We start from the raw sequence: 71,123 nt of genomic DNA on the forward strand, positions 1-71,123 counted from the left end.
CAAAGCCCAAGCCCCTCAACATCCCCACTCAATGGACATACCCTGGATAATAGTATTCCCTCTTCCCACACTCCCCCTCTCTTGGATAAACCCTCTTCCTAGTCTCAAACATCTACCCAGATCACATTTTACCCCCTTCTTCTAGTGTTTCCTTAGAACCATGTGCTCAAAGATGTATAAGCACCCTTGAAACCCTTCACCCTCCAAACCCAACATGATACACATTATGCTAGACATAGCCCCAAACCCCACCTAGATTATTACTTCCTGAAACACTTCATGAAACACCTGACTCCTCCTATCTTAGATCCTTAGATTACTTCTTCCTGAAACTCATAACTCCTCCTATCTTAGATCATAGAATATTCTACCCCTTTTATGTCTCACATATCCCCTCCTCCAACTAGGAAGATTGCACCATAGCCCCCAGAAGATGGCATCATCCCCACCCACTATTACACCATCATGTGACTCCTTGAACCACTACTCTGACCACATGGCTGTTTCATCCTATAGAAGTAGAATGTTCTATGCTTCCCTGCAGGTTATCCTTGTTTCCTCATGGCTCCTCTTTCTTGTGTATATAAACTGGGTTGTTTTCCTCTTCATTTATCCCCCATCAGATCCTGTCAAAGTAATTCAGATCACTGGTCACCATTCACTAGCCTAGCTTATGCCATTAAATCAGAGTGGACAAGCTTGATAAGTCTATGCCAAATATATCAGGTTGGACAGACTTTACATTACCTTTAACTTGCTATTAGATTAGTAGAAAGTAAACCCTTAGACAAACCTCAAGAATCCTCTATAGCCACACCTTTCCATAAGAGTCCACACTCTTGTATTCTTTTTCTTGTTCCCAGAGAGGCAGCCCATTAAAGCACCATTCCCTCTCCAGCTCTATTCATCCCAAGAGTAGTTCCACAGCGGAACCGTGGGGATTCAATAAGGATCCCCAATGCACCGCTTGAGTAAGCCCCAATCTTCCGGTCCGAATGACAACGCCTTCTCCCGCAACGTAATAGCTTCGGCCAATAAGTGAAACTCCTCCTCGTGGAGCCATTCCGGTGGCCCAAAGTTGAGACTGGCCATCCGTTCCGCCGTAATCCGCTTTGTCGGCTCAAACCTTGGCGGAACCCAATGCAAAGGAGTCTTGAACGGATCCCGGCTCCACTTGATCTCCCTCAATGGCGGGTTGAGCTCCTGCGGCATTGCTACGTTCCGCGGCCGCACCTTCCTTGCCACCGGTTTATACCTTCCACCGTTGACCCGGCCCATTCTTGCTTCACCGTTGTCGCCGATCGTCCTAGCCACAATCAAACCCCTGCGCGGACGTCTCATTTCGCTCACGACCGTGGCACAATGGTAGGGTTTTGTAGAAAGCCGACTCGGAAGTGCATACTTGGGAGGACTTACTTGTACACTACTCGCCTCCGCCGCGCAGTTCCCGGTTTCCATACCAATTTTTCCGCCCTTGTCCATTCCCGCTTTCCGCTTGTCACTCGTCCCTGTCGCAGAGTAACGGCTCACCACAGTGGCGCTGTGGTAGTGCTTTGATCCTTCCACACTCAGAGATGCACACGTTGGAAAGCTCACTTTGATATCACCATGAAAAAAAAAGTAGTCAGTTGATGACAACTGACATAACACAGCTCTGGTTTCAGCTCCAAAGCTACTCCATCTGCTAGTTCAGGGCTGGCTGGCACACAGCTCAGTGCCATTTTGGCACAGCTGAAGCCTCTAGCTTGCATTTTTCACAAGCTGATCCTCAGCTTTGTCCCAGGCACAGCTGCTGCTCCGCCTTGGCCCAGGCCCAGCTGCCCCTCAGTCTTGGCACAGGACAAGCCACTGCTCAGCTTTTGCCTGAGCAAGAACGGGTGTTGATAAACGCACACCCATCCCCCGGGGGCACGCCCTTGCCCACACCCTTTGAAAAGGGTGTGTGGCGCTGGTTGGGTGTAACACACCCTTGAAGGATGTCTCCCGCGCGCGCAGGAACAATCCTTCAAAGGGGGAATATGCGGACCGGTCAGGTGGACCGCACGCCCTTTATCAAGGGTGTGCGAGTCGAAGGGCATGAACGCCCCTGTATGGGCGTGCGAGGGCGTGCACGCCCCCACATGGGCGTTCACGGGCGTGCACCATGGCTCGTCGGGAGCCCCTCGGCGGGCAGGTGCAAGTATACCTGCTCGCCGAGAGCCCCTCGGCGGGTAGGTGCAAGTATACCTGCTCGCCGAGAGCCCCTCGGCGGGCAGGTACAGATCCCACCTCGCCGAGAGGCTCTCGGAGAGCAGGCATACATGCACCTGCTCGCCGAGAGCCTTGCCTGCTCGCCGAGAAGGCTAACTCTCGGCGAGCAGGTATACAGACACCTGCCCGCCGAGCCTGCTCACCGAGAGCCCCTCGGCGGGCACGTTCAAGTATACCTGCTCGCCCAGAGGCTCTTGGCGAGGTGGGATCTGTATGCCTGCTCGCCGAGGATTTCTCTCGGCGAGCAGGTATAAATGCACCTGCCTCCCGAGGGGCTCTCGGTGAACAGGCTTGGTGGGCAGGTTTATGTATACCTGCTCGCCGAGAGGCTCTCGGCGAGGTGGGATCTGTATGCCTGCTCGCCGAGGATTTCTCTCGGCGAGCAGGTATAGATGCACCTGCCCGCCGAGGGGCTCTCGGTGAGCAGGCTCGGCGGGCAAGTGTATGTATACCTGCTCACCGAGAGGCTCTTGGCGAGGTGGGATCTGTATGCCTGTATACATGCACTTGCCCGCCGAGGGGCTCTCGGTGAGCAGGCTCGGCGGGCAGGTGTTTGTATACCTGCTCGCCGAGAGTTATCCTTCTCGGCGAGCAGGGATCACCTGTGGCACTATAATTCTTCGGCTTTTAGCCGAAGAAAATGTGCATTTTTCTTCGGCTAAAAGCCGAAGGAGCGCTGGAGCTGGCCGGGCTGGCAGAGCTGAGTTCATACCAAGCTAGCCACAAAACCTGGGCAGCACAACCAATGGTTGTTAGCCTAGTGGTGTGCAGCGCAGCTGCAAATCTCCTTACAGCAAGGTTGCCGGTTCAATTCCCACTGCCCCAATGCCCCATTTGGGGGTTAGGGGGTGTGTTTTTGGGGGTCGGGTTTTAGGGGTTAGGGGTTAGGGGTTAGGGGTTAGTGCAGTTTTTTTTTAAAAAAAACGTGGCAAGGTGTATAGTACATTGTATCGGTATGTATTGGATATGTATCGGTATGTACCGGATACGTATCAGTATGTATCGGATATGTATTGATATGTATTTTTAGTACACTGTACAGGTATGTATTGGATATGTATCAGATACGTATCAGTATGTATCGGATACGTATCGCTATGTATTTGTATTGGATACAGTAATGTATCCAATACATACCAATACCAGCTCATCCAGCGCCAGCCAGCGCGCCAGCTCCAGTGGAGCTGGCCCGGCCAGCTCTGCTGTCCTTCGGCTTTTAGCCAAAGAAAAATGCATTATTTTCTTCGGCTAATAGCCAAAGAAAAAAAGGGACAAAACTCGCAGGGATACATACACCTACCCGCCGAGGGGCTCTCGGCGAGCAGGCACGGTGCACGCTTGTGCACGCCTATGTGGGGGCTTGCACGCCCTCGCACACCCTTGATAAAGGCCCAAAGGGCGTGCGGTCCCACACGCCCTTTTCGAAGGGTGTGGGCGGGGCGTGCCCCCGGGGGACGGGTGTGCATTTATCAATGCCCGTTCTTGCTCAGGTAAAGGCTGAGCAGCAGCTGGGCCTGGGCCAAGGCTGAGCAGCAGCTGGGCCTGGGCCAAGGCTGAGCAGCAGCTGGGCCTGGGCCAAGGCTGAGCAGCAGCTGGGCCTGGGCCAAGGCTGAGCAGCAGCTGGGCCTGGGCCAAGGCTGAGCAGCAGCTGGGCCTGGGACAAAGCTGAGGATCAGCTCGTGAAAATTGCACTAGAGGCTGGATAGCCAGCTGGAGCAGGTGTCATGTCAGTTGTCATCTAGTGACTACTGATTTTTCCTGGTGTATTGGACTGCCTCGCCGTACTTCTGCCAATACCATCCCGCTTCTTTAATGTCAACCATCCAGGCTGAGTCAAAGCTTCCTCCGCCCGGATAGCTTGGCCAACAACTAAAAATCCTCCGCGGGAGGCTCCGCACAGTGATGCGGTGCCCCTTCACCCACCTCCGTCACCCAATCTCCGCTTTGAGGCTGGCAGATGATCGTCTCGTACTGCTTCCCGTGAGTTCCTTCCACCCGCATCACTTCCTCTTGCCTTGCGGGACAGAAACGCAGTTGCGCTTGGAAAGCAAACAGTGCTGGTCGACCAAGGATGATCTTGTGAGACCTAGTTACCAAGAACAATAACTTCTTGACCACTTTTGCCACCTCCACGGTCTCCGCCTCCGCTATCCCGTCCACTTCACAAGTAAACCCGCCCATCGTGCGGATTTTTATGTGAGTCTTCCGCAACACCAAGTTAGCCTCCGACGCCAAATCCGCCGGGAGAATGTTGATCATGGACCCTGTTGTAAGGACTCTGAATAGGAGTACTTCACTGATCTAGGGGAGAGTGGCTCGAGGCAGCTCTAGTTCACGGGGCTGGTATTTCAAGTGAGAGGAAAGAACTAGCCGGGAGAGATGTGGGAGCAGGGATCTCTCAGTACATGATGGTTTTGAAGGAGGAATAGAGAGGGAAAAGGAAACAACGAGATAAAGAGGAATGTGCTTGCTTACTTAGCCGGGAGAGATGTGGGAGCAGGGATCTCTGCCGGCTAGGACGTGGAGGGAGGCACGGGTTGATGTAGCCTAGGTGCTGTGACATCTCCTTGTGAAACCCCGCAATGTGCGGGGGCTTCACACCTGTGTCGATCATAGCCCATTTTGTGACGTTTCCTACCCTCATACTCACGTATCCCAGTGGACAGGACACGGTCGTAGATGGTAGAACGGGGATTGAATCCAGCGAGTGTCCAAACTCCGCACACTTAACCTCCGCAGTTTCCGCGTTAGTGGTGACAGCCGTTGCCGCTGGCTTCCTTTTACCTGACGCCTCTTTCAACACGCTGATCATCTTGTCCGCCATCACCGGGGAAATTGCCGCCAGCTCCCTCAAGGTAAGGGCTACCGTGGTTTCTGCGCCCATTGCTCGCCGTGCAACTTCTGCCGCCTTTTTCTTATTGCCCCCCACCACCGGAGCTACCGGAAGCTGCTTGACCGGCTCCGGTCTGGCTCTAGGAGCGGGAACGGGATCCAAATCCATCTTCTCCAAACGCTCCCCTAAGAAGACTTCCCCCGTTTGCACGCACTTCACACTGCTGGCCACTGCCGGCGGCTTCCACACCATGCCCTTGACCATCCCAATATTCACTTTCCCTTCCACCTCTTTTCCCTTCGCCGAAGGTTGCCCGGCCCGCACCACGTCCCTCGGAACCGGTCCATCTACTGGCATACGATCCGGCCAAAGAAAAGCGCGCCCCCACGAGGAAACTTTTCCCGCAGCCCAATCCGTTTTGAAGTACTCGCACTGATTCCGCATATGGCCAGTTTCCTTGCAGTAGTCGCACACCAGAGGTCCTCGCCTCCACGGCGGCATCCCACCAGCCTGCGGAGCACCGTCCGTTTGAGGAGCCGCGGGAGCAGCTGCTGGTGGCACGACCGTCTGTTGTTCCTTTGGTTGCTTGTGCGCCGCTCTCTGCATAAACAGCTTCAATTCTTTCAGCGTATCCGCCAGGTCACTCACGTCCTTGACCGTAACCGGCACCTGCGGAGCCGGTTCCGCCCTCGCAACTGCATCTCCTTGGCTGTTGTTCATGAGTTTCAACACTTCGAGTTCCGCCTTGACAGCGGAGCGCAGCTCCTTCATTCTGGGCAGCAGTTTCGGCCCACCTAGTCGTGGTTTGACCATCAGTCCTTGCTTGTTAAGTCCCCAAAGCACCTTCTCAGTGAAAGTCCGGTCGAATCGCTTCAAGAAAATCCGCTTTGTTGTACCCATATCGGCCGTCACGATCTCATTCCGCTCCAGATACCACAGAACCTGGTCGAAACTGGTAATGTAGGACACATACTCCGCTCTCGTCCGCACACCGCCCTTTTCCGCACACTCCAAAGCCACTTTCTCCAAGTCACTCTCCCAATACCTGGGTCCGCGATCTTCCCACCTCTCAAGTATCTCCTCCTTGAGCTTGGTCCAATCCTTACTCTCAAACCCCTTCATGTTCTCCACTTCCCGCAAGTCCTCGCCTTCCGGAAAGAAGTTGACCACCTGGTACGCTTTATCCGCATCCGTCAGACCTTCTTGCAGAGCCGCTCTTTTGAACCGGTTGATAAAACGCTCCACCTCCGCCTCTGAAAACTTAAGGTGCGGATAATCCCTGGGCCGTATCTTTGCTCCGCTCGGCGCAGGAGCCGCAGGTCGTTGTCCACCTAGCACTTCTTCCATGGTCTTGTCTTCTATCTCTTCTGGTCGAACTCCGTAAGTTCCGCTCGTCGTTCCTCCCGCTAACACCGCTGGTCGATCGTTCAGGGTGCTCTGCTGATACAGCTGTCGCCTCCTCGCCGCGATTGACTGATTAGGTGGAAACTGGCTCCGCACCGACGAAAAGGATGTCTGTCCTAGTCTCGGTCCTCCCGCTAAGCCCAACCACGATTGTGTTTCGGCAGGTCTTGAAGAAGAGCCTTCTCTGTTTTCCGCAATTACTGTGTCTCCGCTGTCCGAGCCGCCTGATCCGATCTGAGCTTCTTCGTTGCCTGGAGTAAAGAATTTGCCTTCCGTAGGGTTCATTCAACGTTTCCGCGCAAGTCTAGTTCCCGAGTATCTGATAACGACACAAAGTTGGGTTCCCGGCCAGACCCCCACTTGTGAGAATGAAAGCTGGTTGGCTGGTGAAGAATGTCCGCTAACCGCCTCCTTCAAGAATATTGATGTCCGGGCTGTGTGATTGTTGGTAACTCGGCTCCGCACTGCTACTTTCCGCTAGCCTTCAGCGCTCCTCTACTGAGCCCAATCTATAGCGTAATAATCCACAAGTGAATAAAGCTCCGCACATCACAAGCACAATAATCCGCAGGTAACTCTTGAATAAGGATAAGAACACAGATATTCTCTCAATAACTCTTGTACGTCCGTAGTTGTAAGTACAATGATGATGAGTGTAATCCGTAATACAATAGGATAAAGAAATGATGATAATCCTCCTAAGATTCTGAAAAACAGAGCCAAAAAACCCTTTCCGTCCTCCCCTCTACACACATCGCCGTTCCCACCCAATCCCGCACGTCTGACACTTTCCCGCACTAGTCTGCCTACTCCGCCCGCTATCCCGCTCGTCACTTTCCCAGACTCCGCTCCTCTCCGACGCTTGCCCTCCCACCGTCCTCTGTCTAGCCCCCGTCAGTCGTTCTCTCGCCACCGCCTTCACCCCGGTTCCGCCCGCTGATGGAACCCGCTCGAGCTGTCATGGCTCACCCGCTGACGCGCCGCTGCTACCAGTCCACGTGTGTAGTCCCGCGGCAGTCCAGCCCTGTCTTTTTCCGCTCCAATCCGAATACCCAATCCAAAATCCGCAATCCGCAATCCGCAATCCGCAATCCGTGCATTCCAATCCGCGCGTGACTTTCCGTAAGCTTTCCTAGCGTGCTTTCCTGACCTCATCCTCAGTGCTTATGTCACCGGAATGCACCATGCCTGAGCGGCTTTGTGCATTCCCCGCCCGCGCTATCCCCACGTGGACATTCTACCGTGCTCGCCTATATAAATCACCACACCGGTCATCAAGAGATGTGACTCACCTCGATGACCGGTGATGACCGGTCATTGAGAGGTGTGAGTCCTCTCGCTGACTGGTCTGTACCGGTCACCGAGGGGAGTAGCACCTCCTCTCAATGAGGAGGTGTTATTCCCCTTGATGACTGGTCTGACTAAGGTTCTGATCCAGTTCCCCAAAGCCGGATATTGCCCATCCCGCACCCTGACCCTGGTCTTATCCGGAATCCGGCCAGATTTTCCCGGATCTGAAAGCAAGGGGCATTTCCCAAAAAAAGTGCCAATTTGATTGGGTATGCTGGGGATTCCCCAGTAGTGTTCCCAATTCATGCGGGTTTGAGGGGTATTCCCCGAGAAAAGACCCTATTTTTGGGTGTTTTCTGAGGTTTACCCGCATAAATCTCGCTGTTGGAGCGCTTTTCACTATTGAGCCGGATTCCGGATCTCTTGAGCTCAATCCCAAACCCTGATCCGGCCTGCGGGGTTTTGGGATTTCTACGGATCTGCGGGGTCCGGATTGGAACCTTAGGTCTGACTGGTCATCGAGAGATGTGACTCACCTCAATGACCGGTGATGACTGGTCATTGATGAGAGGAGGTGTTATTACCCTCAATGACCGGGGGGAGTCCCCTCAATGAGCGGTCTGTGCCGGTCATCGGGAGGTGTGACCGGTCCGCGCCCCTTGATGAGTGGTCTGTGCCAGTCATCAGGAGGTGTGACCGGTCCGCGCCGGTCATTGAGAGGTGCGAGTCCCCTTGGTGACTGGCACAAACCGGTCATCAAGAGGAGATGTTACTCCCCTCAATGACCGGCACAGACCAGTCATCAAGAGGTGTGATTACCCTCAATGACTGGCGGTCTGGAACAGACCGGTCATTGAGAGGAGATGTTAATCCGCTCAATGCCGGTCTGTACCAGTCATGGAGATCAGGAGGTGGCAGCTGGCATCAAGTGGGGTGTGTTTGTACATAGCCCGGTTGAAGTTGTAAGCACTCCAGCTTTGGATGGAGTGCACAGTACTGCACTCCACTTTTGAGGAGGAGAAATATCAGGAATGGAGTGCTGGGGGAATGCACTCCAATCTGATGGAGTGAGACTCATGGGCACTCATTACATTTCCTGGCCACTGGAGTTCTTTGTGGTGCACTCCAAAGAGTCTTGAGTCCCTGGTTCTGCACTCCAATTGACTTGAAGTAATCTAGTCTGTACTCCAACAATCATTGGAGTGCACACTCCATACACTCACTTTTGGAGTGCTTTTGGGATTTTTTGGAGTGCATTTAGGAAAAAAAATCCTCAACGAGCCAAAGTGGGGAATTACAAGTAAAACATGCTGGGGTTCACCCCTTACTTTAGTTTTAGTGATTGAAGTGAAATATCCAAGAAACTGAGTAAATGAAACATTAATGGTTTTTTGCTTTTCTTCCAGTCAAAATATTTTTGCATAACTTTTTCAGTATCCCAGCGAACTTTACTCAGGGGCCAGAAGTATTCATTTGATGGATTAGAGCTCTGTGCAAAACGTTTGAGCTCTTGCTTTTCTAGTTTTGAGAGTCCAGGAAAATTGTATTCAATAAGCTCATCCAATTTCCTGTGTTGGGTGGAGGAGACCATTCAGGGTTGGGTTGGTCAATTGATTGCCACATTTCCTTCCTCAACTGATTATAAAACAGAAATCAGAAACAGCTGCTTACATATATTCAAACTGTGGTAACCATTCTTTCAACAGAATTTCATAGTTGTTTTCTTGTAATTTGGGTATTTTGATGACCTTCTGGCCCCTTGATTGACCAGGACAGAAAAAAATGAGCAGATTTGCCCAAGAATTTCCCAAGGAAAGGAAAATGATAATAGAACCAAGGAAGATACTGACTGGCCAGGTGGAGGTAGTGCTTTTATCCAATCATGCACCATTTGAATGAACTTGGAGGGTTCAGAAAATTCCATATCACCGCTGGTGTGTGCTTTTCTAAGATAGAGTTTAAGTGATCAAAAAGAAGTGGGATTGCCTTTGTGTGTCAATGTCATTGAACCTGAACTAAACCATCATAGCTGGTTATGTTTTGTGAGGAGTTGGACCTGGCCCTTTTGGTGAGACAAAAAATTAACCCACCTGTATTGCGCAATAATTCTATCAATCTCATCAGGTCGTATACCCATCACCCGGGAACCAATAATCTGAAACTTCCTTGCTGTTCTATCAATAACGGTGTTTTTTCAGTTTACTTCACCTGCACTCAATGACACCAAAGAAGAATCTGCCTTCTTTAACTCACATCCTCTTCTCAAGATTGTTTTGGAGGCCACTTTGCTTCTCTAGACGATCAGATGTTTTGCTACATACATAGTTATTGGTTGGGTAGCATGTGGATAGCATTGGCAGGATAGAGTTAGCTGAATGCAATACAGGCTATTAGGTTGATTGCTGAATTGTTGAAGTTGAAAATATGCTCACATGATGGGACGCTTCTTTCAAGCGCGTCCGTTTGTACGTGATCCTCTGTTCCAATGATAATTACTGTCAATAAATGTACATTTTTTAATCATGAACCAGGCCACTCACATCATTTTACCCTTGAGTACTCTATTAAGGGGTTCGGGATTGTGTCCAATACCATATAGCGAATACGGTGTATCTCTGTGTCTCATGAGTACACCACGGCTGCAAGAAAAGTATCTTGCTACCGTTCCCAAACGTTTCAGGTTTTGAAACGGTCCCTGGGAACGTTTCCGGTTGTAAAGTGGTTCCCAGAAACGTTTCCAGTTGAAACATGGTCACTCATAACGTTTCTGGTTGCCCAATGGTTCCCAGAAACGTTTGAGGTTTTGAAACGGTTCAACAAAACGTTTCAGGCGTTTTCAACCACTCTGCAATGTTTCACACAACCAAACTGGTTGACATGAACGTTTGTGCATGCCTACTGATCACAAACGTTTGAAAATGGTTCGCCAGACCAATTCCGTTCGAGAAAACGTTTGCATGGCCCTCAGTTGGTTGGTGAAAACGTTTACCGCGCATACAACGTTTAATGTAACGTTTTTGAGCAATGTAAATGTTTACGGTCGAATTTAACGTTTCTTGAAACAATTTTGAGCTATGTAAACGTTTAGGACCGGTTTTGACAAAACAATAAGTTAATAAAACGTTTGCACAACCAAGTGCAAAGGTTTTTTCGGATATCAAGCTCTCAAGTCTCCTCCAACCATCGCATCCCCTTGTTCCCCATTCCGCCCATCGCGATGTCCTCCCCCGCCCCATCCCCTTCAGACTACGGAGTTTCCCAGGAACCGCGACAAGGCCCGATGCACCGCGACGATGAGGCGCCGTTTGGCGTGGCCACTGCTTGCAACCTCCGCGAACTTCATTACGTGGCTCCAACCACCACCTCCGGCATCACGTTATTCATCAACTACAAGCTCTTCGCCAAGGTCCGATACGATGATGAGGATCATCACTCCTACAGAAGCATCGAGACGGAGCGCCATCTCACCCCCGTCCACATAAGCGGCCAGGACATGCAGGCCATGGAATTCCCGGAGTTCAAGGCGCGCGTCATGAAAGCCATTCGCTGCCAGGCCACCAACAGATACTCGCTCGACATACTGGCGGTTTACGCCGATTTCAGGGGACTCCTCACTTGGAACTACGGGTTTACGCAAGGTCCGGTCCCTCAGCCTGTCAATATCGCGATGCAACCGATCTCGTGCTTTTCCGTCTTCAAGTACAAGTCCATGGACGTTTACGCAGGGCGTAGGACATACCTTTTGCTAGAGATGGACCCAGCGTCGATTACTCTCCAACCCAACGCAGTAATGTCCTTACTAGTAAGTCCCTCTCCTGATGCCTACCTTCATCCCTGCTGACAATATCCGCTATTCTTAGTGTCGCCACAGAATGGCCGGATTTATCTTAGAGGAGATCCCAGATGACGACCGACAACAGCTGTAGCGATTGCGCGGCGGCACCAAACAGGCCAAAGCTCCAAGTCCTTGCCTTGCGGGTCCAGTCCTCCTCCCCGATGCTATGCCAATTGACTCCCGATCTCGTGATATGTCTTGTCTTCAGTCTACTGTAATGTGATCAGTCTATTCCTATTTCTTGCTTGAATGCTGCTCTCTCTATCTCTCTCAAGTGAATGTGCTGCCCTTGTCTATCAGTCTATCAGTCTATCTGTCTCAATTCCTGCCATGCAAATACATGATACATATAACCAAAACTTCTCACAATGGGTCTGTTTTATAAGCTATAAGAAGCAATTTCACCCACAATTGGTCTGATTATAACTCTCCCAAAATATTTTCATCAGACAATATCAAACAAGTTTCTACTCAGATTTATGTTAAACACCTATACTATCTAAATGATTTGATGAATGAAAAAATGATTTGATGAATGAAAACTGATTGCATAGAATGCACAACAAGACACAGAATGCACAACAAGACACAAGTAAACAAACACCAATTAATAATATTGATAATCTGACTGGCATATAATGCTCATCAACTTATCACATAAGAGCCCAAATAGTAATGGTGGTTATGAATCTTCACTACACAATGAATGAAACATGTTATATGGGGAGGAAATACTTTCAGTTGCCCTCCCTTTGCCACATATGCAACCCTTCCTCCAGAGCTAATGTCATCACATCTTCAGGTATGGGACGAACAAACAGGTTTGAATGCAGACGGTGTAAATATGGTGCATGATGTGACACTGCATTGAGCAGGTAGCTGTTCATGGGATTGTGCTCTATATAGTTCACGTGGGTTCCTCCTTCTTGGTGTCCAGTTAGAGGCATGAATTTGGTCCTGACTGGGCAATCCGCTGCAAAGCAGTTATGCTGAACATTGATGGTGCATATGATGTGCTAGATTAAATAACATGGATTGAATCAGTCAATGAATAATATAATCAGAGTTCATGATTAATATGATTAGCATTTTCCAAGTCTTAATTCCCATTGATGGCTCACCTGTGCAGGCTCATAATAAAAACTTAACTCCTTGACCAGAATTGCCATCTGATTCTCTGGCTGAGTACCTGATTTGGTGCATCTCTGTATTTTTGCATAGAACTGATTATTTCCCACTTCCCATATGGAATCCACACATCCAATCATACCATTGGGAAACATACGGTCTTGGGTCTGTTATCTCCATCCACGAAATGTTTGGTTAGCACAAAAACTTGCAGAATTGAGACAAATGGGATTCACCAAGACAAAAGTACCATCGCGGATGACTTCCTTATCATCCAATTTGACAGCTTGAACCTTTGTGATGAGAAGTGTGGGGAAATTCCTCAACAGAGGCACTGGGACAAGTTCCCCTGCTTTGCGTGCCCCCCTGTGACCATGAATGGTTGGTTTGAGTTGGCCGGATCCAAACCAATTTGAATTGTATCCTATGGCTTTTTGGATAAACACATTATTATCAAAAAGTGCTTGTACTTCCCTGGATGCTTGAAAATATCTAAGGTGTTCATGATCATATAGTATGGCTCCTGATAACAACAACCTTATGATGTTGAAGTTGTTGAAGCAGGTGGCTATATCCCTGCTTGGGCTTTGGCGGTTGGAATGAATGGAGGCATTCCTTATCACCCCATTGAAACTCTCAAATTTTTCAGTAGCAAACAAGCTTGCTGGGCCATATCTGAGTATTGATTCGGGAAGATGCAAGATATGATGAAATTTTGGTTTGTTTGCCCACCTGCCATTCATGATACACACGTGATATAAGAATAGATGTATTCGATTTTCCATTTCCCAAATGAATTCGTCCATATCGTTTATGTGAGTCTGAAATGCCATACTTGCAATTTGGCACAGTGAAGTCCAGATTTCCTGCTGTTGCTCATTCATCATGGGGAATAACACAAATGGGGTGGCCTGAAGGATCAGTCTGAATTCTTTCCCTATGAGGCTTTTGTAATGCTGAATCATATATTGCGGCTGTATTGGAGGACCATTCATTCCTTCTGTATTGAATGCGCGCCAGCGTGCTTCCAGTTCTGGGTGATCAGATTCTTTCAGTTGACCCATGAAATCTTTCCAAAGGTATTTGACAACCCCAAGAAGTATAACATGTAGTATTTCTATTGGAGTATCCTTGCAACCATCAAATGCTATCAAATGAGCAAAGGGGTTAATCATCCTTTTGGGGGTATCTGCCTGCATTTTGACTATTCTCAACCTTTCTTCATAATCAGAGCGTTTCAGGTCAATTAATGCAAAATTGATGCGGTCCCTGATTCCATATGCTTGATGCTTTCTTTCAAATTCCTTTTGGGTGCCCGATTGGGAGGTTTCCCATAAGTCATATGTATTGTCTATTGTTTCATGCCATGTGCGTGGGGGTGGCATATGAGGGTGGCCAAAAAATTGTCTGAGGTATTCCATTGTGCATCTTTCCTCCCCTTGAGGGCATTGCAGTCCGCACATGCGACAGGGGTTGTTGGAGGTTCCTGGGTTTGGTGTATTGGTAACTTCAGCAGCCATGGGTGAATCTCCAACAAATGCAAGCATAACAGTCATGAACATGACTTCTTTCTTAACACTTGAATCATAAGCAATACTACCTGCTGTGGCCAATTCACTGCAATTTTATCTGGTCAATCATTACAGAATTTTGTCATAAAGGTGATAGGTTAACTTACTTCAACTCTTGAACTATGGGTTCAGCAAGCTCCAGAGGGCCTGCCCGATTAGATGTGCATATAAAATGGCAATTGTACTCCATGTTTGAGAGGCTTGGGGGCAGGCCACTGAGGGTAAAGCAAAATGAGTTGTGCTTATTCCATCGCTTGGACTTGTTACCTGACGTGTCATCTGCATACAAGGTGATAGGTACATGACGTATTATCTTCCCATTTGCTTCTTCCCGCCAAGGATTTGGAACTGGAATCTTCCTTGTGCCACCACCAGGAATACATTCTGAATGAATAGGTAGGAAAGTCAGTTTGAAATCACCATTATTTAGTGAGTGTGAATGAAAACTCCTTGCCATATATGCAGTGATTGCATTTTGCTATCAACAGTCCGCCTACAGATGTGAATATTTGATCATATTTCAGGCGGAAGTGTGATACTGGGATTTCGTCAAGAAGGTGGTGGGTATACGGCAGGTGCCCTGGAACCAAAATCTGTGTGACATTGATCCTTACATTGTTGTGGATTTCCACAACATTGAGATATTTAGGCCTGATGCATTTGGAGTATAGTATATCCTTGTATTTGTAAAAATATACTGGAATCATTATTATATCAGGTCCAAGTGATTGGGACACTGTGACTGGCTCATATATATAATAATGCTTGTCATGAACTTCAACCATTTGCACTCGGCACTCCCGGGGAAGCTCCTCTCTCCATTTGATACTTTGACACAGTGTGTAGATGTTTTTACCCTTTGGGTCATGGGGGTAAAACTCCATGTGTTTGGAAACAAGAGGATTGGCCAGTTCCTGGTGGATTAAACATATGGAATTAATCAGCTTCCTCATTAACATGTTACACCCCAAGTAAAATATCTGTATTACCCCTGCTATGAGATCTTTCAAGCTGATCATGTAAGTCTTGTTTTGGAATACAGAGATGTTTTGCTTGATTTCATATTTCAAGATGTTGTCACTTATGCGGGTCCGGGCCCTTCTGATGGTGTCCCAGTGGGGAAGGTCCATGTTGCACAATAATAATATGGACCGGATCTTATCATAGATCTGGCTGGACATTATTGTGTGCAAGTGTCCAAGCATCAGGGTTCCAACCAGGTACTGTGGTGAATTGTGATAAAATAAATTGTTGATCAGCAGATGAAGGCATCTTCAGCATGGAAAAGATAGAACATACCTCCTTGTTGGGGAATGGGTACCAGGGACAATTAATATCCACCTTGTAAGTATTGGGAGCAGAATATGTTGTTGGGGTCAGCCCCAAATTTTGTAAGTGGGATTGAATGATATCTTCCTGATCTTGAAAGAAATCATGAAGGTCCAGACTGTGTTCAGAGTCATCATTGGATGAAGAATCATCAGAGTCGTGACCAAATTCGTCAGGTCGCATATCATCAATGTTCATTGGGAGTGGCCTGGGTTCCTCCAAAGGTAATGGGCCAACGTAGGTGCCATCTTCCATGTCAACATCATCTCGTCCTTGAGGTTGAGGACCAGGCGCAGGTGGTGGCTGATTCAGTAGTGCTTGCATTTGTGCCAATTTGTTCACATGGGTCCTAGATTTTACGTGGGCAGCAATACTTTTGGGAAGACAAGGCCTAACCCCACATACAAGACACCTATATCTCACTTGTCCATTCCTTGGAGCCAGTTTTTCAAACCCTAAATGGCAGCATCCAAATCAGCATCAGCCAAATCCAAAGAGCAGATCACAGATCCTTACCAGGTATTTCTGCAGACATGGCCCCTAAAATTAACCCGGTTGAGGAAGAAAAAACTTTTTATGTGTTGTGTTGTGAGGGATGGTAATTTTTAGATGTGATTTTTTATAAGTATCCCTCTGGTTATTTCAAGATAATAAAGTGTAAGGATGATAAAAGAAAGAATAACAAAGTGGTGGGATATGTGTCTATTGGCACTCAAACACAGTCCTTAAATAAAGGGGGGAAAACTGCCCACACCGGAGTGGAGGGGAGCCTTAGCGCTGCGCATACCGCAGTATCCGAGTTCCCCCGACCGCATCGGAGATGTATCCCTCGCTCCTGATCCACCAAGTCCCCTCGACTCCCCCAGACACTCCCCTCCGTCGTGATCCATCCCCAGACCCCAGCCAATACCTGCACCTCCACCGCCGATACAAACTGGCTCGACCCCGCTAGAACCTCCTGCCACGTTGACCGTCCTGGTCGATAACGGTGTCTCCGAGTAAGTCCCCCAAGTTTCCTTCCCCCGACTGCATTGGAGATGTATACCTCGCCCCTGATCCTCGACTCCCCCAGACACTCCCCTCCGTCGTGATCCATCCCCAGACCCCAGCCGAGACCTATGGATCACCCGCAAGTAGACAATCCTCGGCCCGACGCTGCCGGTAACTATCCTTGCCCCGACGCTAATGCTCCCGGTAACTATCCTCGCCCCGACGCTAGCGGTAACTGGCCAATGCCAGGTGGAGATGGGTGGGACTTGTTACATGATGAACACCAAACGGCTCTCGCCGCTTGTGCACCGCTTCAGTCTAGCACACACCACGGGGCCCCAGGTGGATTGCCATTGCCTATGATGGCAAGCCAAGGGGGAATCCAAGGCCACCCAGCTAACAATCACACTACCGGTCAGACCGCAGGCCCCGGGGCGGCCTCAGGCGCATCATACCAACACTCCTTGGCGGCCGGGCCCCCAATGAATCCCACCAGTAAGCTACAGCTACATTTTCCTCTTTGCTCGGGGTATAACACTGAATGGTACTCCCCCAGCACCCACCCACTCATACCACGGCCGGCAAGGCGCGAGCGACCCCGGTGGACCTGGACTGATCTGGCATACCCCAACTAACCCAAGCCCAAGCCCGTACCGCTATAGCTGCCATGAGCCTCTGGCCCAACATGAGCGGCCCTCGGCGTCACCTGAACAAAGCCGCAGACCGACCCAGATGGCTTCCGGGCCCCTTCCACCGACTGGCGGTGCAGGCATGAGCAGCCCACCTGCATTGGAGCGGCCCCTTTCCGCCGCGACGAGCTGGAACTCAAGCCGCTCAGAAAACTCGTTGGCTTTGGTACGTCCCGATACTCTCACATTCATCAGAGACAACATCGGCACGCTTTGTGCCAACATTGCCAACACCGAGGAGTTTATCAGGGTTGCCGCGCCAGTATTTAACGTAAGTCAATAGACAGTCCACCCCCCCCTTACCATAATTCCTCCCCAGGTGACTGACCTGTCTCTCACCGCGGGACATTATGCCCCCCCCAATCACTAACTAAATAGATACCCGAGCACGAGAGATGGCCAGCAGCCATGGTCATGATTCTCGCGAAGCTTGAGGACATCCAATCTGGTATGGTCACAAAGCTGGTGAGCGAGTTGAAATCCTGCACCAAGGAAGCGAGTCAACCGGCAACCACAACCCTACTGGCTCCCAAATCAGAAGTGGTGGGCACCCTCAAGAACTTCGTGCACACCAATCTTCGTATTGTGTTACTTGATGGCTCTCTTGACGCTTATGGCCGCCTCCGTGGACGACGTATCAACGGAGCTGTCACACCTTTCACGGCCATGAAGGTGGGTCAATTGAATTTCTGCCCTTGTAAGCCTGGACCCGCAGCTGATCAAAAGTGTTTGCTTGCTTGCAATCAAGCAGGTCCTCATTGGCGAGCAGGACTCGGCATTCCTCTCCCAATTTCCCGCCAATTGGCAAGACAATGACGTGTGGAACTCGCAATTCGACACCCTTATCACGAATGACCTGAAGGCCGAGAAGCACAAACTGGTTGGTCTCATTTCATCCAACCTCCCAACCACGGGCAAACCACCACCTCCGGTCCCCGACCTATTTGACCTTGTTGAGAGTGTGTTCTCGGGAATGCTGCCGCGCTACAAGGATGCCTGCCCCAAGAAGATCAATGCGGAGGTGAAGGCGCCGGCCAAGGCTCGACTGGCCCACATGCAAATGGTTTTCAACCTCAACCGTATCGCACGTGACAAAGGCAGCAAGGTGACCTTCTGGCATCAACTGGACAACAACCTCTACACGCGGATCGGTAAGCCGCGCCTGTACCACTTTGCATTTGCTCGGCTGATCCTGAAGAAGGATCGAGCCCTGTGGAACAAAACCAGAACGGTTAACGATGTCGACCCCGCTGACTTTGCGTTGCCAACCGAGGAAGAAATTGAGGCTGAATGTGAGAATCAACGGGCTCGGCGCCAAGGTCAAGATCCAGCATTGCCTCCCCCTGAAGATACATTGGACCTTGAGGACATGTAGCCCAGCCCGGATTCCTCATACTTGCTCTCTCTTCTCTCTATCTCGTTGTCTATCCTATCCATTGTCTATCCTATCTACAACTTTGATTGCCTGTCACGTCGTCTATCTATCTTGTTGTCTATGCTATCTATCTCTTTGATCACCGTTTTAGGTCTGTCTATGTTGTCGTGTATATCGGCAATGGTTCTAGCTCCATCTCACATCTTGTCTATCTCAGTTTCTTATCGTTATATTACTACGACGGTGCAATACAACATATGATGAATGTCTATTCTACTCTACAACTGGTTGATCGGAGTAATACGGAATTGGCGGCCGGGAACGTCCGGCAAAACGTTTTGCAGGGTGAAGCCGAACAGTTTTGAGAGCACCCGGCAATTACAATAACGTTTTCCGTAACGTTCTCGGAAACTGCAACGGTTTTCCATAACGTTTGCCGTTTCCGAAAACGTTGTCAATTGAGTTGCGTGGTTATCCAAACGTTTCCCTCAACCTTCCTCGTTGGTGGAAACGTTGGAGGCGTTCACATAAACGTTTGAGCTAACTCATAAAGTTGGGGGAACCACATCCCAACTTTATTAGTTTCAATTCCGTTTGGGTGACAGTTCCTCAACTTTTGTTCAAATATCTCCCCAATCTTCTCAAAGTGGTTTCCGTGGGGGCTTCGCCCCGACGTATTGTACCAATTGTATTGCGAACGTTTTGGAAACCATACCACAACCACGTCAAAACGTTCGCTTGCAGCCGTGGTGTATTGGTAATCATTTAGAAAGTATGTATCACTGATTAGCAGGAGAGAGGAGTTGAACGTAACAAAGGCTATTAGGTTGATTGAAGAATCTATGAAAAAAGTGCCCACATGTTCTGATTGTTATGAACCTGCGGGCCATCGAATGTCCTTTCAAGATTTCCGCCCATATTGGCTGCTCTTTTTCAATCGAGTCACATCGAAGTATGGATCAAATTAGAAAAACTGAGATCTTGCTGAACGATTTTAGAGGTTTTAACTAAGGCTGGCTTACTCCTTCACTTCGATGGAATCGGGGTCGGAGATCCTGGAGGAGGAAGACGTGGACAGTTAGAATTGAGGGACTCGTCTTCACTGATCCAAGTTCATTTTGACACTCACAGAACCACCGCCGACTCCCTACTCGTGCGTTTCCACAGCCTTGCATGCAAACATCGTGCTTGTGAGCAGGAGGCTAGCACCAAAAACGTGAGCAGTGCACCGGGATGGAGGAACATTATACTTATTTTTTTTAGTTATTGGATGCCTTGGCACGAGGATAAAACGAGCTCAGAGAGCTCGCGTATCGGGGCCGTCCTCTTGTACATCAGTGAACTGAAAGGCTCTTGCACCCTAACCGGGATGTACATAAGTACAGGCTTCATCAGATTTTTTCAGCCGGAGAAGGCGAGGCCAATACCGAGCGACATGATATATGACAAGTATCAAGAACTGATGGATCGCGAGCTGTCGCGACGCATGGCAACAAAGGAGGAGGCAGCCCCGACAGAAAGGAGAAGGAATGTATCACTTCGGCGTTCGAGGCCACTCGCCATCATGAATCGGCCCGGGCCGTTTCAAGCATCGTGACAATGCTCTGGTGCGGGAGTCCCGGCGCAGGGTCTCTCGGAGGCTCATCGGAGGGCTCACGCTCCGCACGAGAGCGCCTGCCCGCAGATTGGAGAGACTCGTTAATTTGGTGCCGCCTCATCACCAAGTACGAAATCGTGGGGTTCTTGAGACCCTCTGAAGTTCAGACCCACACAAAACAGGACATAAAATACCGGCCCAGTCAAAAAAATATTCTCATTGCTTCCCATTTTGCAGCTCTCTACCATCGTTTTGGGATTCAGACCTTCTCTCCTCGCCTTTGGATTTTCCTTCGGGTTGTTCTTCGCCCTTTGCATTCACACTGCTTCTGTGTTCTTTTCACGCTTTCTTGCTCCCTTGTCATCATCATCATCACCTATTCCTTTTCATTGAGCTCTCCTACTCTCTTCTCATCCTCCTTGCTCTTAACCGTATTCACTGGTTTGAACCTTATTCTCAATTAATTTTGGCTTTCTTTCCTCTGTTTGTCCTCATGTATCTGTGGGAAGCCAATAACATTTCAGCTTTAATCTTTTGACGCTCTTGTTTGCTCGGTATTCTATGGGTCTTCCGGTCACGTTTTACTAGACCTTCATCTCCACTCCCCACATGCCCACATGCCCAGGTTTGTTCTCGACTACTTGCGCACAGAAGCTTCGGGTGATCTCTTTCGCCAGAGCTGCCACCATGTCCAGCCGACCAATGTGATCACGGCAAAGGCAGTGCGCTGAAGGTCTTCGTTTTGCCGAATGTGTTTCAGGAGATATCCGACCGGTACATCATATGTACCATACTTGCATATATCGCCATGACCCGTTCGGACTCATTCAGTAGCTTTCAGAGTCAGGTCATGGTGGAGGTGAGCATGGGCTCGGGCTCAGTCTGAGCGTGATTAATTCACCCCCACTCACACCGCCGCCCGGAACCTACCTGAACATCCACACGGCCAAAGAGACAGTGTGACACCATCGAATATTTTAAATCAGCCTCGACCACCCACCCACAGCAACTCCACATCTAAGTCCTTCCTCAACACTCTGCATCCTGCTTTTCTCATCTAAACCAAGCTCGATCAATCCTTGAAGAAAGACCAATCTACACGATCATGTCTCCTCCGAAATTCCAGTGAGTAACTGGATATGTCTGGCTTCCCTTGCGAGATGTTTTGCATTCGGCTAGACATGTTATCTTGTTTGCGCCCGCAGAGTCAAGGACATGAAGTTCAACCGACTCGGCCGCTCGGGTCTGCGTGTGCCTATCTTCTCTTGTAAGTCCAACTTTGATCGAGCAACCTACTCCGCGCGGATGGTGATTACCAGTTGGTCTCATGTGCTGTTTCTGGCGTCGGTTTGACCTTGATCGATACTAGATGGCGGGTGGTTAACCGTCGGCTCGGTGGCCACCGGCGCGGCCGTCAAAGAGCTCATGCAGATTGCTTGGGACCACGTGTGTTTCTGCTTTTTATGGCTGTTTATAGGCGCATAGGTCACAGAGAAAACTGAACAGTTATGATACCCCATCAAATAAATTTCCACTACAGGGTTGCAGTAAGTCTGACCGACTCATACATACATAACCATCTCAGACCGATGCTAATTATCCATGTTCTATGGGTCATGAAAACATGATTAAGATTACTTTGATAATGCAGAGATCTATTCGAATGGGAATTCCGAGCTCGAGATGGGCAAGGCTCTGAAGGAGCTGGGATGGGAGCGCAGCGAATACATGGTGGCCACCAAGGTATTCTTCGGCACCGGCAATTCGGAGGAGCCCAATGCGCGGGGTCTTTCGCGGAAGCACATCATCGAGGGCGTCAAGGCTTCATTAGCTCGGCTCCAACTCAGCTATGTCGACGTAGTCCATGCCCATCGACCCGACCCCACCGTCCCCATGCTCGAGACTGTCCGCGCTTTCGATTACCTTGTCAACAAGGGCTTCGCTTTCTACTGGGGTACCAGCGAATGGAGCGCCCAACAAATCCAAGAAGCTGTCACCGTTGCAGAGAAGTACAACTTGGTTGCTCCGGTGGTCGAGCAGCCTCAATACTCCTGTGCGTCTTTGGACTCTTTGTTTGACAGATATAATTGATCCTAATTGATTTTGTTCATTCGGTGAACCTCAAGTGCTTCACAGGGAACGCTTTGAGGTCGAATACGACCCAATTTTCAAGAATTTGGGATGTAAGTATACCGCTCGGACGGAACACGATGAAAATAAGAAGAGCTGATGCATTGGATTTCGTTGAACTGATCGGGCCACAAGATGGCTCAACTATCTGGTCTCCATTGAAGAGCGGAATCCTTACAGGTACGTCACTGATTGAACACCAGCAGCAGTCAGTTGAGTGATTGATGGATGGAGATGTGTTGGTGGCCGGTTCCAATAGGAAAATACAACGACGGAATCCCGGCTGGGTCGCGAATGGATGTCAACAAAGAGTTCTTCAAGGACTCGGTGGCTCGGATGCAGGCGGAAGAAGGCCGACAGGAGATTGAGAAGGTCAAAAAATTAACCCAGTTGGCTAAAGACAAGCTCGGCTGCTCTGTCGGCCAATTAGCCCTCGCTTGGGCTGCTAGTAACGGTCACGTCAGCACCGTCATCCTGGGCGCGACCAAACCTGAACAGTTGAAGGAAAACTTCGGGGCGTTAAAAGTCAGTCCATGGCTTCGTTTGTCTACCACCTGAATCCCCGACTCGCGTGTTTTTGACCGATCATTCAAACTGCTTCCTTATAGATCATCGACAAATTAACGCCGGAAATCAAGAAAGATATCGAGTCGATCATGTCCAACGCCCCCACCCATCCCTCCACTTGGGGAAGATAAAATCAGTGGCAAGCGATTCTAAAAAAACCAGCAACTCGACCACACTAGGGATTATTACCAATCAGCAGCTCAATGAAAGACGTTCCTCATTGCTCACATAAGTCAAGAAAACATTTGTAAATCCGTTGTAGTCACTCACCACTGTCATATCTCCATCATCGTATCTTCAGTCTTCGCAGGTGTACATCTTCACCATGTTCATCATTGCTCATCTACTGTAGATACATTACCCTTATCTGAATGCACAAAATCACACATGTTTGCCTCTTTTATTGCTCATGGAAACAAGCTGGCGCAAATGATTCTGTACACGCTAATTTCATCAATGATAAAAAATCATTCATGTGCGATTTCTTGATGTGTCGAAGAATACATCTGCAGTGGATGACCACCAATAACTATTTACTGCGTGAAATTGGGCAGCGTGACCACAACAATACAAATGCTTTCTAGATTCTCAAGACAGGAACAGGTACCACATTTGATTGAGTTGTCTGATGGCAATATCAAGAGTATACATATAAATATATTTCTTTCTCTCATGTTTTGGAATAGTTCACAGCTATATAGCTTGATTATCCGCGGAAGGATGGATGGGCGCATTATCCATGATTGATTCAATTTCTTGCATGATTTCCGGCGTTAATCTCTCGATGATCTAAGGAGAAGCAGGTGTTATGGTTGGCGGAAAAGAGCAGATCAGGAGCTGGACAAACCAAGACAAGCTGTGCTGTCAGTGTCAGAGAGGACTGACCTTCAACGCTCCAAAGTTCTCTTTCAGCTGTTCCGGTTTAGTCGCGCCAAGGATGACGGTGCTGACATGAGGGTTACTAGCAGCCCAGGCGAGGGCCAATTGGCCGACAGAGCAGTTGAGCTTATCTTTGGCTAGCTTAGTTAATTTCCTAACCTTCACGATGTCCTGTTGTCCTTGTGGTGACTGCAGTGCGGCCTTTTTTACCTTGACGTACTTGTGGTCTCTCTGGACGTCCATGCGCGACCCGTCCGGGATCCCGTCGTTGTATTTTCCTGTTTCCACATCCGTCAGTCAACCCCTTGGAACCACATAGGCTCAACTGATCACTGCGCCTAGGGCCTCCTAGGGCTCACTCAGTCACTTACCTGTCAGGATTCCATTATTCAATGGACCCCAAATCGTCGACCCATCTGGTCCCATGAAACAAAAGAAGTCATCAGCTTTTCCTTGATCTCCTTTTAGGCTTCGGCCATACCCAATAACCAAATGCTTATAATGGGAAAATTAAGCCAATAGTATGGCACATTACTCACATCCCAAGTCCTTGAAGATTGGGTCGTACTCGACTTCAAACCGTTCCCTGCGAAGCACTTGAGAATCACCGAAAAACCACCATCAGTTCGGCGGATTGATTGTATATCCTTGAAAAACATCTCTGAAACACACTAGAATATTCAGGTTGTTCAACGACCGGAGCGATCAATCTGCAATCCTTAGCCACGGCGACAGCTTCTTGAATTTGTTGGGCGCTCCATTCGCTGGTACCCCAGTAGTGAGCGTAGCCTTTATCGACAAGGTGATGGAACGCGCGGACAATCTCTTCCATGGGGACGTCGGGGTCGGGTCGATGGGCGTGGACAACGTCTACAAAGCTGAGCTGGAGTCGTTCCAACGAACCTTGCATGCCCTCGAGGATGTGCTTCCGCGAAAGGCCCTGCGCATTGGGCGCCTCCGAATCGCCGGTGCCGAAGAATATCTTGGTGGCCACCATGAACTCCCTCCGCTCCCATCCCAGCTCCTTTAGAGCCTTGCCGATCTCTCTCTCTGCGTTCCCGTTCGCATAGCCCTCCGCAGTGTCAAAGTAGTCTTATTTACGGTTTCCCGCACCGCGGACAATTGACCATTGCTAATCAGCATCGATCTTAGATGGCTATGTTTGTATCAGTCGGTGAGACTTACTGCAACCCTGAGGTCAGAATGTATTTGATGGGTCCATCAAGTAGGATGCCGTTCAGTTCGCCTGATGAAGAATGTGCTTTTAGACAGTACAACAATTACGACACTTACATGATCCCAGGCAGTCTGCATTAGCTCTTTAACGGCAGCACCGGTGTTCACAGTGCCCATATTCAACGCTCCGCCATCTACATAGCATCAAAGTGGGAGAATTTGCCGGAGCAAACCAGCATAACAGATCAAGCGGCAATCCCCATCTTGTCGGCGCAACTTTCCCAATGAACCCCGCACTTACAGGAGAAGATCGGCACTTTCAGACCGGCCCGACCAAGTCGCTTGACCTTCATATCCTTTATTCTATAACGGGTTTAAACAAAACAACATGCATCCGATCCTTGCCTAGCCGAGGGGGAGGAAATGGGACAGATGAAGCCAAAAGGATAACCCGGTCACTCACCGATATTTTGGAGTTGATTTGGTGTCGGCCCCATGATCTATTCCACTCCCAAGGCCTTCGACCCTGGCAGCTTCCGGGGCAGCAGCTACCTCGGTAACTATCTTGTTGGCTGGCATCATAGCGGCATTGGCTTGGCCAAGTATCATTAGAAATAATGGCAATCGCCACACGGTGACGCGATCATAGCTGAACATTGTTTCCCCCAATTCAGTGGAAGTGAAAAATTGGAATTCGAGGTCTAACGGTGATATTTAGAATGGGCAGTGGTGCACAGACTGACCCTCTGATTCATGCACTTCACTCCGGCCAATGAAGGTCATATCGCTCATCAACCCGAAACAATGGAGCATCAAAGTGCCGGACAGATTTTGAAACCTATCAGCATGTTGAGTTATTGTGCCGCAGGATTTGATACAAAGACGACTTTACGCAGGCAAGTGTGTCACAGGCAACAACAGATGTACAGTGGGTGAGCTGATATTTTCACCCTCAAGCTTTTCATCAGAACCTCAGGCAAGTGACCTGAAGTCATGGGGTTGGCTGCAGGGGTGGAGAATCTAACTTAAAAGTCCCTCTCTTTGTGGAGGGGGGACGCCGTCCCGCAGGGACCCTCCAAAGGAGGGACTTATACACTAAGTGGACCCTGCGGCCTGAGAGAATCAGGAACTTGGCCTTTTTCAATCCTGTGTAGCTTCATCACATCACATTGTGTGATTGAGTTGTAGGGGAACAAAAGATGCAGAACATCAAGGAGAATCTTTCCACCTATTGTCCTATTTTTAGGGATATGTAATGACATTCAAATGTCTTTTTTTGCAACTTCATCTAGTTGGCTATATCCCGTATCACACATGTTGCACTGTACAGAATCTGGAATTCATGATGTTACAACTCTGATTACAGCTCAACAAGAGGAGTTGAGGATGGGAAAAAATAGTAGAAAGATAGGGACAGCTTGGGCCATCCCCAAAATGTAAACAATTTCAAAAATGGTGCAGAGGCTCATGAGGGAGAGTGATTCTAAAAAAGTCCCCACCAAAAGTCATAATTCTCTCAGGCCGCGGGGTCCATATAGCGTGTAAGTCCCTCCTTTGGAGGTCGCTTTGCTCCCCCGAGGAGGGAATTAGCTAAGTTAGGTGGAGAATAAGTCACCAAGAATGATTATGAAAGAAAAAAAATGAAAAAATGAACAGTGTGAAAATTTAGCAATTTAATGCAAATTGCTCAGAATCTTTATTATTTTTCAAACCAAGAAGAGGAAATCAGAGAGCACAGTATGGCATGTGACAGGAATGATAAAAAATGAAAAAATGAAACCATTTTCAATGATTTTTATTGGGTCAAATATATTTGGTCAAGTTGGTGTTGATTTGGCCTACAGCTACCTGAATTCTACTTCAAATTGGTGGATAACCCATTCAACCAAACTATCATTGAAAATGGTTTCATTTTTTATCATTCCTGTCACATGGGCGGATACCCGCGCAGGTACCTGCAGATACCCACCAGGACCCTGGAAACCCCCAATGTAGGTGGGTAACCTAAATGTATGAATTTTTACATTTTTTTGCAAACTTTTAGGCACAAAATTGGTATGAATGGGGTTTGGAACCCAAAAGGGTACGCACCAAAGATGGCATTTATGTATGGATTTCTGCTGATACTCAGTTAAATCCCCTAAAACCCGCAGAACCCCGCTTACCTTTGGGGACTTTGGGCTCCCCGGGGTGATTTTGCCCCAGGCATAGGCACAAAAATGTATGAATCAGCCAAAAAAAGCCATTCCCCGGTGCCCCCCGATGTATGAATTTTGCCAAAATCTTGGATTTTTGGTTACCCACATCTATAGGGGGTTTCCAGGGTCCTTACCCACCCCTCAAAACGTGCTTACCGGTTGACTGCTGCATATGTCAGTCAACCCGGAGGCACTTCTCCTGGCAGACTGCTCTATATGGCTGTCAACTGGGAGGGAATCCTCCCGGTCAACTGCTGTATATTGCTGTCAACCGGGAGTGACTCCTCCCGGTTGACTGCTTGATATGGCTGTTGACCGGGAGGGACTTCTCCCGCTGCTTTATAATGCTGTTGTCCAGGAGGGACACATCCCAGTTGACTGCTGAATATGGCTGTCGTCCGGGAGGGATTCCTCCCGGTTGACTGGTATGTCTAGTTGTCAACCAGGAGGGATTCCTCCCGGTTGACTGGTGTGTATAGTCGTCAACCGGGAGGGATTCCTCTTGGTCAACTGGTATGTATAGTTGTCAAACGGGAGGGATTCCTCTTGGTCAACTGGTATGTATAGTTGTCAAAAGGGAGGGATTTCTCCCGGTCAACTTCTTGATATGATTGTTGACCAGGAAGGACTCATCCCGGTCAACTGTTGTATGTTGCTGTCAACCAGGAGGGACTCCCCCCAATCAACAGTAACATACATAGATGTTGAGGGACACCAGGGACTGAAACTGAGGGGCTACCAGTGCTCACGGGCAGGGGGCTTGACAGTGAAGATAAGGATTAGATTCAGTGAGTAAAAGAGCCAGATAGTGAGAGCCGGTAGACTGTAGTAATGGGCTGCTTGGTAGAAGCATATCTATGTACAAGCATACGACAACTACGTACGGGCTACACCATCTCAACAATAGAATGGCTTTATATGGCTGCTGACCGCCGTGGCTCCCATACCCTAGGGTTAGCGGATACCTGTCCAAATACACGGGTACCCGCTGGATTCTGCTGGAATATCAGAAATCTGCATCCGCTGGCGGGTACCCACCAGAGCGCACGGATACCCGCAGCAGGTTTGAAGTGACCATCTCTAATGTCTGTTGGAGGTCTTGTAGTCGTGAACCCTGACATTATTGGCTTATCAACTACCTGAGTTTGCCTTACCTTCTAGCTGTTGTTTATTCATTATGGCATGTTTTTGTTCATTATCATCTTTTATCTCAAATCACAAGTTGGTCCTTGTATGTAGTCTACATAAACATAGCCTACAACCTGAAATCAACCTCATTGGTTCTCATCCTTCATTTTTTGTGCCACATCCTGAGCCGCATCCAGTGAGCCTTGTCATCTTCACTGCCCCATTTATTGAGCCTCCACAGTCCTGTTCTCACTTTGTTGTCTCCACTCCAATTTTTAGTTTTAACAGAAATGGATTCAAAGGACTCCGGGATACCACTTTGGAGTCCCTTCAAAAAGCCAGTTTGACCCAACCACAGCGTCATCTCCTTGCAGGTGGGAAATTTGAATAATCTTTGGAGTCAATTTGGAGATCTTTGAATTTTTGCATCTGGGGTGTATTTTTGGCACCAACTGAGCTCCCAAGCAAGCCCCTGAGGCTCCTAACACCCCATATAGCAACCCGGGTGGCCCTTGAATTTGCTCCTGTGGGAGCTAAATGTCAGATAGCACCCGCAGTGGAGTTGCTATAAAGGCCTTAAATTTACCTCCAAAGTTTTACAAATTTCACCTGTGAACCCCCCTACCCCTAATAAGGGGGTTCACTGTTCAGCCAATCCAAAAAAGCTTGGCTTCTTTGGATGGAATCTCCAGTGGAAATTCCTTCTGGATTTACCAACCTGTGTTTATCCAATAACAAGGTTTGAAAGATGTATATTCATCCCTGTGAGAACAGTTGCTTACAGGATGCTGTTGGTGGTGCTGTTTGCAATGGTGAAACAATCCGATACAATCCAGGTATTGGCCAATAAGGCGTATCATATTGTTTTTTTGATACATAAAAATTTGATACCATGTATTGTATTGAAAAAGAGATGCAATAAACTGTATCATATTGAAAAAAAAAAAATACAGTGTAGATCCCCCAATACACAGAATATGGGACTGTATTGGCAACCCAATACAGATGTATCGGACCATATTGGATTGTATTGGCGACCTGATACACCGTATTGGATTGGATCAGCCAACCAATACAATACTGATACAATGTATTGGGACCAAAACCAATCCAATACAGATAAATACTGATACATGTACCAGATTGGTTGCAGCGTTGCTGTTTGGTAGCAAAAAAAATATGCTGGCCGCTGGGATCAGCATAATGCAACCGCGCAAATAGGAGTAGAATGGCATCTGGGGTAGAATCAGCCAAATCTCTCAATTCTGAACTCAGAATTAGGAAGTGTATGATTGAGGGTATCTGGCTGTTCTATATGCACCCTGCATATGAGAATGAGGTGGGCATGAATATACATACACCACGGGTTGTGCTGGATGTCCATGGGACATACTTTTGGACATTTCCCTGGACATCCAGCTCTTGCAGGGCAGGAAACATCCACAGGATATTACTCTTCATGATGGATACAGATGTCTCCCCTGGATGGTCTCCAAGCATCCGTTTGATGGTATGTAAGTTGTTGAGGGGAACTTAGGTGACACGTGACTAAGAGAGATTTGACAAGGTGTCAAGGACAAAGTCCAAGTACAGTGATTCAAAGGATAATCATCATTCAGTGAGGAAGGATAACAGTGAGGGGAACAACTAGGCTGTATACATGTATAGTATAGGCTAAGTTGTGGGTGTATAGATTAGAAGCATACTACATAGAGGGATGCTAGTACACTATTTCAACATAAGTGTCCATTGGACATCTCCAACCATGCTTGGATTGCCAAAATTTTAGCCCAGTTGGCCCAGCAGGGCCCTGGAGGTTGCAGGGTTCTGGCGGGCATGGGCTCTGTAGCGGTACAGGGGGAGCAGGGGGGAAGCAGGTGCACGGAGCTGTGGGGAGCAAGTTGTATTTGAGCAGCCTGGGAGTTGAACACATACCCACCAGGGTGCCCATTGGCTCAGGGGAAGGGGGTGCTTAGAGCATTTGCATTTGTTGGGTCAAGTTGACAATTTTGGGCAACTTAACCCAAGCAGCAATTGCATTGGTCCGGGCTAGCCCCGGGTCAACAAGCTCAGGTTTGATTTCAGGCTAAGGTTGGCTAAATTTAGCAAGCCTTAACCTGAAATATAGCTTCAGGATAGGGTGGTCTGTGACTCATTTCAGCTCACTTTAGCCTGAAACTGACCAAACAAATGTGTTTGCCCACTTGAAGGCAACCGCGTCAGCTAACCTGCCAACAAACCCAGGCTTATTTTGAGAGAATTCAGAGGACTAGGATTCATTTCTCTAATTAGACTCTGTAGCTAGTTGACAAGATTTTTCTAACTAATAATGAATCAAAAGAAATGTTTCCATTATTTACCTAGGAGCAAGCAAGTGTGCCGCTCTTGACTGTTTGAGAGATAAATGAAACAAGTATGAAAGCAGCGAGAGTTCCGCGTATATCGTCTTAGCGATCTGCGCGTCGTTAACCTTTGTTAGCTCAATCTTCATTTGGGAGTCTCAAGTCTCTTTGGGTCTTTTCTTACGCTCTTTGAGCCTGCGAGTATTAGGGTCCGTTTGGTTGGTTCTCAGCGAAACGGCGAAGGAATAGTGCAACGTTATCTAAGAACATTTATGCAGTCCTTTTAATGCTTTGTTTCTTTTGCTGAGTTGCAGAGACATTTACTCACCGACTTTTTCCTCTTCACTTTGTGTGGGATTGGTATGAGTAGTCTTTCTTTTTTTGACTTTGTCTAGAAGAGAGGATCGAGGTGTTAGCGCTTGACTCATTAGTTTTAAAGCTAAATCATCTTTTGCTCACCTTTGGTGGGCGATGTCATTCTTGCTTTAAGGGACTGTGACTCGGGATTTACCGCAAGCTTGATTTTGCTGTGCGCTGGAGCCGGACCTGCATGCATCAAATTTTGATGAGTCAGTTTTACGACCCCGCAGAGCTGGTTTTGGACTGCAGAATCTGGTTTGCTTTGCTTACCATTTTCCGCAGCTGATTGAGTTCCCGGCCGCTTGCTCAATTTATGAGTTTGCAGCCGTTCACCTAGGCGTGTAATCTCACATATTTAACCCAAAAACTTAGCAAACAAATGTGAATGCTCTTACACTGTGGGAATCTTGCTGTTGCTGCGGCCCGCAGCAACATCATGACTCTGCATATCAGAATATGCAGTGTCAGCTGCAGCAACATTTGGCCAGCTGATTTGCATTTGGACAGCCAGCCACCACAGTACATAACAACCTCTCAATGACCGGTCCTTGTGCCGGCCATTGAGAGGATTACACACTCCGCTCACTCCTCTCGGAGGAGTGTGGACTTCTCCTCCCAATGACCAGTTGTTATGCTGGTCATTGAGAGGAGCGGGCAACTCTCAATGGCCGGCACAAGGACTCCTCCTGATGGCCCATCCTTGGGCCAGCCATCAAGAGGAGTGTGTACTCCTCCTGGTGACCGGTTGTTGTGCCCGCCATTGAGAGGTGTGGTGTCTGTACATACCCCGGTGGCCGGCTGTCCATCAGCCGGCCAAGTGTTGCTGCAATACTTGTTGCGTGGGGTTCAAATCCCCACTGAATTGACAGATTTTGCTGCAGTCCGCAGCGACATTGAGATGCCTGCAGTGTTACCAGATATATTACCATGAAAACATCACTGAAGACCGCCACACAGTACACTAACCCACTAGACTTGGGTCCAAATATCCTTTGGACACTCTGGCTGGAGTATCCAATGGATGCTGCACTTTCAAGACTGTCAAGATGTCCATTGGACACTCTCAATTGGGAGTGCCCGCTGGATGGTGTTTTTTGATGTCCAGTTGACATTTTTGAGTGCTAAGTATCACTTGGACGCTTCCCCAACCCTCCAAGTGATGCTCAGCGCACCTAAATCTGCTGGATGTTCCCTGGGCATCCTCTGGATGCTTCTCAATCAGGAACATCTGCAGGATGTAGCGCCTTTCCAGAAAGGCACCCTGTGGTGTATGTCCAACCTTGCCAGTGATTATTGGCAAACCCAATACAAAGTTTAGGTGGAAATTCCTTCCAAGGAAGCCAAGCTTTTTTGGAATGGCTGCAAGATTTTACGCACCGCGCCCCCCGGCAGGCGAGGGAAATGTGCTAAGTTTGCTCCAAGAAAGCTTAACAAAGCCTCACTGTTAGAGCCCCAAAGGGGGAGCCCCGCAGGGACCTAGCTTAACAAAGCCTCTTGGGTGGAGGGTCCGGGGGACCCCGCCCAGAGGGCTCTCCGCAGGAGAGGCTTATGAGTTATGTCTTGATCTAAGCAGGAGCAGAAAGGATCTGCTACACTAAGAATCCCAACTAATATAAAAAGGGACTTGGAAAAACAACTCCTGTATTTTGGGAAAACAACTCCCATACGTCGGCGCGACCATCTTTTGACCAGCGCTTGAGTCTGACGGCAACCTAGACCCTTTTTTGGGATTTGTTGACCCAAAATAATTTTTCTTTGGGAGTTGTCGTGCTATTTTTTTGTAGGGGGTTGAGAAATTGACTCCCACAAATTAAAAAATCGACTCCCAAATGCAATTTACGTCGCGCGGACCGCCTTGGGACGTCTTTCCCAGGTCCTCGCGACCGCATTTTGACCCGGGGGCTTTTTGGGAGTTGGAATTTTAATTCCGCGATCCCAAACGGGAGTCGGGATTTTAATTTTACAAAAAATCCCAGAAAATAGAGGAATATTTATATCTCCTCACTGGAGCACCCAAAGGCTCCCAAAATTTTAAAGCAATCTAGATACACTGTCTAGAAAATATGTTGAAATTTACAGCAGTAGAAACCATCAGGAAGGCCTTGTGGAACAGGCGGGTTAATTTGGCGGATTTCCTACTAAGGCAAACCCCCGAAACCTTATCTATGGTGCTCCAAATGGTCCCAATTTTTTTCTGCCAGAAGGATACAATCTTTAAAAGATATTCTGAGCTTCACAGAATTAGCACACCTCAGGGAAACCTTGTGTAGCCGGGGGGTGATTTGGCGGATTTCCTACTGAGGCAAACCCCCAAAACCTTATCTATGGTGCTCCAAACGGCCCCAAACTTTTTCTGCCAGAAGAATACACTCTTTGAAACATATGTTAAGCTTCACAGCATTAGCATCCCTCAGGGAGAACCTGTGTAGCCGGGGGGCGGATTTGGCAGAGTTCCTACTAAGGCAAACCCCCAAAACCTTATCTACGGTGCTCCAAACCGCCCCAAATTTTTTCTACCATAAGAATACACTCTCCAGAAAATATTTCAAGCTCCAAGGAGGTATTACACATCAGCAACACCTTCTATTGACCGTGGTGTAGCGTAGTGCAGCGCAAATGCGCTATTTTTTAGTGTAGCGTTAGTGCAATTGCATGCATCTGCGCTAAAGGTACGCGCACAGGGTGAAAAGCCATTTCAGCTTTTGCTGGTGTGTCACATTTTTCATCACTGAGCCAAGTGATGCCAACCTGAGTGCTCATGCAGATCCAGGGGCTTAGGTGGACCCTTCAAAAATTGTTTATAACGTTCAGCCATATGTACACAAATGATTTTGGGAATATTTTCTGAAGTCATACACAACTCCTGATTAATATGATGTTTTTTCTGCTGGACTTTTCCCAGAACTTCAAATACTTTGTGAAAAAATTCAGCAACTAAAGAATGTGTCACACAAACTTACACGTGTATCTTTTTGTGTACCACTAACATATCTTGAGCTTTTTGGGATTTATGATAAACACATGATAGAATGAAATATATATAGCTGGCACTTAGCACCTGGGTACCCGCAGCGGGTGCAGGTACCTTCCTAAATTTTGAACCAGAATGGACACCCGCACCCGCCGGCTTTTACCTGTGTACTTCCACGGGTACCTGCCCACAGGTACCTAGTACCTGCCAATTGGCACTAGGGGCAAGCAGAGCTGTTCAGAATGGCAATTTGTGCACAGGTACCTGCCTGAATTTGGACCCAGACTGGACACCTGCACCCGCACCCGCTGGAGAATACCTGCGCACTGCCACAGGTACCCGCCCGTGGGTGCCAAGTACCCGCCAACGGATGATAGGGGCCAGCTCTAGAAATATATGATTTCCATGGTAAATACCTTGTTTTTGCCAAGTATTAGATATTGCTTTGCAAGGTTGTTGAAAATGTGTTCTAAAATAGTTCCAGTAATAACTAGATTCAAGTTGGAGCTGGTTTTCAATTGAATTCAACTCCTTTCAAAAGTGCATTCAGCTCAATTGAGCATAAGTTAAACATAAATTCATCATGAATTCAGCATACATTGAGGATCAAGATCCAGGATATATCTAACAGGTTTCTTACAATATTGTGCAATGGCAATTGCACACAAGTGCCACGCAAACTTCCATGGTGCCTAAACCTGAAATTTAACCTCACACTACGGCATTTCTCAAGTCAGCTAGCCAGCAGCTGACCCAACAAATGCGACTGCCCGCCTTGGTCAGCTAACCTGCCCACAAACCCGGGCTTACTTAACCCCAGAATTTAGCGAACAAATGCAAATGATTAAGTTCGCGCTCCAAGGCGTTCGCACCCGCGAGTACCGGGGGGACTTGTGTTAACGTCGATCCTCCCTGTGTTTGAATTCCTCAAACTCGCAAAACCAAAGTGTTGATTTGTGCTGGGTCGAATTTTCTGTGGGCCTTGCGCTGCGGGATAGATTAGGTGTCGGTCACCTTCGTCGCCTCGGATTAACCCAATTTCTGGTAGCCTTTTTCATGGAACATGTTTTGTCAATCTGTTTGTCGCATGATCATTGGTGCTACATTCGGACTTCATGGCATACCCTGACCCTATCTCCTGTAGGGAAGGATGCCAGTGCCCTCGCCCCTGTCGCATTGCGCCGACCGCGGGGAGACTCCCATGCAGAGAGACTCCCAGGCTCTCACACCAAGGATTGCTCTTCTTGCATCCGATCGGTCGAATTCCTTTGCATCTTTTGTAGATCTGACCTGTTCCAGTGTTACGTTGGATCATCGCGTGCTGGAACAAGAAAAATTAAAAATATGTATGGAAGTTGATTGGTTTCGAAATCCGTTGACTTCAATTCTCTCATGTTTTGGCTTCATTAGTGATAAAGGCTAAACAGGTCGGAGGTGCGAATATACAAAAGGGGAGGACTCGCCCTTCAATCTTAACATCACCTTTCAACTTGAAATACCATTTTTTAATTCAACCCACAATCATCACATTTGGGGCGAAAAATGTGCACCTATGATCACCAAACCGTTCGGCGATTTTCACTGCTTATAATGATACTCGGTAAAACTAGTGGTATCCTCGCAACCAGCAATCTAGTTACTGAGGCCTCCGCTACGTCGCAAGTTGTGGGGCAAGATATTTTGAATGGACTAAACCATGGCTTTAGCACAAGATACAGTGGCAGAGAACCAACGGAATATTTCGATCAAGGATCTTTCATGGTAGGAATGATAGAAGTGCCTCTCTATAGGCCAAGCTCGCGAAAGCATCCAGATAAAAATAAGGGGGAAGCAAAAGTAAGAGCAGCAAATCATGAAAGAACGGAGTAAGTGAGATGATAAGATTTTTTTGTCGTTTTGTTAAAGCTTTAGCAATGAACAATTCATTCCTTTCGCCTTGATAGAGCTACTTTGCACGAAATTACACAAGAAGAAGATGGACTGCCCGAATTAGATATTGCTGAAAGAGATGAAGCGAAAAATGAATTTAATAAGAATAAGAATAAGAATAAGGGGGAGATGGGAAAATCAAATGAAGAATTCACTAACAATTGGGAAGAAAAGACTCAGACTGGTGCAGAGAACAATCACGTAGATGACGTGACGGGAAATGGGTGGGTGGGATGGAACTTCATTTTCATTTTTTGATGATCCTGATAAAGCCAATTGCCCTTATTACAGTGTTGAGCGAAATCACAAAGTAGAAAGTCTTGAGCAAGATGCATCCCTCGACGTCAAAGATTTGAAAGTCAAGAAGAAGAAGAAAAAGAATCGGAGAGTAAGAAAGGCTGCCAAACTTTCTGATGATGTAGATGCAGAAGGAAAGGATGAATCGTAAGTGTTCAAAATACTGCTTAATTAATCCCCCTTTTTTTATGAGCCAAGAAGCGTATTCCTTCAGCATGGAATCTCTAGCAGGGAATAAGAATAAAATATTGAAACATCTGTTTGGGTTGACTAGTGATACGCTTGAATCAGGCCAGAATCAATCAGAACATGATTGGATGAAGGCAGCCTACATGCATAGAATATTCATTGCTTTTGAGCCTTTTGGAGGGAGGAAAAAAGATACCGACGAGAGCATATACTATGGTATCAACAAGCCAGGATGGAAATCGTTTACACCAGCGGAGATCAGCTTGTTGGGCAAACCATTTCAAGATTTCTTGATCAAAGTTCAAAAAGGTGATGACGTCAAGCCCTTTCAGCCGCAAACAATCTCACAAGCTGCGCGCAGAATCATACGACCCCATTTAAAAACTTCAGAACTTGGTAATCATCAACCCCTTAAGAAACTTGATAAAAAGACGTACAAAGCAATTCAGTTCCTCTGGAGCTTAGATCAAAATGCTATCCTTCAGCTCTACGAGTCGCTTTTCCCTCCCATGATGAACAAATACGAAGCTTACCGGAGAGTCATAACATTAGTCCAGCAAATTTCGCAAAAGACAACTGTTGAGAATTGGCTCGTCATTAAAAAAGAATTGGCTAATAAATCACAGATCCGATCACTCGGTTCTCAATTAAACAAGCTGGGTCATTTTTTCAGGTTGAATGAAGAATTTCCAGATGAAATCTGTCGCAATGATTTTGGTCTCCTTCAAAAATACATTTCCGATGGTCGGGATGCCTTCAAAGGCCTAGGCGCGAATAATTTTGAAGACGTAGTGCGTTTTGTTTTTGAATGGATGGGCGCCACGGAATCTAGAAGAAGGTTTGAGGTGGTTCACCCCCAAAAAGACAAGGAATCCTCGTTGATTGAAGCGGCAGTGGATGGTGATATCAAAAGCCTGCGAAAGGCAAAGGAATCTCATGGGATTGATTTCTGGGCCGTGATTCATGTGATACATGCTCTTGGTTTAGGAAAAGAGCCTGAGGAGACGATTGCGGAGTATGAGTTAGCTGGAGTTTATGAAAGGTTCATGCATTTGAGGGAGGCAATCATTCCGCCACTCGCCCAGGATCTTGCTCTGCCTTGGTCTGAATCGGCGGAGCGACATTGGCTGGTTGAAAAATACGGCAAAGAGTACCACAAAAGGTTCAAGGAGTTGTGCTTCCGAATGAGACGAGTTTTTCGGGGAATTGCTGAACCACGTCCTCTCCGCTCCGACGTACCCCTTGCTACGAGATATAGAAAATTAATTCTCGATGTTCGCGAAATCCCAGATGTGATGCTGTTTGAAGATCAAGGCCTCGATTTCAGCCTGATGCGTGAGATCCAATCCGAAATAGATTTGAAAACTATCAATGGCCACAAAGAATGGAAGGTTATTTTTGGCTGTTTTCCTTTGAAATTGACGGCTGAGCAACAGCAATTTTTGAAAGATTGGTCTAAAGAAACAAGTACCACGATATGACACCGATACTCACATGGTGTCAGCCAGAGTAGAGATCCAGGAAAGGCTATAGGAGCACATTTATTTTCATGTTGATATCTTTTTGGATTTTTTTGATCGTAGCTTATACTTGGCAGGATTTTCTTTTCTCCTTTCTAAATCTATGTGTGGCAGTTTTTTGTTTGTCAAGTTGAGGTGTTTGAAGAGTTTTTCCAACTATTATTCTGTCTGCAAAGATGATCCTTTTGACTGGTCAGGATATTATCTACCACATCTCCCAGAAACAATTCCAAAGATGCGCCCCAAACAGCTCGTCCTGGGTGGAAATGGGCTGGATTGACCTGGTTGGCGGTGCAGTCAGTACATGCCAACTAAAGGAAAACCTTCCAGAACTAACAAACAGATCAAGGGCGAATTTCGGACAATTTACGCGTTACCATAAGTGACTGGTTGGTCACATCGGGTCAAACTTCTCGCGTAGCTGTCCACTAAAATGCCTCTATGTATTTGTGCAATTGGTTCAAAGAAATTGGGAGTAGGAATCCATCCTTTCGTTTGGATTTCTAGGTGCAACGCGGGCTGGCAGAACTTCAAGAACGAAGAAGAAGACCAGTATGTAAATACATAACTTGATGAGGCCCGTTGTTGAGTTGCAATTTGAGTGAGCCGGCTCGATCACTTGCAGGTCCGTCTGCAGGCACTGCCAGGGCCCAGTGACGCATGAACATGCATTCTTTTTTTTTGGGTAGGTGCCGGTGCCCTTTGCCGCACGCTGAAGTCATATCCGCTGCATGCATTCCAGAAAGTGACAGGCAAATTGGAGTGTGCCCGTGGTGGGGCCTGGTGGGGCAGCTTCTGTAGTTAACCCGGCGCAAAGCTTCAACAACCCTCGGTGCTGAAGAGAGTTGCGATGGATGCGGCGTGGACATCTCGATATCTTGCTGGCAGTGGGATCTTACGCTGATATGGGCCATGGCGGTTAGTCGACTGGCCAGAGAATCAGAATGTGCTGACGTGGATAACTGCGTTTTCATCAGTCTTTACAACTTCAAAATGTCAATACCCGGATCACCTGGCCAGACATGGGGGGACATAGGATATGTATTTATACCCCCCAGCATATAACCCAACCGTGGACCCGGTCTGGAGCAGTCCACAGCGGGGTGGGTCAAGCAGCCAGCCGGGGGCCCCCGGCCCGGTCGTGGAACGGGATCTGGAGGTGAGCAGGATATTCAAGCCTGCAATGGTCAGGAGGGGTGCTTTGGAGGCAGAGATTCATGCTCTCAATCGAGTGATCATGAGATGCTGTGGCCCTGGGCGTCAGCTTTCCTACTTCGATATGGTCAACAAGCATATCCCCCTTGTCGGCACCCTTCCACCTCCTTCACTCCCCTCCATTCTTTCCTGTTCTTTCCGGCGTTCTTAACGATCCCATCCAACCCATCGATTCTTGAATTTTGTTTACGTATTTGATGATGTCAAGTTGTTGCAGTCTTCTCTTCTGCTGAGTCGTCGCGTTGTATGTCTTTATCTTATTCTGATAATCAAGAAAACCCGTTCGACACTGGACAGACAAACTTGATCCTTCCTTCACCGTCTATCAAGCGATCTCTTAACCTGAGCTGGACTTCTTACCATGCACGGAGTTAGTTGGGAAGATGAGCTTGACCCTGAGCTCCGGCGAGGTGGTTCCGTGGAGAGCCATGGCCACGAGACATGGGATCGGCCATATTCTTCCGATGATTATAACCACCTAAAAGGTTTGTCGATGCCCTCTTCTTGCTTCCTCCTCCTCTGTCTTCCCTCCTAATCTGCACCCACCATTGCAAATTCTCCGCCCGGTCGATGGGTCCATCCATGACGCTGTTGACGACTGTACAGCGATTACAGCCAATTTACCCGCGAGAGACGGGGTAAATTGCTTCCACTCCACACATAAATAGCTGTATCTGCTGTGGACATCTGCAGCTCGGCCGCCTTGATCTCTCAACTTTTGGCTTGGTTGCATGTGCTGACTTCGCCGGCTCTCTTTCCCTTCGAAATCGTGTGAGGATATAGGCTACTCTGATCCGCGCATGGATAATACCACTTACCGGGAGTTCGATGGCGCCCATCATGACTCCTACCTCTCACCACGGACGCCTCCGGGAGTGAGTGATGCGGACTGGCACGAGGCGACTGAGGAATTGGCACATCTGGGCGTCGGAGACCTGCGCTCAGGCTCAGACCCGATCGATTCTTATGGCCATCACCAAGATCCCTACAACAGTTACGACGGTGCCCATCACGGCTTGTCCGAACCATCGGCGGGACTCTATGGCCAGTCCCACTTGGAATCTGAGGATTATCTAGCCGACCAACGGGATCGTTATGAGCCGGATTTCAGAAGAGCAGAGTCTCCGGCTCATCTCCATCACACAGATGACTTATCAGACCATCATCGTTCCTTGCCTTCGCCCTTAGGCTTCAGTCCCGCTCGGCAGTCATCCGAGCATTATAGCCCTGCCCAATCGGATTTTGGGCGCCCCGGGTTTGCCGGCTCTGATTTCAACCCCAGCCGGCGTGACTTCGATTTTGACTCGCTGAACTATTCCAACCACCACAATCCGGATGACTTTGTAGCCGACGATCCCTTGCTCTCCCATCCCGGCGCCGATGATTTCAACCCAGGCATTCAACCTTCGCGGCATGAACACCTGCTGAGTCCAAGCTCTCACGATAGTGATCGGTTATACCAGGACAATACTTATCAACCTCCATGGAGCCGGCGGGCGAGCGATGTGAGGTTCGAGGACGGTCACCGTCATCCGCCAACCATGACGGATACGGACTCGCCCGATCCGCTTGCCTCAGCTTCCGATTATACCGACTTCCCTTATGATGAAGATCACCACGCTCATCATCATCCACATCATCATCACCTTCATTCGCCAAAGAATGACTATCGAACTCACGTCGAGAATGGGCTTTCTAACGCTTTCGGGTCCCCTGAGCTCCAGCGAGCCCATCGACTGGATGACTACTACGACCCCCCTCTCGCTGACTTCTCTCAGCGCTCTCCTATCGGTAATAGCTCCTTCCTCAATGGAAAGTCTCGCCAGTCTCCAAGCTTGTCCAGCCCTCTGTTTTCGGCTGCCCGCGGGGCTGATCCTCTTGACCGTAAGTACATATATGAATTTCAATGGATGCCCCTTGTGGGCCTTCCTTTCGTCTCTTTTATCCTTTGTAAATATTTTCCGCAAGGAAACAAACAAGATGATAGAGTTAGGTAGTGCTCTGCCTAGACAGCTTCGATCTGACATGCTGCTCGTGCCTTTATCCCTTCTTGATCCCTTTTCTATACTCTCCTTAGACCTTAACAGTCACTCCCATCTGCATCGTCATCCAACTTATTCCGCTCACCAGCAACCACATCCTCGCGACCATTACCAGCGCACAGAACCTCAGGGTTACAGGGGTGAGCACTTCTTTCAGAGAAAGACATTTTTTCAATCGCTTTCATCATCCCACGCGTTATGATATTTGACTGATTATTTATTTCTATAATCCATCGCAGGGAATGACTCACATCAACCTATGAGCTACCGTTCTGATCCCGAACGCTCACTGGGCCATTTAGACACCGAGAATCAAAGACATTTCTCGCCGCGAGATGAAATTGAACGAATGAGAGCCCAGCTTGACGAGTCGTTGGCTCGGGATGCGGCCGTCCTGACCCCACACCGCGCGCCGGAACGTCCACGATCCAGCTCCTGGGATCCCACCTTCTCTGAATCTGGCCATCGATCACCACATCACAGGGCCTTCGAGCCGTCCCCCATAGCCCCGATTAACGAAAACTGGTCGCGTCCAACCTTGGATCGTCCGCTGTCTCGCTCCGGGCTACCATATCCCATAACATCGATGGAGGAAACCGCCCTACATACCACGATAGAGCGCCCTCGATCCCGATCCGGCTTGCTCTACCCATCGGCCTCGGGTCGTCGATCCCCATATTTATCTGGTCATCGGTCGCCTTATTCAGGACTTTCCAGCGCAGAGGTGAACATGGTTCCGGTCGGTCGGGAATCATTTCTGGATGCACGGACAAGCACCAGAACTCCGGTAATGACGGGTGTGATCCCAGCGCATCAACACACCGGTAGCTTGCACTATCACCAGGATCCTCTGAGAGATCAATTACATCAGATTAATGACCTCAACAATCATATTCGGGATGCTGAAATTGCTCACGAGCGTGAACGAGCCCTCATCGATCGAACGGCCGCCGACTTCGCTCGACAATCACTCACCGATGAGCTCCGCCGGTCTGAGATCGCCCATGAAAGAGATCTTGCGCTTGCCGACCAGCGGGCCTCTCAGATTGGCCAGCAATCGATGATCCAGGCCGTCCGGGAAAGTGAAATCTACCGAGATCTCGACCACCAAAGACACCAGCTCGATCTCGAACGCGCCGAGATCGCGCGCCAGAGGGATCGGGTAGATACGCAGACCCAGCTGGGCATGATCGATCGCCAGCTCCGTGCCATCGACCGACAACGCGAGATCGACACTAATAGACAAATGGCCAACCTCAGTCGTTTCGGAAACTTGCCGTCCGTCCTTCGGGGGACTTACAATGGTCGCCCTCTCGCGTCTCCGTATCTCCAGCAATCACGCTTCCTTTCTGCGGCACGCCGGTTGTCAGCCCGAGATAAGCCTCGTCACCATCAATCTCCGGTGGTGTTTGATCATGTCGACGCATACTACCGCCTCATATCCAACAGCAACTTACCCAGACAGCTGCCCCTATTCAAAGACCCGTACTACAATTACGACCCTCTCAGCTCAAGAGATCCGCTGCGACCGATCTCCTCCGCCCCTTTAGTCGGCCGGAATTTGGGGATGGGCAATCCGTTTGTCGATGGGATTGACTACGATTACGGATATGGGAAGGTGGGCGCGCTGGGCTTGCAGCCCGAGCATTTTGCACGCGAGCAGGCCTATGTACTCGATGACCTCTACCTTTACGAGATGTTACTGCGGTTGGATGACAGCATTGACGAGCTTGAGCGACAGCGCAGATGGCAGGCCCGGCTTCGATGGGAGGAGTGGGCCGACAGCCGGTCTAGAGTGCAAGCATGGAGCCGGATGTCGGCTGACGAGCGACGGAGGCTTGGCTTGAGTGACGGATCTTTCTGGGCCTCGAATCTGTTTGGTATCCCTCTCGACGCCCGGTTCGGCTACCAGAGCATCTCCAACCTCTCGGGATACAGCCCGACTCATCTTCGCTCCCATTACCCCCTCAGCTCCCGCCTCTCCTCTCGATATCCAATGTGGAGTCGCGGTGGACTCGGGTTGGGCAGACGGCTTTCCAACTGGTACGATTACGCTCGTCGGCCTATCAAGGCTAAGTATTTCGACCGTCAGGAACAGATCAGACGCGAGTACGCTCAGCGACGAGGCGAACTCGCACCTGGCTCTAGACTCAGACCTCCCGGCTCGATGCTTTCTGGAGGCTATCCTCTCGGTCCATTGACTGGTCAGTACCCCAACCCTGATACTTTGCTAAATTTGATTTTTCCTAGCTGAACCAAAGGAAAATCATATGCCTCCTAAAAATCACCTTTCATCATTTTGTCAAAACAAAAAAAAACTTTACAACTCCATATGAAACGGCGTCTCAATCAATGCTTGCATCGTATCTCTACCTGAATTATTCTGACTGAATGATGCAGGATTAGGGACAACAAGAACGCTTGGTCAGCACCTACCTCCTCTGCAAAGAACGCCTTCATTGAGTAGTGGACTGTTGTCGAGAGGATTCTCATCATCAGTTCCAAGTGGTTTGACTGGCCCTTCTGATCTTAGCAGCAGTGCCAAGACATCTGGATTGCCGTCACTGAAGGCCCCCGTCCCTCACTCATCAACCCTACGCTCCTCTCACTCCTCCACTTCCGCAGTCCCGCTCCCACCGGTCACAAAGAGCAAGATCCCAGGACCGGTTCATCCGGTGACTGTCTCGACAAAGCCGGCTCCCGGAAACTCCAGTCGGCCTCCCGTTATCTCTGCTAAGCCTATCCCCATTAAGCCCACTGTCACATCCACCTCGAGCTCGTTAAGACCGCCAGGAACGGCCTCGACTGGTTCGCGCTCTCCTGGTACGCATGAACGATCAAAGACACCCAGCCGGGGTGCGCCCAGCCCAGGCCCCGCCCCGACCGTCGTCTTTAATCCTCGCGTCAGGGCTGTCCCGCCCGAGTCCGAGTCCGATCCGCCTCCGCCTCCCCGTCCGCCCTCCAGGAACACCGCCCCTCCTCCTCGCTCGGCCCTCAAAACTCCCCCGCCTACTACCCCCAAACCCCATCCTCATCACCCTATCGACGACGAAAGACTCGAATCTATCACTAAGATCAACACTGAACGCAATCGCGCTACCCCCGCTCCTCCCTCCCCCTCGAATACTACCAGAGGACATAACTGACAACAATATACCCTGGATCTCTTGTTTATCTTGGCTATGATCTTCCTGGGCTCGTTCTATCTACGAGTAGCTGATCTGCTTGCTCAAAAGAAAACATCAAGCATAAATACCCGACCACTTACAACGACTTTCATCTCCTCCATATCACTTGCTTCCTGTTATCTCCCGGTTGTATCAATTTGAGACATCCAATCCTTTCTCTCCTTCTTTCTAAAAACTGTGCGCACGAATTGAGGAGGAATTCGGGCTGGTGGTGACTGATGCGTGTCTTGTCTGACATTTCTCGCGTCTTTTGTACTAGTTATACCAGATTTCACGTGTCTATTGTTTTCTATGACTCTTGCTTCCCACTTGATATTGACCCGAACAAAAAAAGGAAGAAAAAAGTGGCTGTAATGATGATGCACCCACAATACATATTGAAGATTGAAAACTGAGCTGACATCTGGTTTTTGCTGATTTTAATTATGTGGAAATGTTTTTTGAAGTTGATGTTTTGCTGAAATCATGAGGAAAGAAAGAAATGTGCGCTTGATGAAACCCCTAGGAACTGAGTTGATTTGGTGGCATGACTGAGGTCCTAAATTACAGCCATTCTGAAAAAGCTTGGCTTCCTTGGAAGGAATTTCCACCTGAACTTTGTATTGGATTTGCCAATAATCACTGGCAAGGTTGGACATATGTATATTCATGCCCACCTCATTCTTATATGCAGGGTGCATACACCATGGGTGAACTTTCAAAGTTTCATTCCAGGAATTTTACCGGATGGTACAAAAAACCAAGGTCCAATCAGAATCATTCTGGTATGGTCAAAGGACCAAAAACCAATCGGAATGCTTCCGGTAGGTATGGTCAAAGGACCGGAATCATTCCAATCACAATCACTGCAAGAAAAACTCTAGAAACTGCTTGCAGTTGAGATGCAGCAAGCTTCAATCAAAGATTGGCTCAAGCTGGAGTCAAGCACCCCAATTCTGTGCTGGCACACCTTCACTGTGTACCTTGTTCAGCATTTCAATGTTGAACATGCTGTAGTGCTCATGCAGTAGGCTGAGGCAAATGAGCATCCCCCTGAGCACCCTTTTATTTTCTTTTATTAAACACTCCATGTGCCATTGAATTCAGCCAGAATAACATAAATAGGGTATGTACACATGAAAGGGATATGTACAGATGAAAGATATATGTACGCATTAAAGGGGAATGTGAGAAGGTGTATAAACACATAAAAGGGATATGTACACCTGATGAAAGGGGTATGTATGCATGAAAGGGGTATTCATGCATGAAAGGGGTATGTGCAGTAAGAGGTATTGGCACATGAAAGGGATATGTAAACATCAAAGGGGTATGTAAACCTGAATGATGAAAGGGGTATTGAAAGGGATGTAAAAAACTCCAAGAGGACATGTAAACATGAATGGGTCATGAACACATGATGAAAGGGGTATGTACACATTGTGAAAGGGATACATGCACATGAAAGGGATATACACACATGAAAGGGGTATGTGCACATAAAGGGCTATGTACACATTATGAAAGGTGAATGCATACAAAAGGGATATGTGCACATGAAAGGGGTATGTGCAAATGAAAGGGGAATTTTCACATGAAAGGGGAATTTGCACAGGTATCAACTCCTGTACTCAGTTTTTTGTACCTTAGACTCACTCTTGCATAAATTAGGCAATGTGCATGGAATCAACCAGTGCTTGATTCATGCATGAGGCATAGCTTGCCTTGAGCTCTTGCATCTCAACTGCAAGCAGTTTCTAGAGTTTTTCTTGCAGTGAATTGGGGTTACAGCCAAACCCCCCAAAAAAAGGGTTCACGTTGGAACGAAATTGAAAAAGTTTTGACTTTGTTCCAGGAAATTCAGGCCGGAATATCATTCTGGGTTTTTTCATGGATTTTGTCCGGAATATTTCTGTATATGACCAATCATGCCTTGCAGATGCAGGGTCATACACACAAATCATGCCATTCCTCATATGGCTTGCAAGGAATGGCATGTCTAGTGTAGTAGTCAAGGAGCTCCGATGGGGGTGGATCAGCAACATGGTGTTGGTTCAAGCCCCCCTTTTGGCTGGGTGATTTGTTTGGTCCTCATTTTGAGCCAACCACCACCCGCCACCACCCAAAACCATTCCAAATAGCATTTGAAAGCAAATTGGAAAGTGGTTGGGAATCCGTGATATTTTTGGATTGCCCTCCAGTAGATTTTGCAGAAAAATTTCAGTGGAAACACCAACTGTCTGATGACGCCCCCCCTCTTGCAGGCAGACACCTTGAAATGATATCTCTTGCCAACCAAAATCATTTCGAAGAACTGCACCCGTGGTGTATACAGCAGCCAGATACCCTCAATCATTCACTTCCTTTCATTTTTTACTAATTCTGAGTTCAGAATTGAGTGATTTGGCTGATTCTGCTCCTACTGGCAATGTTGGATGGTGCTGGTCCCAGCCGCTGGCATGTTTTTTTCCCTACCAAACAGCTTGATTGGTGGCATTGTGCAAGCAGCTGCGCTTGCAGGTTTGAATATCATATGTCCAACCTTGATGTTGGATGCACATGCATTGGCAAATCCAGAAGGAATTTCCGCCGGAAAGTCCTGCCAAAGAAGCCCAGCTTTTTTGGAATGGCTGTCAGTCTGCGGTCAAACCAACTGAACTCAAAAAAAATGCCGGCTCTCTGGCAGAGTGGTGGTAGTCCTTCCCACACCCATCAGAAGTGTCTTCCAACCATGTCCAGGAAAGTTCTACTCCCAGATTCCCAAATCCTTTAAGCAAAGAAGAACCTCAATTCTGCACCTGTTTGCATTTGGAATTATCATCTTTTCTGCACTGTAGGCAAAGCCAAGGTTGCTCCAAAGTCCACTAGGAAGGGTTGGCCAAGTATGAAAGGTCTGTCCATCTTTATGATCCAAAAATGACATTTGCAAATAACTGTTTTGCCAATGCAGATGGGAAAATCCTCTTCCAGTCCAATCAACTTGCAGGCCTGGTTATTGATACCATACACTGCAGAGGTGAAATTAAATTGATTGGCCATGGTGTTGGAAATCAGATTCAGCTTGGATACAGAATCAACAAGCGGCTTTGCTGGGGACTCATCTCCTCCAATAGATCAGGAAAGAGCTGTGAGGGGAAATAGTCAACTACACTACTAATAATGTGGAAGAGGCTAAAGGTGCAGGTGAGGATACCCTATCAAATGATGCTGATAGAGATAGGGTTACAATAAGAAAAAGAGAAATAGAGATGGCCCCACCACACTTGGGTACCCGCAGCTGTTTTTGGCCAAGTGGGAAACCCGCAGAGTGGGTCAGAGCAGGTACCTACCCCTCAAAATCAACCGGAAGGACACCATTCTGGCCAAAGAGGTTTTTTAAACTCTTTGAACAGAAGGATTCCTTCTGGTTGAAGAACTGGAAGGATTTCTTCCAGTCAAAGAAGTTTTGTAACCTCTTCAACCAGAAGGGGCTGAGTTAAAAAGTTAGCAGGATGCACATTAGCTCCACTATTGATGCGCTAATTACTGCGCTAATTTGAACTAATTTGAATGTTTAGTGTTCATCCCGCTAAACTGGTGAAGGATTTTCAACCGGAGGCAAGCGGAGCGGGCGGAGAGAAAAAGATCAGCTTAGCCGATAGCAGACAAGAAGTCTGGAAAATAATACCTAATAACTCACTCAAAGGGGCTAATGTGGCTTCACAGATAAGACAGTGGGTGGGCTAAAGTGCACACACTGGAACAGATGGTCAGTACTGATGTTTTTTATTACTGTGTAATCTTGTAGTTTTAAATAGACTACATACAAAGTGTTTGAGTTGTGGGTGCGGGCTCAATAACACAATGAATAGGAGAGAATGTAAGAATGCAGACCAGGGAGACTGGCCCTCGACTCACAAAGTGAGAAGGATGGCGCGACCCATCTCAGCTGCGGAGCAAGGCAAGCAAAGCAAACCTCCCTCCGCAGTCCAAGCTGCTCGCGAGACCGGGAAAACTGATAGCATCAAATTGATGAAAGCAGGTACCAATCACACAAGCAGCAAGGTTGAAAAAACAGATAACCTCTGCCAACCGTCGTTACTGGAAAGGATCTCAAGAGACACCTCTGGTGAGTACTCGAGCTCCCTACTGGATAACTGACAAGGATAAAGCTAACTGCTAGTCCCCGCTTCAACAGGCAAAACGCCCAGAAGCAAGATCAGAGCAGCCACCGCCTTGTACCAAAAAGGAACCAAAGGAGGTGAGCAGCCCAATCCATCTTAAGCTAGGACAATAGCGACACAAAAGATTAACGTTGACGAATCTGAACTACAGATAAACCCGTCAATACGTTTCAATTGTTGCGCCTCAGCTAGGCCAACAAGAGCAAAGACTCGCGGCCTGGTAAGCTTGATCTATCTACAGCTTAGGCAGTGGAGAGATTGAAAGATCTGACTGGGTGAAAAGAACTGCAGAAGACGGACTGCAAAACTCGCAGAACATAAGTCAAACCACAGCACACATCAAACCAAGTAGCGGCCCTCAACCTGCTTCCAGGTAAAGAAGATTTCTTACCTTCCTTCTTGTTGCCTAGAAATATAAATGTAAATAGACAAGCCCTAAATATTATGGAATGAAACTTCCAGTTCCTTGATTTCTCTCAGAAAATACATGCATAAGGGAAGGCTAACATGCATGTGACAGGCTGACAGGAAAAAAGGAGAGCAGAAACAAGTTCAAATTCCAAAAACTGTCATGTAGCAATGTTTTAGTGGGTGTAGTGGATTTGGAGCTAAAATACAGCTATTTTTAGTGTCAGCACCTTGAAAAAGCTAAACTACATGGCGGAGGGAAATGGTGTAGCAAGGGTGTTGCTACGCTACACGCTATATGTAGCGCTGGACCGCTACCTAAGGTTGTTGTTGGCGCCACCCCCATGGCGTGCCTAGGTGCGCCAGCCCCGCACCCGCGCATCCAGGCACACACTTTTTCCTGGAAATGGGGGTCAGTGCGCACCCAGGAAAACTAATTTCCCAAGGGCTGAGAAAGAGTGTCACCTAGTTGAAAAACACATTGAAACATGAATTTCTGATCGCCCTGTGAATCAAAGTTCACAGTATATATCCCTCCCAACCCGTGCTTGTGCAATGTGGGGTTCAATCTCCTTAGTAGACGCTTTTCTGATCCTTGGAGAGGCTTAGTTTAGAACCTTGCTTGAATCATTCAAAAAGTGGAATCTGCTTTAATATGCCCTCAGCTAGAAACTTTACCTGCTCCACCTGATTGGTTGAAGCTTTCAGACTCCAATGGTACAAAATAGGCCAGCTTCCTGATGTCCAATCTTGGAAAAGACCAGTCAAGAAGACAACAAGCTAAGTGCACATATTGCAACAAATCTGTGTTGAATCTTGATCTGCTTGAAAATGTGTCATTGTTTCTTTAGGTATATGCTATAAATTTCATTTAGAATCTTAAAAATTGCATTTACATATAAGCAAAAAACCAGCCATTTCATGGTTTTACCAAAAATAACTTGGCACCCCCAGCCAAAGGCGCCAGCTCCTGGAATATTTAAGGTGCCGGCTACTTCCAAAAGTGGTACCAACAACCATACCGCTACCGCTATCACTAACTGCCCAGATTATTAGCGGCAAGTGCTACACTACTTTTTTAGCAGTGCTAATTACATCTAGCTTAATAGATGCATTGTTGGTACAGTTTGCATGTGGGGGGAAGGGGCATACAGAGTGTAAATAACAGAAAGTGCATGATGGGGATACAACATCCAGATAGAACCCTCCCAGTGATTACACAGGTCATCAAGAGGACTCAACCCTGTTGATGACCAGTACAGACCAGTTAATGAGAGGGTTGTGTCCCCTCAATGGCTGGTCTACTGGTCACTATTTCTAGGGGTACCCCATGTGTGAAGTGTTGTTTGGGGGCAGCGCCTGGTGCGCACAGAGGGGGGCTTGACGTCAAGATATGTTGAGTCCACAGAAATTCCCATGCGCAACAAGTTTTCCTCCATGTGCAAAGTAAATCAGCATTAATTTTGCTTTTGTTTAGTATTTTACTACTACTGGTGTGTAAGAGCTTGCAATTAAAAAAAATCTCAATAAACTACACTCTCCACATTGCCTTTTGCTAACCTGACATTCTTCATCCTGAATCATATACCAGTCTGCACACCAAAACATAGCAGTGGATTGGAGTGTTAGTCATTCTTGTCCCTGGGATATTGAACCCCCACCTCCTTGGTGCCAGACTTATAATTATGTTTTGCACATTGGGAGACTGTTCAAGAACTGTGTTAGAAGTATATAGATGTGTTTCTATTCTCAGCTAGTTATTTGTGGTTCACTACTTGACAATCCACACACTCAATAGGGGGGTTCACAATTGAAATTTACAAAACTTTGGGACACATTTTAAGGTGTTTGTGAACATTTTTTTTAAAAAAATTGGTGAATTGCACTGATTGATCAGTATCACCTACTGCTGTGCATTTTCCCAAAATTTTAAAATTTTGTTCATAAAGGCCTTAAATTTGGCTCCAAAGTTTAGTAAAATTCAATTGTGAACCCCCCTAATGAGTATTATGTGGTTAGTTTGACCCTAATCTACACTATAATTGCTTTTGATTGGTGGACAGTGTGACATTTTGAAACTTGAAGGTGACCGACTCTTGCTGTGGATTGGTGGACAGTGTGACAGTTTGCAACTTGACGGTGATTGAATTCTGCTTGGGCCAGGGCTAGGACGGCGGGTTTGCAACTTGACAACGATTGATTTCTGCTTGGGCCAGGGCTAGGACGGCGGGTGGTTATAGGGGATGAACCCTTGTCTTCCCGGGGGAAGGCCGCGCCGGGCACCGGCAGTTGGCCCAGTGGGTGGCGGGGGGGCCGCATCTCACCTGGAAACTCTGGTGAATGATTTTGTCACAGTTCCTACAGGTGTATACCGCTTCTTCATGGTACCTGTTGGGGCAAGTGCCGTGAGGTCTTCCACCGGCCGGACAAAGTAGCGGCGCGGTACACTGCAGGAGTCGCCCTGTCCTCTCTGCATCCCAATAGGTCTTGCATGTCCCGCATTGTTTTTGCGGGAGGGCGGAAATGGCGGCCAACAGCGTCGTTAGGAGGAGGAAGACCAGGCGGGGAAGATTCATCTTCTTGATCGGTTTTTGGTGGGGCGTATGAGGGAACAGACGACGGCTGGCGATGGGTGACGATGTGGGACTGGAGAAGGCGGTGGTTGACGGTTCGACTATTGTCGAATAAGATGAGGCAAGTCATTCTGCCAGCTTGGAGGGGAGGTTTGCGCTGGTTTGGGGAGCAGGTGGGTTCGGGCTGAGTCCAACTGGGGAGTCGGCAGGGGTCGCGTCGACATGTCTCAGGACGGCTCAATTGGTCTGGGCAGGTTTCGGTCCCGTTTTCCGGCGTTGCTTATGACATCGGGTCAGCTGTGCAGGTCTTATCAGCAGGCTGTCTCAAGAACATTCGCTCATGACGCGTGGATCCGGAGCAATGTTGATTGGGGACGAAATCCTCAACCCTGGCTGTTACTCGGGGGGAGCAAGTGTCGATGAGGAATGGCATCCTCAAGGGATGCGAGCGGAAGTTATGTATGACGGGTGATTGCTGTCCAGGGAGGCCATGGAGGCTGTGCTTGCTCCCATGTCCGCCCGCCAGGGACCCCGAACACCCCGGAGGTGCCCGGAGGACTTTGGGCTGCCCTCTGCCGCCTCTCATGACACAACTTGGCTCTCTCTCTCTGCATAGGAAATTGGGATTCCTTCCGATCATCTGTCGCCATGCATCGCCTCAATCTCAATAAACTCACATCCGCTCCGAGGTTCCTCTCTAACTCATTGGCGCCCTCAAATCGTCTCACGTCAAGATTCACAAAATCTTCTCAGAACTTACGCCAACTCGCAACGGCTACCAACGACCAAGTACTCCGGAAAGCGCCTTCCCCTGTCGATGGATTCGTCAATTCAAATAACAGCTACTACATCGAAGAGAGTCAGCCTCATCCAGAATCTTACGCCGAGCTTCCTTTCGTCTCTACTGCCCGGGCTGACCATGAAGTATCTTTGTGATCGAATATAGTGTATCGGATGTGGAGGAAAGATCCAAGTTCGGTGCACGCATCCTGGAACGTCTACTTCTCTGGCTTGGAAAAAGGATTGCCTTCCGAGTTGGCATTCCGACCTCCTCCTGGGCTCGTGAGCATGCCTCAGCCTGCTGGCGGGGCCCCAATGTTGGCAATGCCTGGCTCCGGCGGTGAAGTAGAAGACCACATGAAAGTCAGCACTTGGGTTTCCTTACATCTTTCTGAATTTCCCATTTGACCCACAAGCTTCACCAATCTGACGTGTGCGTCTTCTTTCATATATATCTTATAGATTCAACTTTTGGTTCGAGCCTACCAAGTCAGAGGACACCACATCGCCAAACTGGACCCTTTGAATCTATCAGAGGCCGATCTTGAGACTCTCAGACCGCCTGAAATGGACCTGAAGCACTACGGCTTCGATGAAAACACCGATTATGAAAAAGAGTTCTCACTCGGCCCTGGTATTCTGCCTCTCTTTCACACCAAGGATCGCGAAAAAATGAAATTGAGGGAAATTATCGACGCTTGCAACCGAATTTACTGTAAGCATTGATTTTCTTAGCTCCTTTCTGCCAGTGAGCACATTTAGGGCTGCGGAAGGATTTCCTTGTACTTACAACCAATCCTTTGCATCATAGGCGGTCACATCGGCTTACAATACGTTCACTTACCCGATCGCAAGGAGTGCGACTGGATCAGAGAGCGAGTGGAACTACCGGTCCCATGGAGCTATTCATTAGAGGAGAAACGGATGATTCTTGATCGGTTGATCTGGTCTGATTCATTCGAACGATTCGTAGCTTCAAAGCACCCTAACGAGAAGAGGTTCGGACTCGAGGGTGGCGAAAGTCTGATTCCAGGTATGAAGGCTTTGATCGACCGATCGGTTGACGCAGGCGTCAAGAGTATCGTCATTGGTATGCCCCATCGTGGCAGACTGAACGTCTTGTCAAACGTGGTTAGAAAGCCCATGGAGGCGATCTTCAACGAATTCGCCGGCTCGGCTGATGCGTCTGAAGACGGCGGAGGTGATGTCAAATATCATCTTGGTGCCAACTACGTTCGCCCGACGCCTTCCGGAAAGAAAGTGGCGCTTTCTCTAGTTGCCAACCCTTCTCATCTAGAAGCCGAGGACCCCGTGGTGCTAGGCAAGACCAAAGCCCTGCAGCACTTCGATGGCGAAGGATCGACTGACCACGCCATGGGCATCTTGTTACACGGTGACGCAGCCTTCGCTGGTCAAGGTGTGGTCTACGAGACCATGGGTTTCCACGATTTGCCTCATTTTGGAACTGGTGGCACAGTCCACTTGGTGATCAACAACCAAATCGGCTTTACCACTGATCCTCGGCAAGGCCGCTCGACTCCCTACTGCACAGATATCGCTAAATCTATCGATGCGCCCATCTTCCACGTTAATGGTGACGATGTCGAGGCTGTCACCTTCGTCTGTCAACTTGCTGCTGACTGGAGAGCCGCGTTCAAGAAAGATGTCGTCGTTGACATTGTCTGCTACCGTCGCCACGGGCACAACGAGACTGATCAGCCCAGCTTTACACAGCCGAAGATGTACCAAGCCATCGGCAAACAGCCATCTACCCTGAAAATCTACACCGATCACCTGATAAAAGAAGGCAGTTTTTCTGAACAGGAGATCAACAATCACAAAGAATGGGTATGGGGCATGATGGAGAAGGCGTACGAGGGCAGTCAAGATTACAACCCCACGTCGCGCGAGTGGCTTTCGAGTTCATGGGACGGTTTCCCATCTCCTAAGGAACTCAAAGAAAATATTCTCGAGGCCCGACCTACGGGAGTAGAAAGGAGTGTGATGAACAAAATTGGCGAAACGATCTCTGGAGGATGGCCAGAGAACTTTGAGGTCCACAAGAATCTCGGAAGAATTCTCAAGACCCGAGGAAAAACGATTGCGGAGGGTGACCAGATCGATTGGTCGACTGCCGAAGCGCTGGCCTTTGGCTCACTGTTATTGGAAGGTAATCATGTCAGGGTTTCAGGTCAAGATGTCGAACGTGGTACCTTTTCTCAGAGACACGCCGTCTTGCATGATCAGAACACAAATGAAAATTACATCCCGTTGAGTAACCTCAAACCCGAGGGATCCGATCCTGTTGGCCCCTTCACAATTTGCAATTCGTCCTTGTCCGAGTTTGGAGCTCTAGGATTTGAGTTGGGATACTCGTTGGTTGATCCTCATCTACTAACCATGTGGGAGGCCCAATTTGGCGACTTTGCCAATAACGTCAGTTAGCTAATACCTCGATAACCCGCAATCCGAGTCCAAGCTGATGATAATTTCCCAAAACATGTGATTTGTAGGCCCAATGTATCATTGATCAGTTCATTTGCTCTGGAGAACGAAAATGGTTACAGAGAACTGGATTGGTGATGTCCTTACCCCATGGATACGATGGACAAGGACCAGAACATTCGAGTGCCCGTATCGAAAGATTCTTACAGCTCTGCGACGACGACCCGTTCAAATTCCCGACGCCGGAGAAGGCCCAGCGAATCCATCAAGATTGCAACATGCAATTGGTTTACTGCACGACTCCTTCGAACTACTTCCATGTCTTGAGGAGACAAATCCATCGTGACTTCCGGAAACCGTTGATCGTCTTCTTCTCGAAATCGTTGTTGAGACACCCCTTGGCCAAATCATCGATCAGCGAAATGGAACCGGGCACATTTTTTATCCCTTTGTTGCCTGAGCCTGGCTTCTCTGGTATGGTCGATAATCAACAAGTCAAACGTCACGTAGTTGAGTCTTCTGTTGTTGCCTAGACTGGTCAGTTCATGCAGCTTATGGCGTTTTATGTGCAGTTCTGCTCCGGTCAAGTCTATTACACATTAGTTCAAGAACGCGAGAAACGAAACGTAAGTCGAGTCGAATTTCCTTCGAACGGAGACAGTCGGATCACAACCATGTTCCGCTCGATTGACTTTCCTGCTTTGTCTCGTCCCCGCCTCGTGCCATCTGGCTCTGTAGATTAACAACGTAGCGATCACTCGACTCGAACAGCTATCTCCAGTGCCATACTATGAAATCGTTAAGGCTCTCGAGACTTATCCAAACAGTGATGTGATGTATTGTCAAGAAGAACCCATCAATAGTCAGTTGATATATTCCCAAGAATTTATTGTGATGATGCTGACAGTCAACCCGATCAATTCGACTAAATTCTTGCGTCTCAGGCGGTGCATACTCGTACTTAGCCCCTCGACTGGAAAATGTGATGAACCAAACGGAAAACCATGCCGGAAAGAAAGTGTTATACGCTGGTAGACCCCCATGTAAGTGGCACTATCCACAGACGCTACTATGGTTCGACCTTGCTCACAATTGTTTGTTGCTTTCAGACGCTTCCGTGGCTACTGGCTCCAAGAAGACCCATAAACAAGAAATTCAAGTCAGTCTGGCTCTTGCTTTTTCGCCCACTCATTCTCCATTGCTAACCCAATCATCCTCCTCTGTATTGTTATACAGCAATTCCTTGACCAAGCATTCAACGTGTAAATGTTCATCACATCACTCGTAACATTCATATATAGATCAGAAAGAAAGAATAATGTGCATTTTTTGTCTTCTTTTTTCTATGTATGACAAAGGGAGGAAGAAAAGAAATCGGGGTTTTCTTTATGGATGTAAAACATTTCTTTCCATTCTTAAATACTCATACATAAGCTCATCCCCCCCAAGAATCTCTGTTTTGGTTGTTGGGGTTGGTCTTTTTTCTCGTATATAATAGGTCATTTTTTTGTTATCATGATTCTCATCAAACTATATTAAGGAGGGCATCCACAAAGAATAATGAAAGCACCAAGGTTTTGCCATACATACATTGCATTACATACATATGATAGTGAAAACATGTATTTATCTAGTTTCTTTTTTCTTTTTTGTTCTGGAAGATATTTATCAAACATGTGAAGTTCTTTGGGCTTATATTTCATGGGCTGAGATCAACCCATTTTAAATTGTTTGAGTCCATCCCAATTAAACTAGGATGACTTGAACCCAGCCAGATATGCTGGCAGTGAGCTTTGTGAAGATGGTGCCAGTGATCTAGGCTATGATTCTCACAGATCTTTTGCAGGTGGTGTGTGAAGAAGCTCAACTAAGCCTCTCCAAGGAGGCACAAAGTGTCTCCAAAGGAGAGGCTGAGGAATAAAGTCAGATTCTTGGCCTGAGGCTGACAGGTTTTTTTGAAGAAAATCAGCAATTTTGTATTTACATTTATTTTACGGACTTACTTTGTGCACTGCAAAAAACTCTTTGCGCACTGTGGGGGTCGTCGTCACGACGTCCCGCCCCCAGTGCGCGCTTCTGCCACGGCTCTTCGCGCACTGTGCATTCCCCCAAAAAACGGCTTACTTTTCTGGAGATATTTTTTGATGAGTCGATAGAACAACCTTTTATGACCCCCCCCCAAAAAAAATAATCAAGTCATTTGGTGGTCTCCTTGAGCCTAGAGAAAATTGAGATGAAATAATCATATTTTAATGCGGCAGGGACCTGTAATATCGCTTCCTGTGCTCCAGTAGCCCCAAACATTTCACAGTATCATGGTACATGTGCAAATTCATGATCTGATAATTTTCAGAATTTTTCCCAGAGATATAAGGGGTGCGCAGCAGGCTTAGTAGGAAAATTACTGCTAACTGTATAGCTTTTTTGTTACACACCCAAACAGTCCCAAAATTTCAGAAATGTTTTCATTGTGGATATTCTCCGCGGCATAAATTTTTTGGCAATAGTGTGTCATGATAACATGAGATATAAGGGGTGCGCGGCGGGCTTAGTAGGAAAATGACTGCTAACTTATCTCATGTTTTAATGACACGCTATTGCTAAGAGCTTTATAGCGCGGAGAATATGCAAAATTCAAACATTCCTGAAAATTTCAGACTGTTTCAGCGTGTAACAAAGAATCTATACCTGTTAAAATATGATTATTTCATCCCAATTTTCTCTAGGCTCAAGGAGACCATCAAATGACTTGATTATTTTTTGGGGGGGTCATAAAAGTTCTTTCTATCGACTCATCGAAAAATATCTCCAGCAAAGTAAGCCGTTTTTTTGGGGGAATGCACAGTGCGCAAAGAGCCGTGGCAGAAGTGCGCACTGGGGGCGGGACGTCAAGATGACGACCCCCACAGTGCGCAAAGAGTTTTTTGCAGTGCGCAAAGTAGGTCCGTTATTTTATGGGGTTGATTACTTGACTCCCAAATGGAACATGTAACAAAAAAGCTATAAATAATGGAAGAATATACAAATGCAGGAGACACTACAAAAAAAACTTGAGAATACTCAAGCCAAGCTGCCATTGTAACTCCACCTGAATGCACAAGTGCTTTTGTTGGCACAGTCACTATGCAAGGTGCACAGTGATTGTGCATTGAAGCTTGGGTTGAGTCAAACCTTGAGTAAGACTGGTGTAACACCACAAGCTTCCTCAGAGTTACTGCATGTCAACTGCAAGGTTTTTTTTTTTCGGTGAGATAAAAATCTGCTGCCGCCTCAAATTCAATTCCTTCTGAAGCCCAAAATTTTGTGGGCACATAGAATTTTAAATAAAATAGATCCCATGAAAATTATATAAAAATGGAGGCATTAGAACATGTCATATAAGGGGTGGACTGGGAGGAGGTCTTAGTAGGAGATGCCACCACCACCTCAAAGTTGATTCATGTTGGCAGGGTAATTCCAAAAATATTCATATATTTTTAGGTAAGGTTAATTCACTCAATTACATGGAATTTTGGGGCCCTTTGGGGCACCTTGGCTAAGGTCTTGTTGGTGTTCTTTAGTAGGACACCTGTGAAAATGGGTGCACAGTAGCACACCCCTTTCCAGAGGTGTGCTAATGCCATGAATTTCACCATTTGCTCTTTCCAGGGTTTTATGCACACTGTAATAATTTGATGGGTGTTGGGCGCCACAGTGAGAAGTTATAAAAGAAAACCAACTCTGTCCACAATGGGAGGACCCCAGTGCTGCTTCTGGGCTTGGTGAACCTAAAAACCACAAAATATGTTGTCGCCATGGTAGTTGCTAGGAAATGGTGCCATTGGATTTGCTTAAGCTCCACTACCTTCTCCTTGAAATGTGCATTCCAATAATTGAATCTATGAATATTATCAACCAAGGTTATCATTAGCATGAGTGGGCAGCACTTGTTCCAAGTCTTTACAAGGGGGTCTAGGACCTTGGGGCCCCACCACTTCTTAGCCCTTGCTGGGTTTTCCCTAACTTCTTTGCCCTGGTGGAGCCAGGCCTCCCGGGTAAAAGATGTCAGTTGGGATTCCAGTTCATCAATTCTAGATTGGGGGATACTCAGCTGGGTGAGATTGGAGGCCAATTTTTTGCAGAGCCTATTTCCGTCAGCTTCTGACAACAGCAGGTGCTAATGTAGGGAGGGGAAAAATCCAGTCCAATCAATATCTTCTGATGATTGGAACCATGGTTTTCAGAGCTGGTAGTCACTGCCCTGACAACCCTATTTCACAGAAAATTGGTCCAGGTTAGGTTGATGATTGTCCAGGCTCCTCTGCTGGAGACAAAAGTTGGGGTGCCTTGCTCAATGTTCAGTTTGAAACTGTTTCTGCCGCAGGTCTACACCAATTCAACGGCTTCTGGATGGTAATGATTTTAGCCAGCTGGGTTCCACTTCCAATGATGGGGGTTGGTTGGTTGGTGGGACCAGTGGCAGTGGTTTCTTGAGGGTTGCCATGCATACAATTTAGGGGACAGGTGTTGACTTGGTTAGCTGAACGGCCTCAATGGTCTAGAAGCAACCCCATAGATTGCAGAGATCTGCCAAAGCAAGTTGAAGCTCCTTCATTGCAAGTTGAAGCTGATGTTATTGTTCAGTTTTGCTGTCTCAAGTACCAAAGAATAAGAGACTGTCAAGAGCAAAGTGGAAAGTGAAGTTAACTCAACTATGATGGGTCAAAGCAATGACAGCATGTCAATGATCACTGCAATCAAAGAGGAAGAGGTCAATGATATAGATGTATACAATTTAATGGCAATCTATAAGTAGGCATGGGGGGATCAAGGTTCTGTTGAGATTGAGATGTGATGTGTAGAGTGGGGGGGGGGGGGGGGGGGTGGTAGGGGTGTAGATTTAAAAAAAAATCAAGGTGGTTGCGGACAGAACTCAATCCACCTCTTCCTCATGGAGCTTTTCTTCTTCTGCATAGCTTGCCGTTAAATTGTCTACATCTGTATTTTAGACCTCTTCTTCTTCAATGCAAGTAATTGACATGCTGTCATCATAGTTGTGTTGACTTCACTTTCCACATTGCTCTCCACAGCCTTGTCTTCTTTGGTACTCCGTGGAAGGACTCTTCCCTCATCCTTTCACACTCATTGTCACTCACCATTGCCTTGAACTTACCCAAATCCCTCGCTGCTGCGGGCGTCTGGTCTTGCGAAGCAAGCCTCTGATAGCCCTTGGCAGGAGGGACTTGCGCGCTATCACCCCCTTTTGCAGAGCCTAGGATCCCAGTTTGGCTGGGTGGTTTACGGATCTAATTATTCCAACTGGGAATACCAGGTCACAATGATGCTGGATAACATCAACCTTCTCTACGTCCTTCAACCAATCAAGCCCGAGAAACGCTCCGCAAACTAGGCAAGGGACAACAAAGCCTTCTGTACACTCTTCTCCCAAATCGTTGAACCCCCCAACTTTAGATACACCAAGCCCCATCGATCTGATGCGGCAAAAACCTGGGAGGCTCTCTGTCTAGCTCATAAAGATTGCTTGGCCGTAGGCCGCATGTACTGGCTCCGCAAACTCTCCACCTCCAAAATGGAGAGTGATGACATGCTTTCTTACATTGATTCTGTCGCAAAAAATGGCCAAACGGCTTGATGAACTAGTAACTGAAGGAAATCCCCTTACCACAGACAAAATCCACGCGACTCTTATCCACTCCCTGCCAAGCGACTGGATCAACTGCATTTCCTCCCTCATGAATCAACCTTGAATCTCGGCAGACCAAGTCGCAATGGCCCTCCGGAAAAAATATCTTTACAGGAAGACGTAAGACGGCGACAAACCCGTAGCTGTCTCCTCCACCAACGCCAAAACCCCAGCTGGAAAATCCTCCTCCTCCAATTCTTCCAGGCGTGGTGGTTGTCCTTCTCGCCCCTCTCCTCGCCATTGTGATTTCTGCAATGTGGACGGTCATGATCTGAACAACTGCAACAACACCAGAAAAATCCTGGCTGAGCACAAAGCAAACCAAAGACCACAATCAGACGCCAAGGGTCAAGACAAACGACCGGAATCCTCGACCAAGCCAATTTCAAGGGCTGGCCACACATATGCTGCTACTTTGGGCAGTGCCTCACACCGATACGACGAGGACAACAAGTCTGATTACTCGGGATCCCAAGTCAAGGTTGTTGCAGGCAATGCGGTAGCCGCGCTCTTGGTCTCGTCTGGCGGCCGGGGATGCAAACCTGGACTCTGGTTGTTCTCTGTCAATGACTCCCGACGGGAACACAATCACTAACCTCAAGCCCAATCAAACCCCGGTGCGCCTGGCGGATCACTCAGTTGTTGAGGCCACTCACAAATGCTTGGCAACACTGCCTATTGACGGGGACATCAAGGTGAAAACTCTGGTCGTCCCAGCACTCCACGAACCCTTACTCTCTATTGCTGTGATGTGCAACAAAGGGATTACAGCAGTCTTCACCAAGTCCTCCTGCAATCTCTATTGCTCCAAGTCCACCACCATCACTGGCACATTGTCGGGTCAAGGATATAGGTGAGGGAAATATTACTACCTCCCGGAAGAGCCTGTGAGCTCCTACTCCTCCACTTCACTTCCTTCCACTCATGTTGACAACTCTCTTCTCGGTTTGCACTACCGGTTCTCGCACCTTGGACTAAAACCACTCAAAGCACTACTGAAGATCCACAAGATTGTCCCGTCCGTCATGAACAAAACCAATGTACAAAAGTGCACCATCTGCGTCCAATCTAAAATGCCGCGAAAGGCATTCAAATCTCAAGCTTCTCATTGATCCACGGTCCCCGGCCAGCTTATCCACTAATTGGATGTTGGATCCTATGAGGTTGTCTCGCGCGAAGGATATAAATATTTCATTACTTTTATCAATGACTGCTCCAAGCTCCTTTCTGTTTTTCCCATGAAATTAAAAAGTGACGCCTTCGTGTGTTTCAAACTGCTCCGTGCATTCTTCGAGAAAAGTGGTACCCACAAGATCCTAGCTCTCCAAACCAATAATGGTGGGGGGTACATATCCAATGAATTCAGTTCATATCTATCATTGGTGGGCATTAAGCATGAGCCAGGACCTCCTCACTCGCTGGAACTCAACGGAGTTGCCAAGGGTACAAATTGAACAATCAGCAACTTTGTGTGATCCTCTCTTCTCCAGGCTCAGCTCCCAAAATGCTTGTGGACCAATGCTCTACAACACTCAATGTTCTCCTACAACTCCTTTCCCTGCAATACGCCTCGCGGGCTCCTCTCACCCTCATCTATTAGGGGGTTTCAAACCACCTCCAGGAAGCGGTCCAGGTCGGCATTTCCAGGAAAAAAATCCCCTGCCAAAAAAAACTCCTGGGACCTGGAGTTTGAGTCCCCCCAAATGTTCAAGTACAGGAAATCAGACCCAGAAATCACTCCCAGGAAAGGGAGGAGGTTTTTTCCGAGTATATTCCATTGCGCCGGGGTCCCGAAGTGCCATTGCGATGATGAGTTTGTACCTCCTAAACTCATCAACACCCACCACACCTGGTACAAACTGGCCATTAAGAAGTTTCAACAACCAGTTTGTACTGGTCATCGAGCAGCTTGGGTCCTCTTGATGACCAGTACAAGCCGGTCATTGATAGGGTTTGAGTCCTCCCAATGACCATCCAGACCGCTCATTGAGGAGCTTAAGTTCTCTCAATGACCGGTCAGACAGGTCATTGAGAAGTTGAGTCATCTCGCTCAATGACCAGTACAAACTGGTCATTGAGCAGCTTGAGCCCTCTTGATGACCGGGCAGACCGGTCATCAAGAGGGTTTGATTCCTCCCACTGACCGTCCAGACCGGTCATTGAGAAGCTTGAGTCATCTCAATGACCAGTTTGTACTGGTCATTGAGCAGCTTGAGCCCTCTCGATGACCAAGCAGACCAACCATTGAGAGGGTTTGAGAAAAGCTCCAGTCACCTAAGATGGCAAAAAAAAACCTCCCGGGGGTTCAGTTCAGTTCAGGGCTGGGGTTCGAAAGGGTTTGGTTGCTCTGTTTTGCACCAGTTTTTCCTGATTTCCTGGAGCTCCTGAAGGGTCTTCCCGGTCCGCAGGAGGCGTTCCAGGTGGTGTTTTTTTCCTGGAAAGTCCGACCTGGACAACTTCCTGGAGGTGGTTTGAAACCCCCTATTTTACAGGAACATGAAGTGGACCTCAAGTCTCTCCATCCGTTTGGCTGTCTTGTATGGTACAAGGTGCCTGAAGCTAATTGAAAGAAACTTGATCAAAAGGGTTGTACTTCAATCCTTCTCTCCTACCTCACCAACAGTAATGGGTTTTGTCTATGGTATCTTGAAAATCAAACTGTCTTTAAGTCCCACAAGGTCATCTTTCATGATTCAATGTTTCCTTACGGCTCAAAACTAAAATCTTTGCCTGAGCCATTGACAGTTGAGCTTTCCTGGTCTCATCTAGAACAGACGGCACTGAGAAAAGAGGCCAAGCAAGTCCGCAAAAGCAACCCCGCCCCACCAGCATCTTCTTGTGTTCCACCCTCTCAACCATCCTCCTCAGCCTCCCCGGCCGTCAACTCCACAACCTCCTTCTCAACCACCTTGTCCGTCAACTCCCAATCTACCCCTTCTAGATATCCCTCTTCAGCCTTGCTTTGACTGGCGACTGACAGCGTCCATCCACATGCCTGGAAACACATTGGATGCACCCAACGTTGACTCTTCCCCCAACATCTCTGTCATTTCCCTTCCTCCACTTTGTGCTCCACCTCCATCTCCGTCCCCTGTTACTCAAGATAAACCAGCTCGCCGCTCCCCTTCCCATACTCCAAAACCAACCACACCTAAGCCACCTTCTCCGCCTTGTTGTTGTTGCTCAGCTTGTGAACGCAAGACACCCAATTGCTATGGACAATGGTAAAAAAGCGCCGCTGTTGACCCAGAAATTGACACACCAAAGACATGGCAACAACTCCTGAAATCCCCAGATGCACATAAGTGGCTCAAGGCTGCAGATGACGAATTTGCCTCACTCCTCGGCATGCAGACCTGGAAATTGGTTCCCCGCCCGGACAAACAAAGAATAATCAAGTCTAAGTGGGTCTTCAAAGTCAAGAGAAGACCAGATCACACCATCCAGAAACTGAAAGCTCGACTAGTGGCCATGGGATACTCTCAAATACGTGGTCTATACTACGACAAAGTTTTCTCTCCAACTCTACAACTCAAAACTCTCTGTCTCATCTTTTCTCTGCTGGGTAGCTGGAAGTGGGAAGGCTGTCAAGTTGACTTCAAGACAGCCTTCCTTGACAGTCATCTTGAAAAACCCATCTACATGGAACAGCCGCCAGGCTTTGAGGATCCTCTAATAGAATTCACAATACTAAGAGTGTATTTCATGGTTAGAGATGAATTGGTCTATCTGACAATTTCAGAGACAGAGAGAAAGAAACAAGATATGTACCTAAGAGCGGAACTGTTGCCGACTCTGGTATGAGAAAAGAGAGAAATTAAGAAAGACTGCTTTGGCAGCTGAGACCACGAAATCGTGGGTAAGGGGCTACTGCCTGAGAAGAGCAACTGTATCTTGAGTCAGTGCCTGAGCTTCCGGTGCGGAAGTTGATGAGATATAGTTTCTCTCTTAATTGTGCTTGTTCAGGCTCGGTACTTTAATGTCCGCCAATACAAGTGAGAAGCGTGCCGGAACTGCTGTGGTCTGTTATGTTGACAGTACTCTCAGTCAGTGACCGGCTACACTTTGGTGGCTCTGCATCAAAGGACTTACCGCTCGTAGAGTCGGAGATCCTTTTGATGAGGCTGGGACAGATAGGGTCTGGGTTGACTTTGGGCGTATGCTTGCTGCATTCAGAAGTTTGATCTTTTGATCAGCCGCTTCCTCCTCAGTTTATGACGAACCCAAGGAGCACTACTTACCTGTTTTGTGGTGTGCTTCTCTTGGGATGCTTAGGCTCTTTGTCGGGGGTAGACGTGGCTGAAAGAAGAAGAACAAAGTTTCAGCTATTGCCTACTCCTATTGTCTGGGGGTCACTTGCATATGCATGTGCCTAGGGGTCGCGCGGACTCACCACTTCCCGTTGCAGGGTTAGGGTTTCGCTCCTTGCGCTTCCTTTGCTCCGGGGCGTGCCCTGAGTCTTGACATCCTCAACACCCTGACTGGGTCTGCGAGGTGAGACAGTCACTCTATGGACTGAAGCAGTCTCTGCATCAATGGAATCCAAGGCCCTGCTGGGCCTTGGTCTGAAGAACTCAAAATACAATCCTACATTATGCTTCAAGATTGATGGGCAGTACCTCATTGGCGCACTCACTACTCCTGTTGACAATTTGGCAATTGTTGGCAAACCTTCCTTTGTGAACTCCTTTATTTTGTCTCTTGGCAAGCAGTTCAAAATTGGAGCTGACAAAGAACTTAATAACTTTCTCTCTCTGAAGATCACCCGGGATATCTTGGGCCGCTACATGTTCCACAACCAGGTTTATTATATTTCTGAGTTATGTGACCGCTTTCTGGCCTCAAAACATGTATCTGTCTCAACACCAACCAACTCAAACTTCAAGAACCTCAGCACTTGCCAGCCCAACGAGCCCATGTCCTCAGGCCCGTATCCCCAGCTCATTGGGGCCCTACTGCGGGTCTCCCAGTGCACTTGTCCCGGCGTCTTGTTTGCTGTAAACTGTCTCCACTGCCAACATAATTGGGTGGGCTGAATTTATCCCAGTTAAACTGGGATGCATCCAACCAATTTAAAATTGGTTGATCTCAACTGATGAAATATAAATCCCAGGTACCCCCCTTGGGTTCATATTTCATTGGTTGAGATCAACTCATTTTGAATTGGTTGAATGCATCCCAGTTAAACTGGGAAAGCTTCAACCCAGCCAATTATGCTGGCAGTGCTCTCTCAATACCTCCGGGATCCTTCTGATGCACACTGGTATGCTGGTGTACAAGTGCTGAATTATCTGATCTTGACAAAAGACCTCAAGCTACGCCTGGGAGGTGATCTCAGCTGTTCCGGCTACTCATACTCCAATTGGGCCAAGGATTGCAATGACCATTGCTCAACCTCTGCCTACACATACCGCATTGGCGACGGTGCTATTTTGTGGAAATCAAGGAAACAGGCAACAGTCTCTCTCTCCAGCACCAAGGCTGAATAAAAAGCCTTATCTGACTCATGTAAGGAGGCCCTCTGGCTCCGTCACCTTCTGACAGAACTTTGCCTCTGACCAGACACCACAATCCCTCTCCATGTTGACAATGAAGGCACGGAAGCGTTTGCAAAGAATCCAGAGCATCATGCAAGAACCAAGGATATCCACGCCTGTTATCATTTCATCTGCAAATGCGTCCGCAAGAAGGAAATTTCTCTCCTCCACGTCTCGACCAAAAAGATGCTGGCAGATATGCTCACCAAGTCTCTCCCCGGGTTGCCCTGGAGTGACATTGTTCAATGTTTGGAATTGTGAAGTAACTGGTCAATCACATCACTCCCGCTGTACCTTCCCTTCTTTCCTCCCCGTTCTTATGTCTCTACCTTTTTTTTGTTTCTTTTTCTTCTTCTTCCTCTGCTATTTCTCCCAAATTTCTTCTTCCTTTTTTTTCCTTTTCTCTCTTTCTTCTTTTCATGTCTTCAGTAAGGAGGGTGTTGAGTTAGTCAATGTTATTTACATTTCCTTTCTTTTCTATGCTTCATACATGTTGTTTCACTGTCACTCAAATTTCACACATTGTAGTTAGTCTACCTGATGCAGCGGGTGTGGAAGGACTCTTCCATCATCCTTTCACACTCATTTTCACTCACAATTGCCTTCTGCCCGCTTCCATCAGTCTGAGTTTAGCTCATCAGTGTCATCAGTCCCCAACGTCAGGCCACTCTCTTGGTCAGAGTCAGATTTAGTTAAATCACTTTCCAAATTGTTGTACTCTTACGTATTGATGGTATTGATATCTCTGCCTCTAGTAGTTGCCACACTGTGTAGGCCTTCATGACCACCAGATTGAATCAATTTGCTTGCAGAGTCTTTTGAATTTAGGTCTCATTTCCACTCATCCCCACAATTCCTACACTTTCTCCTCCCACCATTCCACCCTTTTTATCCTCCTCTATGTGCTTGTTTTCAGATCAAAGTTATCCAACACTTATGTTGCCCCCTCTCTATGTGCTCTCTCTTTTATTCATGGTCGTTCTTCTCTCTTACTATCTTGTAGACATTGATCCCTGATTAGAATAGAGTATGTATTAGCTTTCCAGTTTACTGCTTATCCTCTAGATTGTGCTCTGATGGGGATATCAATGTTCCTTTTGACATGTCACAATGAGTTTGAGAAGTTTCAAATTCAAATGCATTATCATTTTATTCATTATTCTTCTCAACCACAGATTTATAGTTAGCCCTGTACAAGAAATCAATCTTCATTGGTTCTCTGTTCTTTTTTCTCTGTGCCCACCTGAGCCACATCCGGCGAGATTGCCACCCTTGCTGCCCCTTCCTCGAGCTCCGTCATTGCTCTTCTTTTGTATCTCATGGTGCTTAAGCTCGAAACTCAACAGAGTCGTTGTCCTGATCTGCATTCTGATTGACGTTGAGCGATGGCAAAAGTTGGCCCTCTGACTACCGATGAGAGTTGCTGAGAATTTGATTTTTTTTTCGAGCCTTATGTGACAATCCCAGCATGCCAGTTACATGCTGGTGACATTTCATCTAACTGAATGTTATTGGATTTCGACACCCTCCTCCACGGATCTATCGCGCTCCTGCTGATATCGAGTCCAGACAGGGATTCAAGTTCATGTTTTAACCTTCAGTCATGGACACTTTCTGCATAGTATTCACAGTGAAATAACATTTCATCCACCCACGAAGTAGGTTTATCTAAGCAATAGAAATGTCGGCAAAAGAGTGAGAAAAGCAGTGCTGAAAGCTCAAGAAATCAGGGCAGAAAAATGGAAGGAATAGATTGTAAAACGTATTTTGGTCACATTGTTGTTCTTCCTTTCTAATGATGGAATTCAAGTACAGGAGGGTATAAAGCCTGATAGTAGGGGAGAACAGATCGAACCAAATTTGATAATTCCTAGGTGAGATGATCAATTGATCAAACAAGATAGTTCCATGATAGTGAAAGATCGAAGAGGAGTTAAAAAAGATGGGAAATTGAGAATATTAAGACCATGGAAGTCCTCGCGTGATGCGTGTCGGTGTGAGGTGTTAGACCGTATGTGAAACAGTTCATTACCTTTTACTGTTTGATCGTCGAAAACGCACATCTTAAACTGATTGCTCGATTTAAAACCGAGTTTGCGAGCCAAAGTTGTAAGCGTCGAGTTCACTGGTGGGTCCCGGAATTTCCGGTAACTGCATTTGAGATTCCAAGACATGAAGCTGTCGTTGATGCCTGTAGTAACACGGTGTTATTTGTACAACAGATGATTAGTATCAAATTGAAAAAAAAATCTTGGAGAATTTTCAGATATTTACCGCCTTAAATTGGAAAGATTTGAGAAAGACCTGCCGCAGACGTTACAGAAGTTGGCTAAAGTCCCACAATATCAAGCAATCAGAGTCCCGACTATGTTGATGCACAGGTAGCTATTGGAGAAGTCAGTCACTTACATCTTTCACCTGTATGAACAGTGCGATGAAGTACCAAAGCGCTGGGTCGGTTGAAATCTTTACCGCATATCCCGCAGCTAAAACGAGGCACAAAGGCGTGCGCCGTGAGCATCCTAGCGGAAGTGATTTAAGCAGTTCGCTCGACTTACACATGCATGCGCTTGCGCTTGGGCCTGTCGGGATTGCTTCGTGACAGACTTTTCTTGGAATCCTTGGCGGATTGAGGTCCATTGGTGGACTCATCAGTTTCCTTAGAGCATCCTTGAAGGTTGGAATCTGTGATCGGCGGGAGTAGTCCACTGACTTTCAGGGTAGAGGGCTTTCCAGAACTGTTGCCTCTACTGATCGGGGTATATGCGAATAACTGTGGAGGGCTGGGAATAGATACAGATGATAGGATATTGTAAAAAGAGCGTTGCGAATCCAACGACGTCGCTCTACTGGGTTCGGTGGACCGAGAATGTGATTCTAAAGATGTTCCATACGCAAAGATGGAAGAAGATCTTGAGCTAGAAGTTTCTGCAGAATTCAAGAAAGTTGAATTCCTGCTGAGAGGGAGGGGATGGCACCGTGATCCGGATAACTCCGTAGATTGGTAGTCACTATGTTCACAACCTACGCGTCCATACATGACCCCGGATGCGAATGGAGTCATGGCCCTCTCAGTGTTCGTAACATCCATGAGTCCACTACCGGGCGTCTGCCGGCGAGAACAACTCAATTCAGGCAGTGAGCCCACGTCCATTCGAGATTCGTTACATCCGGAAGTATAGAGGCCTAGGGAAGAGTCGTATTGCCCCACGCTCTCGACCGCCTGGCTTAGAGCGAAAGGCCTCTCGTGGTCCATGAAAGAATGCTGAGAGTGTATTGAGAGCCTTGCATCAAGTGAAGCTTGCAAACCTGCCGGAGATGCGTCGATCAATTGGGTCAGACTAAGCAGGGACGGGAGGGCGGTACTCGACGGAGCTGGCTCGTACATGTGAGCGAAGTTGAAGCCTCCACTTGAGCTGTCAATGGTCCCAGTAACATTTGCTTCACCCTCCGCAAATACTCCACCTTCCGAGAATCCTGGCGTGCGAGAGTCCTCGGGGACTGGGAAGCCGAGTGAACATGATGAATCTGTTGGCCTTATCTCGTAACCCTCCGGCAATTCCGCTGGCGGATAAGACACAAACTGCTCAGAAGGCGTACTCAAGTGCTGTTCAGGCCACCTAGATTCAGTCCACCCAAGCTCGCGTGGGCCTGAGGAGAATGCCGAGAAATAGTCCGGATAATGTGGTTCATCGCCGTCGCCAAAACTAGACTGGCCGTTGGGATGCATGCCTGGCCAAGACGAGAGGTTCGGAGGCGAATCGGTAAAGGTTTGGGTTGTAAACGGATAATAGTCCTGGGGATCGTGATGTGCATGTACTTGAGGCTCCGCTTGTGAACCAGGTAGATTTTCATACTGCCAACAATCATCCCGAAGAATATCGTTGGATGGGATCAAGTTCTGAGTGTCCTGATTATCTTGGTAAGTGCTGGACTCTAAAAAGTTCTCCAGCTGCACCACATTGTCACGACGGTTGAAAATGTGCTTAGACATGATAAGAACGCGTAAAATCTGAGGTTCTTGTTGCTTTTCGATGAGAAATAGGTGAGAGGATTCAGAATGGGTGATGCTGGGCCTTTAAAGCTGTCTTGATTTTGTTGTAGACAGTTGAGATCTATGCAGTGAAAGGGAAAAAGTAACAGTAAGTCTGGGCAAGTTATTCAACCTTGACATAACCGTGTCAGGCTCATGGATGAGAAATCAGTCACCTAATCCAGCTTACTCACTTCCGTCGCACCGTTAGACCTCGAGGCCTTTCAAGCAGTAGAAACAACGCGATCGAGGTTGATATGTGGACTTGTTTTGTTTGTTTTACTCTTGCCGATTAAATGTGATGTCGCCGCCTTGATGAACGCACAAACCAGTTGTGATTCAATAATGACGATGAACCGGCGGTTCAAGCAAGAAACGAGAGATTTGAGAAGTTTTTGCTTGAAGGAAGGGTAGCTTGCCCGATAAATGCGTTGGGAATAAGCTAAGTCTGCTGAATAAATGCGCTAGGAATAAGCTAAAGGTTTGATGTGGATTTAGATAATTTTGGATATTGATGGGAATAGATTGTGCCTTTGGGAAAGTCCTGCGTAAGCGAAATGTGGCCCTACCAAGGAGTCCAATTTTGAAAGACCTTCCACGGATTCACTGGAAAAAGTGGGAGTGAACCAACGTCCGGATCAGGGAGTCAGTTGCACACGGCACCAGCTCCCATTGCGATTTAAAATTTAACGATCATCGTGCGCAGATAGTTTCTCTCTTCATTTGCTTGTTTTCAACGATGCCACACAGTGATCAATTCACAAAAAAGAAACCTTAACTGAGCATGCTCTCCACATCAAATCCAAATAATAGATGGATTTAAGAAAGAAGGTCCAATTGTTTTCATATCAAGACAACTAAAAGATAGTGAAACTAGATACGGAGCAAGTCAATTAGAGTGCTTATGCCTGGTTTGGGCCTTAGATAAACTCCACTATTATCTAGATGGAAGTGTCTTTGAGGTCATCACAGATTGCATTGCCCTAAGATCACTAATCAAGATGAAGACAGCTAATAGGCATATGCTTAGATGGCAAATAGCTATCCAGGAATATAGAGGCAACATGACTATTCAACATAGAGATGGGAACATTCATAAG

At 47.6% G+C, this 71,123-nt stretch overlaps 8 protein-coding genes across 8 annotated transcripts; 5 read left to right on the plus strand and 3 right to left on the minus strand.

Annotated features, from left to right (window-relative positions):
* Positions 1-16,758: 16,758 nt before the first annotated feature.
* PtA15_12A238 (uncharacterized protein) lies at positions 16,759-17,602 on the plus strand (the record flags this gene model as incomplete). The annotated part of the gene is made up of 2 exons (XM_053161826.1): positions 16,759-17,125; positions 17,187-17,602. The coding sequence occupies 2 exons, from the start codon at positions 16,759-16,761 to the stop codon at positions 17,600-17,602; spliced, it is 783 nt and encodes a 260-aa protein (XP_053025805.1).
* Positions 17,603-21,396: 3,794 nt separating this feature from the next.
* On the plus strand, positions 21,397-23,220 carry PtA15_12A239 (uncharacterized protein; the record flags this gene model as incomplete). The annotated part of the gene is made up of 9 exons (XM_053161827.1): positions 21,397-21,416; positions 21,497-21,558; positions 21,661-21,737; positions 21,832-21,838; positions 21,925-22,344; positions 22,418-22,474; positions 22,557-22,601; positions 22,681-22,962; positions 23,030-23,220. The coding sequence occupies 9 exons, from the start codon at positions 21,397-21,399 to the stop codon at positions 23,218-23,220; spliced, it is 1,161 nt and encodes a 386-aa protein (XP_053025806.1).
* A 461-nt stretch (positions 23,221-23,681) lies between these two features.
* On the minus strand, positions 23,682-25,700 carry PtA15_12A240 (uncharacterized protein; the record flags this gene model as incomplete). The annotated part of the gene is made up of 9 exons (XM_053161829.1): positions 23,682-23,777; positions 23,874-24,145; positions 24,239-24,283; positions 24,407-24,463; positions 24,540-24,959; positions 25,053-25,059; positions 25,161-25,237; positions 25,345-25,406; positions 25,507-25,700. The coding sequence occupies 9 exons, from the start codon at positions 25,698-25,700 to the stop codon at positions 23,682-23,684; spliced, it is 1,230 nt and encodes a 409-aa protein (XP_053025807.1).
* A 10,194-nt stretch (positions 25,701-35,894) lies between these two features.
* PtA15_12A241 (uncharacterized protein) lies at positions 35,895-37,938 on the plus strand (the record flags this gene model as incomplete). The annotated part of the gene is made up of 4 exons (XM_053161830.1): positions 35,895-35,907; positions 35,988-36,195; positions 36,263-36,415; positions 36,543-37,938. The coding sequence occupies 4 exons, from the start codon at positions 35,895-35,897 to the stop codon at positions 37,936-37,938; spliced, it is 1,770 nt and encodes a 589-aa protein (XP_053025808.1).
* A 1,615-nt stretch (positions 37,939-39,553) lies between these two features.
* PtA15_12A242 (uncharacterized protein) lies at positions 39,554-43,802 on the plus strand (the record flags this gene model as incomplete). The annotated part of the gene is made up of 6 exons (XM_053161831.1): positions 39,554-39,677; positions 39,976-41,076; positions 41,270-41,374; positions 41,474-43,438; positions 43,635-43,658; positions 43,768-43,802. 6 exons carry the CDS (start codon positions 39,554-39,556, stop codon positions 43,800-43,802), a joined length of 3,354 nt encoding a protein of 1,117 aa, XP_053025809.1.
* A 7,549-nt stretch (positions 43,803-51,351) lies between these two features.
* PtA15_12A243 (uncharacterized protein) lies at positions 51,352-51,887 on the minus strand (the record flags this gene model as incomplete). Its single annotated transcript, XM_053161832.1, has 2 exons — positions 51,352-51,824; positions 51,878-51,887. The coding sequence occupies 2 exons, from the start codon at positions 51,885-51,887 to the stop codon at positions 51,352-51,354; spliced, it is 483 nt and encodes a 160-aa protein (XP_053025810.1).
* Positions 51,888-52,193: 306 nt separating this feature from the next.
* Positions 52,194-56,036, plus strand: PtA15_12A244 (uncharacterized protein; the record flags this gene model as incomplete). Its single annotated transcript, XM_053161833.1, has 10 exons — positions 52,194-52,404; positions 52,492-52,688; positions 52,788-53,040; positions 53,137-54,761; positions 54,839-55,279; positions 55,343-55,396; positions 55,509-55,632; positions 55,715-55,813; positions 55,880-55,929; positions 56,007-56,036. The coding sequence occupies 10 exons, from the start codon at positions 52,194-52,196 to the stop codon at positions 56,034-56,036; spliced, it is 3,084 nt and encodes a 1,027-aa protein (XP_053025811.1).
* A 12,036-nt stretch (positions 56,037-68,072) lies between these two features.
* PtA15_12A245 (uncharacterized protein) lies at positions 68,073-69,984 on the minus strand (the record flags this gene model as incomplete). Its single annotated transcript, XM_053161834.1, has 4 exons — positions 68,073-68,181; positions 68,265-68,319; positions 68,400-68,476; positions 68,549-69,984. The coding sequence occupies 4 exons, from the start codon at positions 69,982-69,984 to the stop codon at positions 68,073-68,075; spliced, it is 1,677 nt and encodes a 558-aa protein (XP_053025812.1).
* Positions 69,985-71,123: the final 1,139 nt, after the last annotated feature.

Source organism: Puccinia triticina, chromosome 12A (genome assembly GCF_026914185.1).
Source record: "Puccinia triticina chromosome 12A, complete sequence".
Lineage (NCBI taxonomy): Eukaryota > Fungi > Basidiomycota > Pucciniomycetes > Pucciniales > Pucciniaceae > Puccinia > Puccinia triticina.